Below are 71,310 nucleotides of genomic sequence, written 5' to 3' on the forward strand. Positions count from 1 at the left end.
CTCAAGGATGGGTGAAGGAACAATGGCTCATTAAATCATGCACACAGCAGGTAGACAAGGTGCACCTCAGAAACCAAAGGGGAGGAGGCGGTGCTCGGCACTTCTGGAGCAAGTGTACAGGTTTCTGTTGGCTGATCCTGGCCAGAAGAGGGAGATTCTGTGGCTGAAAGCATTGTGGGGGGAATGGCTATGTTGTCATTGGTCTCCACAAAAATAAACATGCCTTGGACACGTTTGTATTTACTAGGATCACAGCCTAGTAAACAGAAAACAAAAATAAATCAGCTGAAGCTCCTTGCAGAGCATGGGCTGAGGCTGGCGCAGATGTCTGGGACACTATCACCACCTCACTGCGCACACAGTGATCTCCAGATAGCATCTTGGTTAAATATTGATTGTTCTTCCAGCTCTACTTAAACTGCAAATACTGACCACACCTTCCTGCGAGTTTTCCATGGTGGCTTTATTGGGAGGATGACTGATAGACCGTCAATGACATACACACAAAACGGGCCATTTGATAAGGTGTGCGTGTGCATGTGTGTGTGCGTGTGTGTGTGTGTGTGTATATGTGTGCGTGTGTGCGTGTGTGCGTGTGTGTGTGCGTGTGTGTATGTGTGTGCGTGTGTGCGTGCGTGTGCGTGTGTGTGTGTGTGTGTGTGTGTGTGTGTGTGTGTGTGTGTGTAGGCCAGAAGTGTCATTCCTCAGGTGCCTCTACCTTTAGGTTAGGATGGCTGGCCTTGGGATCCTGGCTCTGCCTCCCCAGTGCCAAATTACAAGCTCTCAGCTCCGTGAATAGCTTTTTACATAGGTCTGAAATCAAACTCGGGTCGTTGGCTCTGGAAGTTTAAGGTTCCGGTGTGCACCCCCTTTGCGTGAACCCCTCCTTCCCTTTCCCAACCCTGTCTAAGAACCCCCTGCTCCTCTTCTACTTTGTGTTTTCTAGGATTCCTTTTGGTGTCTTCTCTCAGCCGTCTGGCAGCTCTTCTACAGGTTAGCCTGTGCGTGCCTGCACTGTGGCTCTGCTGTGGCCGGCATGCCTGCACCTGTGGATGATTGAGTGTCCATCTTTCCACGCTGCCCAGTTTCCATATCTATTGAATGGTGTCCCGTGTTAAGCATGTGTTCAACTTTTTAAGAAACGGCCACTCTTTTCCCAAGTGTTGTTGTTGTTTTTAATTTACTTACCATTTTGCACGCATGACAGAGAGCCTACTTCTACTTCTCCTACCTAGTCACTCATACTTGGAATCCTCTGGGGTGTTTCCTTTTTAAATTGTGTGTGTGTGTGAGAAAGAGAGAGAGAGAGACAGAGACAGAGACAGACACACACACACACACACACACACACACACACACACACACGGCATGCCTGAGTGTGCATGGAGGAGGGTCGCAGGTCTCTGTCACTGCCTACCTTATTCCGTGGAGGCGTTCCTCTCACTGGGTCTGAAGTGGGTGGCAGCCAGCCAGCCCTACTCCCCTTCCGCTGGCACTGAGGTGGTAAGTGCGGTCAGTCACACTCAGCTTCTTACATGGGCGCTGGGGATTTGAACTCAGGTCCTCAAGCTTGTGCAATGGTGGTTCGCCTTCTCTCCAGCCCCTGTCCTACCTTTGTAGCGTTAGCTGTTGTGATGCGTGGAGTGATTTCCTGCTGTGTCACACCCTTTTGTAACCCATGTGGAGGTGATTTACATTCTGTGCACTAGCATTGTGCCACACCTTTTTGTAGCCAGTGTGGCAGTGGTTTGCATTCTGTGCACTAGCATTGTGTCACACCTTTTTGTATCCAGTGTGGCAGTGGTTTGCATTCTGTGCACTAGCACAGGAAGCACTCCTTAGCAGCTGACCAGCTGTCTGCCTTCTTTCACTAGCAGCATTCTGTCCCTATATTCATTGGATCTTTTTTTTTTTTTTTTTTTTTTTTTTGTATTCCTGAATTTGAGAGTTCTTTGTATATTTTTGCCATAGGTCCTCTATCGTTTTAGGATTTTTTTTTTTTTTTTTTACAAATTTCCCCCTAGTCTGAATTCTATTTTAATTTTCACTATCTAGTTAGTCTTATTTATAGTGTGCATGGTTCATGGGATTAAATTTTTTTTGAAAAGCTTTTTTTTTTTAATAATTTAGGGAACAGGAACTCACTATGTGGCCCTGGCTGTTCTAGAACTCACTATGTAGACCAGGCTGGCTTCAGATTCACAGAGATCTGCTCACTTCTGCCTCCTGAACTCTGGGACTAAAGGCATACACAGCTACAACACAAAAGTTTCATTTACAACCGGCACATCTAGGTGCTCAGCTATATAGAAAAGCTGGCATGGTGACAAAATAATATTTTCAATAAGTGCATTTTAAAGAGACAGTTTTCTTGAGCTGCTAGTCCATAGTGGGAAGTCCATGTCTGAATAAAACACAGATTGCTTTCTGAAATGAAATATTGTTTTTAAAAAACCTAATAGTTTTAGTAAGTACACTATATTGTAAGTGTAAAACTTACTTTTAACTTCATAAATGATCTCTCTCTCTCTCTGTCTGTCTCTGTCTCTCTCTCTCCCCCTCTCTCCCTCTGTCTGTCTCTCCCTCCTTTTTTTCACCTAAAAGTCCTTCTGGTTGTTGTTTGTGTGTGTGTGTGTGTGTGTGTGTGTGTGTGTGTGTGTGTGGTCTCCCACTGGAGCCATGAGCCTCCTCGTGTATCACCTCACTTGGACATCTCAATCTGAATTATTGTTACATAAGAACTTAGTCTCCAAGTCTGTGGCTTTGTCATATGACGGAAGAGCCACAGTCACTCGACAGTCCCTAGAACATCTGATTTTGTGACTCACAGATGCTGGGTGCTGGTTGTAAACCTTTTACAAAACTAACTTCTTACACCGACACCACAGTCCCAGAAGTGAGGCCAGCCAGGTAGCACGCATTAGAGCGGCAGCGAGCTCTGGTCACGCCCTCTCTGAGCACAGTGATGTGATGATGCAGAGCCCTGACCAGGAATCCAGTATTAAAACTGCCTCCTCTGGGCTGGGGAGCTGGCTCCATGGGAAAAGTGACTGAAAACACAAGGACCAGAGTTCAAATACCCAGCACCCATGAGAACAATGGCAGGGCTGGGCAGGCCCTCTTGTAAGCCCAGCACAGGGGACTCGGAGTTCTAAGCTGTCTAGACCAGCAGAATTGGAGAGCAGCGCTTCCTGTGTCCGCCCGGAAACTGACCAAGGAAGATGCGCAGCACAACCTCTGGCCTTTACATACCACAAGTGGACACACACATGCACACATGCACACAACAACACGTGTGAACGAACACACATGTACACAAGCAGGCACACCACGTACAAACAACCACAAAATTCTTCAACTTCGGCCATTGTCGTCTTAATTGCTCGTCCAGATTGACAGCAGTCACTGCTCCGTAAACAGTCACTTTCCATGGTCTGGTTTCTTTCAGTGCTACTAATTTAGCCACCTTGTCCTGTGTGGTGGAAACAGCACCCCAGATTGATCAGTACTTAAGAATGATTCCCCCTTCCCTTGCTCCCCGTTCTTCTGCCCAGTGTATCCCCTCAGGTGAGCACTGGAGCATCATGGTGGCCTCTCAGGAGTGCCCTGCCTCTTTTCCTCCCTCCCAGTCTATGTGGTAACTCATGACATTTCCTCAAGTACTTGCGTAGTTTTTAGGACCTGAAGAATGAAGTCCAAGTTTCTTTCTGTGACCTTTCACAGGCCTCTTGCTGAGCTTTACCTTGAGGCGGTGCCTATAGGAGAGGAGAGGTTGGCGGAGCAAAAGCTTCAGACTGCGGCAAGGCAGAGGGAGCAAGGAGGACGGAGTTGCCCAAAGCGTGTTAGATGTTTGTATGCAGTCTTCCTTATGAAATTCAGTGCCGTGGATGACAAATACAAGTAGTTAATTTCTTTTGAATAGCTGTTTAGTGACATCTGAAGAGTGACACGCTCTTCTAATGCTGTGTGATCTTACTGTCGGTGTCGTCCTTCGTCTTTCAGGGAGCCCCTGGGAATTAGTGGTTACTGGAATTCTGTTTAGTGGCTTATTAATCGAGCTGAGATGCATCAAGTCTTGGGTGTGTGGTTGGCTGATGTATGGTTCCGAGCATGTGTCAACACACAACGCGTACTCAGATACACATTGGGCCACTGGGCATGATGTATGGTTCCGAGCATGTGCCAACACACAACGCGTACTCAGATACACATTGGGCCACTGGGCATGATGTATGGTTCCGAGCATGCGCCAACACACAACGCGTACTCAGATACACATTGGGCCACTGGGCATGATGTATGGTTCCGAGCATACGTCAACACACAACGCGTACTCAGATACACATTGGGCCACTGGGCATCTTGTCTTACAGCCCTCCCAGGTGTTCAGCCCTGAAGAGTCATGCTACCTCATGGCCACAGTCAATGTCACCCTGGGGAGGGGCTGGGAATCAGATTCAGGTACTCAGAGATCCCGTTTGGTTTAGACTCGCTGAGAGCTCAAGTGTCCCTGAAACCGTGAGTCAGTGGGGCGAGGCACTGAACAATGTCTCAAGACCGTGAGGCTGGTAAGAGCCTTGGAGTCTTCTCGTGTCAGCTAGGAGAGTGGAGAATGCTGGTGCTGGGACCCTAGCTCATAGCTATGCCACCTGCGTTCAGGTTGTCTTCCTGCCCCCGTTAATCCTCTGAAACACGCTCACAGGCACGCCCAGAGGCGTTTCTCCCAGGTCATTCCAAATGGAGTCAAGTTGACCCTGAAGTTGAGCCATCAGTGCCCGTCCAATGCTTCGTTTCTCTCTCTATGCTATGTGATCTGTACATGTGAGGTACGCCATCACTAAGAGTGAAAGAGGGCACATGTATGCTTGGATAAGGTTTGTAGATGGTCCTAAGGGTAGAGGTCCCAGCTGTAGAGAGGGGCAGGGTAAGGACCGTGGATCAATAGCTATAACAATGCTAATACAGGGTAGCATCCAGCTTGAGTGGGGAGGGGAGGGGGAGGTGTGAGGAAAGCAAATTAGAAAAAAAAAAAAAAACCCCACCAAGAACAAATTATGAATTCCTTAGTTAAAATTTGGGGGATGTTCTTGTGACGAAGCCACTGTTAAGTAGTCTGTATTTCATCAAGCAACCTCCAGTGTCCGTGTAAGCAACCCTGACTCAACTCTGGGTAACAAAAACAATAGTCCTTAAGAGAGGAGGGGCGCCTGACAAGGGGGTGGCGAGGAGAAAGGGCCCATGGGAGGATGACGAGAGAGGGTCGTGGCCAAAATACGTTCCATGCACATATGAAATCATCAAAGAAGTATAAAGGGATGGGAACAGCAATTGATACAGGACAGGTTAGGTCAGGAAACAGCAAAACAGAGCAGACCGAGTCCGGCTTGGGTGAAGCTGGGATTCTGAAGTACAGACCCAGGAAGCTTGGAGATGCCCCCACCCGCTGGCATTTTCCCACACAGGTCTCCAGGAAGCCTGAACCCTCCTGCATTCTCCCCAAGTCTGGTATCTGATAAAAACCTTAATGTCTTCTGAGGAGCTTAAAGATACAAGACCTGGAAAGGCCTGACAGTGGTATGGATGTCTCAGCCAGATGAAATGATCAACCCATCAGAGACTCACTGGACACAGCTCTGCTGGGAGCAAGGCACAACAGTCACTGTGTCATCACACAGTGGACATGGAGTGGATCTCTGTCACCGTGGCCACTTGCCCTCCTTCCTCCCTGACCCACAGCACAGGGTACAGCAGCCATCTGGCAGATTCCAGAGCAAGGTGGATCTGTTTCCCTAGGGGGCTGCTGTTTCACACGTGTGCTTAGGGGACCTGACTCCTTCAAGCATCAGTTAACAGAAGTCTTGCCAGTAGTTGCTGACCCAGGATCAGGAACAGTGGTTTCATCAGGAAGTCCTGAGCTCCAATGCCTCCAAAAGAGCTTTACAAAAACTGTGCTAGTACAGCGGTTCATAGTCATTAAAAAACAACTCTAAAATGTCATGGGTAGTGAAGGAAGCAGCAGAGCGAATCCAGTCACCCAGCCATGCCCTACCACGCGCACACAGACACTTACAATGTTGTGTGTTTCTCCAGTGATGCTCACAGCTTAGGCACTGAAACCTCGGAACACTGGGCTGTTTGACCCAGGCATGTGCGCGTAGGTGCCTTTAGTACAATACCCACTTTGGCAGCTGTCTTTCACTGAGGAAGGCCCTGTGGGTCCCACCTAGGGGCTGCATGCTGTGTAGTTCTCTGGTCTCCCCCAAGACCACCTGGCTCTCCCATAGCCTTCCTTGGCAGGAGATAACAGGGACGGTAAACCAGTGGTTGGGAGAAGTTGATGAAGTTGCCTTTCTCTTCCTTCTCCACTGTCCTCCTGGAGGTGTGAACGAATCATGAGGCAGCTAAAAAGAAAGGCTGCGTGAAGAAGCGGAGGACACACACTGGGGCCTGGGAGACTCAGAGCCAGACCGGTGGCTGTGAATCCAAGCTGGCAGTGCTAATTTGCACAGCCAGGCACAGAGCAAAGAGATTTCTTTTCTTGAAACAATGAGCAGAGCGTCCTGACACCTCTGGGCATTAGGGTGCTGGCAACCAGAAATGGGGCTTTCACATCACCTCCCACACAACCCCAAAAATTCCGTCCTAAAAAAGGACACACAGGACCTCATGCAGCCAGGTGTGAGCTCAGCAGGGCCAGGAGGAGGCATGTATCCTTTCCTTGTGAAAGTAGACCCAGGGTTTTTTCCGCCCCGTTTGACATCTTAAACTTAAGTTTTAGTAGTTTGAGTCAAGATAAATTTTTTTTAGGACACAAGCAATGTTATTTTTATATGTTTTGTTATTAATTTATTTATTCATTTTACATCCCAGTTATAGCCACCTCCCTCTTCTCCCACTCCCCCACTCCCTCCCCCACACCCTCTTCTATGCCTCAGAAAAGGGGAGCCACCCCTACCCACCCACCCCAGCTCATCAAGACACATCAGGACTGAGTTCATCCTCTTCCCCTGTGGCCTGACAAGACAGTCTCATCAGGAGGAAATGATCAAAAAACAAGCAACAGAGTCCATGTCAGAGACAGCTCCTGCTCCCCTTACTAAAGGACCACATGAAGCCTGCACTGCCCATTGGCTACATCTGTGTGGGGCCTAGGTCCAGACCATCCATGGTGCTTGGTTGGTGCGTCAGACTCCACAGGCCCCTCTGTGCCCTGGTTAGTTGGCTCTGTTTGTCTTCTAGTGGAGCTCCTGTCACCTCTAGGTCCATTTATCACCCCCCCCCCCCACTTCCCCACTAGACTCAATTTGCCTGTGAGTCTCAACATTTGCTTCCAACTGGTACTGGGTGGAACCTCTCAGAGAACAACTCTGCTAGGCTTTGGTCTGCAAGCATAGCCGAACATCAATAGTCTTGGGGTTGGCTCCCACCCATGGGGCAGGCAATGCTATTTTAAGATGCACAGAAACTTGAAAAGGTCTGGAAGCCTTGGAGAAGAAGAGGAGGTGACTAGACATTTGCATTCTAGCCCCTTCTGACTCCTAGAGCATCTCCCACACAGCCAGGGACTCAAGTCACTGAAGAAAGCAAGCACTGCCCCATGTGCAAGTGTCCAGCAGGTGTTTGCATGGACACAGCAACGGAAGACAAACGAAAACAAAAAGCTGGTGAGCTGTGTAAGTGTTTGCTCCTCTGGAAAGGAGACAGCAACATTTCCAAGAGAGCCAGCAGTGACGACACATGCCTGTCTCAAATCCCAGCACTTTCAAGGCTGAAGCAGGAGGATTACTATGTGTTCCTGACCGGCCTAGGCTACATAGTGAGTCCTAGGTCAGCCTGGGCTACAGGGAGGGAAACTGCCTTAAAAAAATCAGTAAGTGGACTGGGCATAATGGCAGACACCTGTAACGCAAGAGCCCTCGGGGTGGAGGCAGGGTGGCCATGAGGAGAAGAGCCCTGGTGGTGGAGGCAGGGTGGCCATGAGGAGAGACCACTGAGAGTGAAGCTTTTGACTCAAACAAACAAACAAAAAACAAAACCCAAACAAAGCAGCCAACCAAACCAAAGCCACCCTGCTTTCTGCAGTTCCTCCACCACTGTGCTCAGCTGGGCCTTCTGGAACATTCCACAGACAGCACTGGGGGTGGGGAGAGGCAAATGAGTTGGACACGGCTCAGAATCTTTGAGGCGATTCACATTCGTTTCGCGTCTTCAAAGCTCATTCTCACGAGTGCTGGGATGAAGAAGCCGTGGTCCAGAAAGCTCTCCATCTTGAAAGTCTGCCGCCTGTGCTCTTTGCAGTGAGCAGCAGCTCCACCACACAGGGAACCTTTCCCATGATCCTCTCTGTCAGAACGCTGTGCTGTCTGGAGATGTGATAACAACCAACACCGTCATTTCTGAGGGCCAGGCCTGAGGGCTTTCTCGTCGCTGGAGGGAGATTGGTTTAACAGTCGTGGACCTTTCATGCCGTCTTGTTTTTAAGACTGGGTAATACTATAGTTGTGTTTTTTCACTGGTGGCTCAAGATAGGGCATGCGGTGAGGACACGTTAGAAAACCACACAGTCGCTTGTGGAGATGCAAGTCAGCGTATAAAAGGCAGTCGGAGGGGCAGCGCTGTCTGAAAGCATTTGACTGTGAAAGTGGAGACACTAATCATAGAACAAGTTTAGTTGCTTTCGAGTTTTGTAGGGCAATTGAGGCCAACTTGTCCAGTGGGGTGATCACCTTTGTGCAGAAAATTGATCACCTGACAGAAGTCTGTAAACAAAATTCAGAGCATCAGTGTCTGCCACTAGGGCAGCTATGTGAAGGCAACATGGGGTGATTGGAAACAGAATGTAGATTTACAAATCCAAAGCTGCCTGTCACCTTCAACACGGTTGCATTGGAAGGCACGCTCCTGGCACGGTGTGGCTGTTGTTGAAATAATTTTTAAAATTACTTTTCAAGAATTGTCTTTAAATGCTAACAGCCCCGTTATTTTTCTTTCTCTGTTTTTTAAAATAGATTTTTACTTAAAAAAAAATTAATGTAGCCAGGTGCGGTGGTGCACGCCTGTAATCCTGGCACTCAGGGAGGCAAGGCAGGCAGATCTCTGTGTGTTTGAGGCCAGCCTGGTCTACAGAGTGAGTGTAGGACAGCCAGGGCTACACAGAGAAACCCTGTCTCGAAAGCAGCAGCAGCAAAATTGATGTAGATGAGTGTTTGCACATGTGTCTGTACATGTGTCTGTCCACCCGTTCATGCCTGGGTGCCTGCAGAGGCCAGAAGAGGGCATCATATCCCCTGGAACTAGAGCGCACAGTTGGAAGCCACTGTCAAAGTGCTAGGAAACAAACACTGGTCCTCAGAAAGAGCAGTAAGTGCTCTTAAACACTGAGCCCCTCTCAGGCCCCATTATCTTTAACATTTTCAAAGGACGGACTTAACAGGAGGGATGATGGGCAGGTGTTTGACAGGAAGCAGGAGAGGCCTTGAGTCCTGGGTGCAGGCTAAGCTGATTTGCAGCCAGCGCTGACATGTGCCAGTGTGAGGTCATGGACAGGTCGCCAATCTGACGCATTGGATTGCTCGCTCATTCATTCATTCATTCATTCATTCATTCATTCTTTCATTCATTCACTCCAGCAGCCATTAATCAGTCACAGTGTAATGGCCTCCTGAGAACTTGGGGTGAGAGCATGCGGGCATCTCTGTTCTAGTTAATGATCACTATTTAAAATATAAGAGTCACATTCTAGACATACAGTAGAATTAAGTAATAATGGTAATTATCTTGGGTGGCTCTTAAGTGCTTAAAGTTCCCAAAGAGACAGTCTGAAGGCTTTTGAATAACTGTAGCCCTACAGAGTAAAGATATGACTTAGCACCCGGACAGGGAGGAAGAGTCACCTGTTTCCGAGGCATTCCTCTGGAGTATGGCTTGGCTATTCCCCCTTCCTTCTTCTCCTTTCCCTCCACCCCTCCCGTCTCCTCCCTCCCTCTGCCTCTGCCCTCCGTCCCTCTGTTGTTCCACAGTATTTCTGTGGCACTGTGAACAAATGTATGTTCATCCCACATAAGGAGCCAAGGATGGCCCAAGTAACGAAACATAAAAGTCCAGTTGGTTAGCTGGTAAATTTGTTGGGGTCACTTGCAGGAATACGAGGGTTACTCACATAGCAGAAATGACTCAAAGACCAGCCGCCTCACGGAAGCCCACCCCAGCAAGCTCACTACGCAGTCGCAGTCAGCAGTAGGCACCCACAGGTGGAGGCTATCTTGTGCAGAGAGGCTCAGCCCTTCCTGGTGTCTGCTCTGGGGGTGGGGTCCGGGGGTTAGTGAATTTGGCCAGTTTCAGAGATTTCCAGGAGCCTTTTAATTGTTTCATTCCTTCTTGCAGGATGGAATGTTTCACCTCTGAGGAAATTGCTACCCAACACCTTCATGTCTTCCTTCCTCCCTCCCTCCCTTCTTCCTCCTTCCTTCCTTCCTTCTTCCCCCTCCCCCTTCTTTCTTCCTTCATCTCCTTTGTGATGGAGGATGAAATTATCAGTGCAAATATCTTTTTTTTTGAAAGTACAGATGACATTTTCCAGTGCCCTTCCTGAATCAGGATCTCCAGGGAAGGGTCTCAGTCACAGACTGGGCATTAAAGAGCCTGGATGCCCGAAGCCAGGGCTCACCTTCAGAGAACTCTGCCTTTGTGTCACTAAGTACCTATCTCTTCTCATGAAGCTTCCTCAGGGAAAAGCGCCAGCCCTCTGTGTCTTGTGCCTTACACAGGCTTCTGTGCTAGCACACGTCACAGAGGATCCTGAGTGAGCTCAGCCTTAAGGGCCACTGTCCGTGCCTCTCAAGTGTGAGGACACACAGCAAGAAGGCGGACAACCAGCTGATGGCCAAGAAGGAGCAGTAGAAGGCACAGGGTGGCGAAAGGGAGTGTGTCTTTTTGCCCTCCCTCCCTCCCTCTGGTCCTCTTTCCCTTCCTTGTCAGTTGAATTACAGATTTTTAAAAAGCATAATTTAACTTTTGTCAAAGACTCCACAGCTTTTAGTATGTCTCAGTCTATTTTGTATTCACTGACATATTAATTAAACACAAGCGGTTTCAGCATTCAACACCTTGTCTTGCAGTCCCCCCGAAACCAAAAGCAAAGCAGGCTGGCATTCCCTTCACACAGGCCCTAGGCGCCAGGGCCCCGGCGTTGGCAGTTGGCGACCCCCCTCGGGTCCCCCTCATGGGCTCCTGGCCTGCGAGTGTTTTCCATATTTGCTCAGCCAGGCCTCAGCAGACCAGGCGGGCCCAGCTCCTCAGCCCAAGCGCAGCTACCATCAGCTCAGCGGGAACATGGGGCGCAAGTCGGGCCCCGGAGTACCGGAGCGCGCGGAGGAGGAGGAGGAGGCGGCGCGGACCTGCTGCGGCTGCCGCTTCCCGCTGCTACTCGCGCTGCTGCAGCTAGCGCTGGGCATTGCGGTGACCGTGCTGGGCTTCCTCATGGCGAGCATCAGCCCCTCCCTGCTAGTCAGAGACACTCCGTTCTGGGCTGGGATCATTGTAAGCATCAAGTCTGTTCTGCCTTAAGCGCCGGCGGGCATGCCAAGCCGCATGGCGGAGTGGAAACTAACCCAGCTGCATGCGCCCCCACCCCAGCTGCACCCCTAACTGCTTGGGGACTGACTGTGGGTACACTTGGGCTCCCCCCAGCTATGCAGGATTCCCGGTCCTTCTCCTGCCCTAGGCTTCTTGCTCCTCCTAGGGCCCTGGCTCTCAATCTGTAGGAATTGGGGAGGCCCTGTGGTCATCTTGCACAGCCTCAAAGACAGTCAGGTGCACCCTGTGTGGCTCAGTCCTTGTCCCTTTCCCCAGGCCCCACACATGTCTGCCTAAGCAGCACAAAGTGAAGTTCATCTTGGAAAAAGCAGAGTAGGAAAACCTGAACTTGGAGTTGACACAGTCGTTCTGTTAAGCTACAGTTGCTTGTAGACTTGCTAAAATCACATTCTAAGGAAGAGTTGGGGAACGTAACAAATACAAGCCTTAATCCACACAGTGTGAAGTGGCCGGAGTGCGCTTGGGACTGTAGTAATGTCGGACTTGCAGTGTTCTGCATTGGCACATGAGTTCTTTACAGTAAAGTAGATGCCGCTTACTGCGTACCCACTGTATGCCTGCCCCGCCAGAGATCTTCCCAATTATTTGTGCCTCCACAAATCTAATGGGACAGTCCTCAAGTTAGAGAAGCCATGCTGGCCCCGCCCAAGGTCAGACAGCCCCGCCTGGCTTCCCTGTAGTCACATTCGGGCTTGCTAGTTCAATACCATATTGTCTAAAGCCAATCCTATACCATAAAGCCAATCCTATACCATAAAGCCAATCCTAAGCTCTCTGGTAGCTTCATTTGATCCACGAAGGGGTCAGATGGTCGCTCCTTTTTGGTCACCAGGAAAGTCCTGTTAGGATAACGGCCTCCAGCCTAGAAGGTAAACGCGGCCGAGACAGGTGAAGCAGGTCTGGCCCTTCTGCCTTCCTGAACACAAAGAAACTCCCAACATAATTTTTATGGGTTCAGAACTTAAAGACACCTGATACATATGCATAGGCAGATATTTTTAAATTAAGATGATTCAAACTCACAAATCTTTGCAGAGTAATTGAAAATGTTTAATTTGTGTACCGAGAATTCCCTTGAAATTATCGTGATTGGAGTTTTCTAAGCCAAATGATTTTAAAAATAACCACTCACTTAGACTTGCTGGGTATTTTAGTCACCGCAGTGGCTGTCAACAGGCTCTGGGGGAAAATATCTGTCCTTGAAGGCTAGGCAACAGGAAAGAGTGAGGACCGAAGCTGGTTTTGAATACCAGTTTTTATTTAAAAAAAGACCAGCTCCAACGAAATGAATTAGATTATACCAGGGACAAAGCTGTGCTTTAGTGTGTGAGGTGAACAAATCCTGAAACTTTGTGACTCAGTCAGAAGCTGCTGTGGTGTTCCCTGTTCCTAAGGGCTTCGTGGGTGTGGCAAGGAGCCGGCAACACACAGCGAGGGGCGCTCTTTTTTTTTTTTTTTTTTTCTTGTTTCTTCTTTATCCTAGGACTCATTTGAAGTTCACCCACAGCATGTGGCCCTGCTTGAGTTTTCTTTCAGCAGAGAATGTGGGTAGGACAGAGCATCCAGATGTCCCCAACCTACTGAGGGAGTCCCTGAGAAGCCAGGTGGGCTTGTGTCATCTCAGCAGGATGAGGGCTGCGGTGGCTGGGGCGGTGTGTCACTCACTGTCTCTCAGACACAGGGACCCTGTGCTTGCCTCCCCATAAAGTGTGCGGTCGGTTTCAGGGCACGCTTCCAGGCTGTCAGGAAGGGAGAGACAGGAGGCAGATGGTGAAGGGCAGGTGTGTAAACACCACACCTGGCGTTAAGTCCTGGCTCAAATATTATTTGCGGAATTAACTGTGGGCAAGTTTCTTAATGTCCCCAGGTTCCCACTTTAGGGGGTCTGGGAGGTGTGTGTGTGTGTGTGTGTGTGTGTGTGTGTGTGTGTGTGTCTGAGTGTATGTCTATGTTCATGTGTGTGTGTGTGTGTGTGTGTCTGGGTGTCTGGGTATGTGTCTGTATTCATGTGTGTGTATGTGTCTATGTTCATGTGTGTGTCTGAGTGTGTGTGTGTATGTGTGTGTGTGTCTGGGTGTCTGGGTATGTGTCTGTATTCATGTGTGTGTATGTGTCTATGTTCATGTGTGTGTCTGAGTGTGTGTGTGTATGTGTGTGTGTGTCTGAGTATATGTCTGTGTTCATGTGTGTGTGTGTGTTCATGTGTGCATACACATATGTTGGGAAGAACATGCACATATACTTGTGGAGGTCAGAGGTCAGATGTCTTCCTCAATCACCTCGCCACTTTTTTGTTTTGTTTTGTTTTGTTTTTGAGACAGTGTCTCTCATTGACCCCAAAATGAATCAATTGGGCTAGACCGTCTGTCCGTGGCGCACCCAGGACGTCTCTGCAGGTGTAGTGGAGAGGTCATAGACATTTATGGCCACACCTGCAGATCAGAACTCAAGGCCACATCTGTTTCCCTTGAGCCATCTCCTCAGCCCTGGCTTCTATTTCTTTATTGGTAATACAAGAAATCCTTGTGCTGGCGTGGTGGCTCACACCTTTAATCCCAGCAGTTGGGAGGCAGAGGCAGGTGGATTACTGTGAGTTCGAGGCCAGCCTGGTCTACAAAATGAGTCTAAGACAGCCAAGGCTAACAGAGAGACCTTGTCTCAAAACAAAACAAAACAAACAAACAAAAAAGAAATCCTCGCCCTTAGGTTCACCCTAAGGAGCCAACAGATCAGTGTGTGTAAAGCCTGCCATAGGTAGCATCTGTAGATCTGCCTCCTTGCAGACTGGTTAGGGGCCAGTCACTGGGGGTGGTGTTCATCAAGGCTGGAGCACCCCCCGGGTAGCAGAACAGACCCTTTTGAACTGTTGTGTTTCACAGGGCAGTATGAGCCCCGAAGGAGACAGCAGTTTGACTGTCTCACCGTTCTGTTCCCGCTGAGTCACCATTTAGGAGTTGCAGCAATATGGCACCAGCCCAGTTTGCTCTGAATCTCTCTGGAGATTGATAATAGTGGACTCGAGGGGGGGCACCTCCCAGGGGGTCATTTTCCCCCTTGGATGAGGGGTGATTCTAGTTTGGTATATCTAGGAGACCCTGAAAAGCTGCCCTGTGCAGAAGGCTCACTAGCAAATGCCTGCTGAGCAGAGCCACACCCACTTCTGGAATGCAGGCTGAGGCTCCCACACTGCCCACAGCCTTATGGGCCTCCTCTTATTTATCCATGCTGCCTCTTGGCTTGAGGACCAGCTCCAGTTTTCAGACTCTGCTGTCGTATTAATTCGAGGTTTGAGTGTTGGCATTTCCTCGGTACAGTTTGGCTATCTGTCTAGATCTACACAGGTGACTTCTCTTTGACTTAGAGACTAAAGAGGCCCTGAGTGAGAGATTTCAGTCCCAGGGAATTGTGGGACACCAACTAGGTTATCTCCTATCTCTCTTCTACATTGACTGACTGTCCATAAATTTGGCTCTACGCATCCCCCTCAGGCAGGCAGCTGATTGGTTACTTCAGTTTCTGTATAGGGAAAGGAACAAGTTGGCTGGGGTCCATGACATCGGCTCAGAGTCCTTTGTAGATGGCAGAGCTTATCAATCACCAGTGGAAATACGAAGAGCAGTAATCTCTCCGAGGACAAATATGGCAGCTGGCATATGCCTAGCAAAAAGTTTGTTTTTCTTTTTTTTAAATATTTATTTCTTATGTATACAGTGTTCTGCCTGCATATACACCTGCACACCAGAAAGGGGCAACAAACAAGCCGGAGTTTGTTTTTCTGTTTAGTGTCTGGACCAGACCATCATTCATGATCTTAATTTTGTGTTTGGGTTTTGAGACAGGGTCTCCTGTATGAGCTGTACGTAGCCAAGGCTGGCCTTGAACTCCCAATCCTTTTGCCTCCATGTCCAATATGCCCAGCCCGGTTCAGTTCTCCTTACGCAGTGAAGGAAGCCGGGACTGTGGAGGTTCAGTGAAAGCGGTTCTGATTTAGATGCCTTGGGCTTGTTTTTCTCTTTAACATTTGTTAGGGTTGTGTGCGTGAGTCTAAAATGGCATTCTCACAGCTGGGGCGGGATCTCCAGCTGCCGATGGAGTAGGCCCTTACCACATCTGACAGTAACGAACACTACCCATTAGAAAGGTAGCCTGCTCCGCAGAGCACCCTGCAACGGTTTATTCCCTTTGGCATCTCTGGCATCCCGAGCTCTTTCTCATTTCTTGCCTCCCCCCGAGGGTGATGCGATGTCCTTGTATCTAGGACCTGGTCGGCCCCGTAGACCAGGCTGGTGAGACCTCACAGTGATCTTCCTGCCTCTGCCTTCTGAGTGCTGGACTTGCAGGTGGGTGCCCCCACGTCCTGTCTCCTGCTGTGTTCATGCTTTGCCTTGCATGTCTCATCTCCCCACCCATGTCCTGCCCACTGGAATCCAAACTCTGAGATTTGTGTAGTATTAACCATCTCAGAGAGTTTAAGGTAAGGGCTTAAAAGAAAGGCTAGCTATATTTCCTGTGTTCAACATCAGTCATGAAATTCACTCTATGGATCTGTACTGACTAAACGTCCTGTTGGGCATGTCAAAAGCAATGGCAGGCATGCTGGTACATGCCAGTAATCCCAGGACTCAGGAGGCCGAGGCAGGAGGATTTCAAGTTCGAGGCCAGTCTAGACAACATAATGACACCCTGCCTCAAAATATATGCACTCACAGAGAACAAATTTCAATATTTTTTCAAATTTCATCATTATTTCATTCAAAATTCTCTGAGGGATTAGAAATACAAGTGCATTCAGAAGTTTCAAATCTGGTTGAAGACGACAGACACAATGGAAGAGATGGCTGACTGGTTATATTAAGATAGAATTGTAGGCCCCAGGGGCCACAGGTGGTTCTAGAACACACAGCCAGCCAGGCTGAGGTGCTATTACTTATGACTATTTATAACTAGAGGAAGTTAGAAGCATGTTGTGGCTCCGGGCCTCCACCATGGTCATGAAGAAAGGCCGAGAGAGCAGAAGGTTTGGCTCAACTCTTCACAGACCTTTCTTCACGTCAGGAAGCTGAAGGTGCTGTCACTTCCCACCTAAGAGTTTTGACATTTGAAAAATTAAACTTGGAACAATATTTTTAGAGACACACTGAATATTAATTCATTATTTTTCATGTTGGGTCATTAATATGTGTTCCCAAACCCAATACAGCACCTCGAGTACCACAGGGAAATAATTTTTATCACATGGCTGTCACAGGGTTGTTGGAACTAAGGAATAATAATTACAGGGCTGGATCAATTCCTGTGGAGCGCATACAATAAATAACCAGTAAAACACTAACTTGATAGCCATGGGAGGCTCTCACATTAAGTACACTAGCTAATTTTAATGAGCATATGAAAATAGCATGGGATATCTAAGAATTCCACAAGTAGAAGAGTAAGGTTACGACTGAGCAAAATCCTAAGATGTTCGGAATTACACGGGGACAGTTTTGCGTCTGCTTCTGCACTGTAAACCGGAGTTCTGCCTGAACAGTGCGAGGGAGCTAAACTAAAGATGCTCCCTTCAGTAGTGAGGAGATGCCGTAGACTCCAACTTATCTTTAAAACCCTTCCCTTGTGGATATGTTCCACCCAGAGCGTTTACCCAGAAGGTTAGTCTCTGGACGCTTTTGAATCATTTGAGTTTTGATATTTTTGTAAGAGCAATTCCAGGACATAGACTTTTTGAGTAATCAGATTAAAAGGGAAGTAATGTGTTCTTTACCCGCTACCCACTGGGCTGCTGTGTGTCCCCCAACACATGGTACATCACACTGAAATCTGTTTTTCTCAAACTTGCTGTTTCCAAAGCCTAGATCTGAACTTGCATATGCCTATTTTAGAGCAGTAGAGCTGAGTACTGAAATACAGAGGAATTTTATATGTATCATTTACAAGGACCTAAAGTAATAATAGTATGCTGCTCTCACTGCATGGTGGCTCAGGGATCCAGAAATATTCAGAACACTAACTCATCATTTCCAAGTTGTTTTAAAGTGACTTGAACCTGGAGAGATGATTTGGCTTCCAGCTCTTTCAGAGGACCAGAGCCTGGTTCCCAGCTCCCAGGGTATGGAGTTCACAACTGCCTGTAACTCCAGGTCCAGGGAATCTGATGCCCTCTGCTGGCATCTTCGGGCACCCGCAAATACATCTGCACACACACAGACACATATACACGCTAAAATAAATCTTAAAAAGATACTAGGTAGCGGTAACAACCACGAAAACAACTGATTGTCCATTGTGTTAAGCCCCCCTGAGGAAAGCAACAGGATAACTCACAGACTTTTTCTTCTTTTCCTCTTCCCCCTCCCACCCCCCTCTCTCTCCAGTTTCTCTGTGTGACCTTGACTGTCTGGGACACACTTTGTAGACCAGGCTGGTCTCAAACTCACAGAGATCTATCTACCTCTGTCTCCCAAGTGCTGGGGTTACAGTTGTGTACCACGACACCTGGCTCACGAGGTCCCCAGAAGGCTGTGTGTGTGTGTGTGTGTGTGTGTGTGTGAGAGAGAGAGAGAGAGAAAGAGAGAGAGAGAGAGAGAGAGAGAGAGAGAGAGAGAGAGAGAGAGAGAGAGAGAGAGAGAGAGAGAGAGAGAGAGAGTCTGTCTGTCCGTGGCATGTGTGTGGGAGTCAAGAGACACCTTGGGGGAGTTGCTTCTTTCTTCCTACCGTGTAGCTCCTAAGGATCAGACTCAAGGGTTGGTGTGGTACCTTTGCCTTGCCCTTTGAACCATCTTGCCGGCCATCTTTTTTGTTTGTTTTTGAGCCAGGGCGTCATACATCCCAGGTTAGCTTAGCCATGAATTTCTGATCCTCCTCTTCCACCTCCTCAATCCTGGAATTATAAGCCTGTGTCACTGCGCCTGAAGAAGCTACGCTTTGGTTCAGTGACTTGTGAGCACTTATAATTGATGAAGGCCTTGTCGTGAAAGTGAGTGTACAATGTGTGTGTGTGTGGGGGGGCAGGTTGTGCTCACGTCTGAGGCAAACATTTGAAGAGGTTGATTTTTTTTATACACCGTTTATCCCATTTCCTTTCTTCCTTTGCTTCCCCCATGACCCCACCCCCTCAACCCTTGGCCTCTTTTTCTTTTATTATTGTTAAACACGTGCGCATACATTTTGACATATATGTGCACAAATGTGTGAATACAACACGTCTATTGGTGTTGTCCTTGTTTGGTCTTGTTTAGGAAGCCATGTTGTTGAGGTGTCATGGGTGACACTTCCCTGTCCTTTCTAGGAGTCACACTATGTCACAGCAGATTTCTTGGTCCTCTGATTCTCACACTTCTTCCACGATGTTCCCTGAGCCTTGGCTGCAGGGATTCTGTTGTGGGTGACGTTATCTGCTGGCTCTGAGCCGCCCAGGATCAGCAGCTTTCTGCATCTGGACTAGTTGTGGTTTTCTGCAGGGGTCTCTGTGGGTTGCAAGAAGTTTCTTTGGTGAGAGGCAGGAGCTGCACTACCTGTGGGGGTACAGCTCGGCGCTGAGAGTGAAGTTGGGGGGTGTGGGGGTGTGGCCGCAGGTCTTGGGAGAGGTTACTTTCACTGCAGTTACCACTCACTTCTTTTGTCAGACTTCTGTTAAACTGAAAGCCAAGCAGGTCCAGCTAGTGAACAGAGTCCTGAGAGTAACTGAAGGATTTCACTGGCTGCACCGGCGCTCACAAGCGCGTGTGCAGGGTGGGGGCAGGGAGTGGTTGCGGGCAAGTCTTGCCTCCCTTCCTTGCACCAGGGAGTACCTTGAAGGTAAAATGTCACCAGCTGACATCTTGGCTCCTGAGATAAGTGTGCCTAACTGAGTGGAGCTATGGGAAGATGCTCAGTGCCAGCAACTGTGGGAGCTGCTTCCTCTTGAAGGACGTTGGTCATATTTGGTGCAATGGTTTGTGATATCAGCTTGGCAGGATCTAGGCTTGCCTGGGAGATGGGCCTTTAGGTGTGCTTGGGTGAGGATATCTTGATCATCTTAATTGAAATGGGAAGACCTGCCCACTGTGGTTGGCACCCTGCTCTGGGTGGGATCCGGAGCCTATGACACCGAGACAGCTAGCTGAGCACTAGCATTTGTCTCTATCTGCTTCTTGGCAGTAGATGCCATGTGACCAGCCCCCTCAAACTCCCGTTGTTGCTATAAGTCCCTGTCATAATGGACTGTAATGTGGAACCCTGAGCCAAAATAAACCCTGTTTCTTACCTCACTTTGGTTGGGGTATTTTATCACGGCAAAGGAAAATAGTCTAAGCCCTTGGTGTTCTAGAACTCAGGAAAATTTACCACTTAGCTTGTCTTTATAATCCATAGCTATTGTTTGCTGGGTTTGATGCAAATACTTAATATTCCATTAATATTTTTGTTTATAGAGTGTGTTATGAGTCCCCAAGTATTTTCCATGCTAGGTCTATCATCCTATCACCGAGTGTCCAGCCGTACTTCCTGGGTAGCGGCCCACTTGGATGTGGATTCAAGGGCTTCTTGTGGGACTCTGTTTGTCCATCGCGAGCATCCCAACCAGGCTTGGCTTCTCCCTTGTAAAGTGCTGCCCAGTTTGAGCCATCTCCGAGAGAGAGGTGGGAAAGCAGCTGCCAAACTCAAAGCTTCTCAGGCCAGTCAGCCCCAGTTCCATTCCCAAACCAACGGGGGCAGGACCACTGCTGAGTTTCAGGAGCCTTCCCATGTCTTCTCTGGTCTGTGTATGTATGTGTGTGTGTGCACGGTGGTGCATACACACATGTGCAGAGCCAGACATTGACACCAAGCGTCTTACGCAATCCTTCTCCTCAGTTTGTGAGACAAGGTCTCTCCCTGAACTTAAAGTTCACCTAATAGGCTAGACTGGCTAGCCAGCAAGCCCCAGGGACCGGTTTTCCCTGCCTTCCCTGTTCTGGGATTAGGGACACATGGCCTCACTGGGCTTTTGTCTTGTCGGGTCTTGTGCTAACACAGCAAGCACCTTACGTGCTGAATGTTGATGTTCACCAGGCAACATCTTCAAAACCGCATCTCCTTCCTCATAGCCTTCGGCAGGAGTGCTCCCCGCTGCCTTTCTCATGGGTGGCAGAAGGCCAGCAGGTGACTGATTATCAGAGATAAAGGGTCCACTGGGGTCCTGTGAAGAAGAACTCTGGTGTCTTTCCGTGTGGAAATACGCAGCTGCCCTCTGGTGGGGCTGCCCTCCTTCTGTGAGAGCTCTGGATGAAACCCTCTCAGGGACAAGTTTGGCTCAGCAGTCATTGTCACATTGCTACCACAAACCCCTTTATGATGAGCTGTTATCAAGGCCTTCCCTTGAGTGCATGATAATAACGGCAGGCAACAGAAAGGGGGCATTGCTGCTGCACTAGCCAGTCCTAGCCAGGGAAGAATGCCACCCCTGGCCCTTTGAGGTTGCCCAGAGAGGGAAACCTGACTAGACCACCAGGCCCAGGCTCTACCTTATCTCCCGTTCAGCTGTAGTGAAAGCTGAGGTCCCTGTGAGGAGACTGCTAGAGAGAAAAAGGCAAAGACGGGGGTGAAGGTGGAGTGATGGTCCCTTGGGAGGGGCACTCGAGGCCTTGAGAAAGGCAGGTGAAGATACCAAGGTGGACAGTTCAAGAGAATAAAGGAAAACGTCACTCTGCATCAAAGGCTGAGTTCCCACATGGCCTCAGGAACCCCCCTCTCAGGAGGGCCACCTCCTATTCATCCGCTGTCTCTCCTTTAGCCTAACTCTGACACAGAGGGTCTAAACATTCCTGAAAAGGTAGATTATTAGAGATGTTTGGTCTTTGTTGATGATTCTGAGACAAACTATAATTTTGGAAAATGAACACAGAGTGACCAAAGTGATTGTGCCCTAGAACCATAAATAATTCTCCTTCAGCCACCAAATCCAGCGCATCACAGATTTTTCCACACGGAGACCTCCCTGAAGCCTCGCTCCCCTTCTCTCTGCCTTACACAGGCCTCACAAAAAGCCCTATGTCTGGCTAGCCACGCTCTGGAGAGAGGCATGCAGGAGGCTGTGGGCCGCTGGGGACACTGACCTCCTCACATGGAAAGCTCCTCAAACACAAGGTTATGCTAACATTACTGCTGCTCAGAATTCCTGTAGAGCTAGCTTCTATTCTGAAAGCTGTTGTCATTCGGAGAAGCCACTTGATAACGTTTTAAAGATCAAACAAGATGATTCATACTGATTTGCTCTCTCTGCCATGTGCTGTACTGTTGAGTGATTATCTGTCAAGTGTGCTGTTCTCAAGTCTAAGGCCAGGGATGTCAGACCTCTCTCTCAAATCCTTTCCCCCTCCCCCTCCCCTTATCCATCCCTGTTTCTTCCTTCTTCCTCCTCCTCTTCTTTCTTCGAGAGGCGGGGTCCTGTTGGCTTGTGGGTTTTGGGGGAATTGAACTTGGGTCTTTGTGCTCATGGGTAAAACATTTTACTGACCTGTCGCTCCAGCTTTGTTGTTAGGAATTCCTAGTGGCTTTGGATTTAGTTTTCAGAGTGTGTTCATGTGTAACGTGAACACTATTACAGGTACTGGCCTTCAGTGATAAATTAACTGTTTAAGTGTTTGCCAACTTTGCTTCCAGTTCATCTCTCAAAGGGCGTGGTGTGATAATTCAGTGCGGTCTGTTTGCGCGTGTATCTTCCAGGTAGTTTGGTTTTACCCAGCATTCCAATGGTTTTATAAGCTTATATAATTTTTCTCATAGCCAACTTACTATGAAGATCCAAGCAAACTCAAAAAGAATATAACTTCATAATGAGCCTCTATGTTTTTCTCACCCAGCTTTGATAATTATCAACTTATAACTGTTCTTGTTTGCTCTGTGTATTCTCGTCCTCCGCCGTATACCCCCTTAAAGGTATTTAGAAGTAAACCTCAATCTTGATGTCATTATAGTCATAAATAGTTTGCTATTTAAGTCAAATGGTAAAGACTAAAAGATAATCAAATTCTAATATCACACATAAGCTGACTTCTCGATAGGAACAAATCAGCGTTCAAACATCCATAACTAATTTGTGTGTATTTCTTTACATTTCGCTAAAAATAAGATCTAGTTATAATTAGTTCATATGATTTTTATATCCCCTTCACTAAAAGATTTTCCCTTTATTTTCCATACCCCACAGTTTGTGTATTGAAATTGCCAAGTGTTAATCAAGGTCATTTTTTGTGTCCGTCCATCTTAATAGTTTCTAGAATCACGTAAACACTTTACAAGACCTCACCTGACCAATGCCTCATCACCTGAGACACAACTCCGGAGCCACCCAGGCTGTCGCTGACTGGTTTCCAGGCTTATCTGGGTGCAGCCACGTTAAATGCTGACCTGTATGGCAGTCTTGGCTTCTTGCTTCCATCTCTATGTCTATAAAGATGTTCAGCCCTGTCATGGGCCTGTGTAACTATTAAGACTGGTCTCTTCATCCCTGGGAACAAGCCTCACCCTTCTGCACTGTCTACCTCTTCTTAGGACCCTTGTCAACTCCTTTTATTCTCTTGCTAGTTAATATAGTGGACACTTGCTACGTTAACTCAGTATTTAAAGTGGTTTATAAGGAGTAGTCATGTGATTTAGTTCTTGATTTCATATAAAAGAAAACATTTTGACCAACTTTTAATTTTCCTGACTTTTCAGAGTCACAGTTTTCTATAAAGGAATATAATACATTTTTCTTTTTCTTTCTTTTTTTTTTTTAACTTATTGCATTTTTGGAAGAAAATGACCTCATATATACAAAGTTAGACTCCTTTTTTTTTTTTTTTTTTAAAGTAGGGGACTTAATTGAATAAAGCTTGAAGACTAAATTAATATGCCTGGAGATAAGGAAAGAAAAGGACATTTTCAAAGGTCCAGTTTCTGTCCTATTTGTACTTGGCCCAGTTTTTATTCATCGCCTACTTTGTTGCTTCGAGATTCTGTTGTATGTATTTATTCAGTCTTTTGAGGATGTAATTGCAAAATTTCTCAGTAGTTCCTGGGAAGCACAAACCTTCGCCCAAATGCACAGATCTGTGCTGCACTGTGAAAAGAAACCACGAGGAAGCAGCTCTGCTTGGGGGCTTCTGCCATAACGCAGACACCGGGATCGACGTGGCTTTCCCAAGAGTAGATGAACCGCCCAGCCTGAGAGCCGTTGGCTCAGAGCGCTGAGTCACATAAAGTGGTTTTCAGACGGAGCTGCTGAACACCAGGCTGCCTGTGTGTCTTCCCAGCTTTTCAGCAGAAATCTTGCTTTGGCAGAAGCATCAAGGAAAACACGCAGCATCCATAGGATTTAGGGGACTGCCGCTGCCCTCACCCAGCCACTGTTTGCACATTTCAACCCATCTTAGTCAGTTCTGTAGGAATCACTGTACAAAGCAGCAAGCGTCACCTGCATGGTGCTGGGTGCTGGGGAGCAGGGAAAGGGTACGTGGAGCACATCTTCCTCCCGCCCCGAGCTTGTATAACAGATCTGGCTAGACACATCGGTGCCCATCCCAAAGCCTCACTGGTGGAAAATACTAAAGAAAAACAGTTGTGTTTATTGGAAGTGGCAGGTCATGGTGGAGCCCTTCGCTTTAAATGGGGCAGAAGGTGGTAGGGATGGCGCTGCTTTTAAAGGTTCTTCCATAATCCCACCATTTAGGAGGTAGTGGCAGGCAGGCTGGGAGTTCAAGGCCAGCTTCCACTACATAGTGAGCTGCCTGCCAGCCCATGCTTCATGAAACTTTGTCATCTTTACAAAGTAAATATTGAAGATTTCCCCCAGCTTCCCCGGAAGATGTGGAAATACAAAGCCAAGGCTGCAGGCCCAAACTCCAACGTGGATGAGCAGTCCAAGTCTCGTTAGGGCCTCCCACTGATGACGACTGCACCAAGTAAAATCAAGGATGGGTGCTACTGTAGAGCCGCACACAGTTCCTGAAAGCACATGACAAGGCACAGCCCACCCTCCTGTCTGTCACATGTAAATGAGATGACCTTGGCTGCAGTTCCTGCCTGGACATTTCTTTCACCGTATAGCTTTGTGTATAGTAGAAAAGACGCCACTATTCTGAGTTTTATTTATGAGACCAAAACTTTTTCCCCCAATATTATGGTTAAAGCTCTGAGCTCAATGCCTGTGCCTAATGCCCCACATCTCTTCCTGTTTGGTTCAGCCATGAGCTTCAGGCTGGCTTTCACTCTTTCTGTTCATGACTGTCGCTTCTGACTATGCTAACGTCTTGGGTACTGAGTTTGACTGAAACTATTGTGTTTAAGAAAAAAAAATTTTTGGATCTGGAATGGCCAGAAACTATTTTTTTTTTTCACCAAACAGTTTCCTCCCCCAGCATTTATAAATGCTTGCCTCTATATAGTTGTCGTAGGGTAAATCAGGAACATGCAGAGTGCACTGTGGTCACTAAGATTGCTATCTCCTGGGCATTTGCTAAGAAATGGGCTTATGGCAGACACGGAGCGAAGCAGAGAAAGATGTTTTCTGTCACCCAGACATTTGCTAACCGTCCGTGCCCACATTACCAGAGAAGGTGGGTGACTAGTGGCCCTTGCAGGAGTAGGCCAGGACACTACATGAATGGGTTCATTTATTTGCTTGACGGTGTTTATCAGCTGCCTTGTGTGTTGGGTATTAGGCTGAGCCCTCTCCACATGCTGTCGCATTAACTCCTCCAGCAGTGTGGGAAGCAGGCACCGCTGACGGAGCTACCAGAGCCACTGCTGGCTAGCCGGGCGTCCCATCTTACTGTGTTCCCTTGGTCCCTGCATGTCACGTATGTAGCTGTGAGGGCTTGGGTAATGTGCAGTGGATCTGTGCTCTTGAAGAAAGGACACCAGGAGGACTCACATAAGAATCAACTCCAAAGCCGGGAGCTGGTGGCGCACGCCTTTAATCCCAGCACTCGGGAGGCAGAGGCAGGCGAATCACTGTGAGTTTGAGGCCAGCCTGGTCTACAAGGCGAGTCCAGCACAGCCAAGGATACACAGAGAAACCCTGTCTTGAAAGAAAAAAAAAAAAAAGAATCAACTTCAAGTTTACTGGTGTGTGTGTGTGTGTGTGCATGTATGTGTGTGTGTGTGCATGTGTATGCATGCATGTGCGCGTGTGTGTGCATGTGTGTGTGTATGTGTGCATGTATGTGTGTGTGCATGTGTGTGCGTGCATGTGCACGTGTGTGTGCATGTGTGTGTGTGTGTGTGTGTGTGGTGTGCACATGCACATGCCTGTGTCATGTACTGGACTTGTTGAGAATTCCCAATTCTTTTGATTTCAGATAAAACTATTGTTTTAAAAAAGGTATTGCCTTTTTCATGTCACCTTGTCCTGTTTGTTGGAGGAGGACGTTGAGGTGTGTGTTTTCTGTGTTCTGGGCCACCTGCTGCCTCCAGGCCCCTTTACTCGTGCAAGGACACTGCTGTACTCAGCGGAGGCAGGCCTTGGGGTCTCGACTCCTCCCTGTGGAGCCGCAAGCCTCCAGGAGTCTGTGGCACAGTGACTATTTGTTAAAAGAGCAGAGTGGGATTCTGTCTCAGATGTGACAGGGTGCTTTCATTTACATTTATTATTCATTTTCAGCTCAGGTTTCCGAGTAGTTACTGGCAAAGATTGAGGTCATGTGAGATGGAAAATAAAGCAATGCCTGAAGTGGTTCCAGGCGCATTACTTAACAATCTTTAAACAATGTATAAGTTAGCAAGTATTACTTTCTCCACTGAGTGTGATAAGCCAGTCTCCTCGGCTGACTTGGACCCCCAGCGCTTTACCATGACTCAGCCATTTGAGGGAGGAGCAGGGGCTGGCAGGCTCCGCAGATCCCTGTGCCCCTGGCTGCTGGGATTCCTCCAGGGAGACCCCGTGGCCCAGAGACGGGCGGCGTGCTGTGGTCCTGTATTTGGTGCTGTTGACCATGGGGCCTTTCTCACTGAGGTCTCCATTCACTGTCTAGAAAGCAGACCTAGCAACAGTGACCTCGTAGGACGTCCGCGGCACACACTTGCGAGCCCTCCCCTCAGGTAGCAGAGGGAGGGGTCCAAGGTCATACCCAGCCTCAGAGTGAGCTAAGAGGTGAGCACCTGGGTTGTGTGAAACTGTCTTGAAAACAGCAACGACAAAACAAACAGAAGGAACGGGGTCATCTGCACAGCGTGCTTGCTAGGTGGGTAGAATGGAAAACTGCTCCTTGTTAGCACAGTGTTAAATCATCCAGACATGGCTTTTCCTACATAAACATCAAGAGTGTGCCCACTGACCACTTACGCGGATACTAATTAGAAGGCACAGTACTTGTGACCAGCAGTGTCAGTTGGGAGCCTGGCTATGTTGTCAGTACATTCAGGGCCTTTTAATAGACTATAAACTTGATCTCTGACAGCCACAGTAATGATGGCATTAGTAATCACCAGCTAATGATATATCCGAGATCGATGGTGTCCTCCGGCTGTACGGAAGGATTTTCCCAGGTGTCTTCTTTACAGTTCTATTAGCCATCAGATTCACTGTCACAGCTACCACTATTGTTCTCTTTTGCAGATAAGGGAGTGGAAAGCACGGACTCAGATAAGCCAGGCCTGGTAGTGCATGCCTGCAACCCAGTACTCAGGGCAGAAACACAGGAAGGTCTGAGTTCAAAGCTAGTCCCAGCTACAGAGTGACTTCCAAGCCAGCCCGGGTCTCCTGAGATTCTGTCTCAGGTGGAGGGTGGGGGACTTATGTCCAAGATACTTCATTAGTCAAGAAATAGAATCAAAATCCAAGCTCTTTGGCTGCCACGCCACTCTAGCCACTTGTACAGTTTCATACTTGATTTTCAACTGAGCCAAGCAAGCACTTTCCATTTGCTGAAGGAACTTGACTTGGTGTTTCATGGGTTTGAATGCTATTTTTCCTGTGTGTGTGTGTGTGTGTGTGTGTGTGATCGAATGGCGGAGGACTCATTTCTGCACCTTATTGGTTTGCTTTTGCCTAAATCTCTAATGAAAAATAACAATATGATAACAAATACGAAGGATTCCGTCACGGTCCCATTGTGCTTAAATTCTATTCGATTAACCTCAAAATCTCTAACAAGTAGTACATAGTAAAAAAAAAAAAAAGATATAGCTGTTTCATGACTGTAGCATTATGAAACAGACAAAGGATCGGGTAGGTACCTGGAAGGAAGTGTGGTATTGGCAGCTTGTGCTATGTGTGTGTGTGGGGGGGGGGGGGGAGTGAATGAATCAACCCATTCTGAGGCTTCCATGTTGTATACACCACCCGCCATTACCCACTTAGCAGATACACAGGCTGCCAAACCGACTGTCATTACAGTATGGCGCGCACATTCAGATAATTTTATTTACTAATGGTCCTGGCACCTAGAGTATTGATACTGATAACTTCATTACAGTGCATTGTTGTGTTACATTTTGTGATTGTTATAAAGCCTTGAGATATCTATCTATCTATCTATCTATCTATCTATCTATCTATCTATCTATCTATCTGCCGTGCATAGGTAGATCAATATACAGATAGATAGATGCTGTCTGCTGTCTTAAGCATCTAATGGGGCCCTTATACTGTGTTTCTCATAGGTAACGGTGGGCTAGAGTGTGTAGTGGGATTTCTCTTTGACTCTCTTCTGTGCCCCTTTGCACTGAGTCTCTGCTGCTTGCAGGGATTCTACACAGTTAGTAGAGTTTAATTTGCCGAGTGTAGTAATAAGCCAACCGCAGTGGGAGAGCAGATGCTCCCATCAAAGTAGAGCAGAAGGAGATGTGGTGGGAGCGGAGTAGCGGCTTGCGTCTCTTGCCCGGCAGCCTCACTTCGTTCGCTACTTGGAAATCTGCTGTGATAGAATTTTCTCCATGGAAAGGACCGGATGTGGCAAACACCTCTGAGGCACTGTTGAACATTTGCTGCCGCACCCTTGAAGACACGGTCCAATTTTGGGAAGGATTTTTTTGTTTGTTTGTTTGTTTTGTTTTGGTTTGGCATGGGTGGTTCGTATCCTGTGTATCAGGGTGATATGTCTTATATGCTGATAATTCAGAGGTGCTCCCTGAGCGTTCCAGAGTGTGGGGGCTCCAGAGGGAGGTTGTGTTTATGCAGCGGTGAAGGCAGAGGGGTTCTGTCTCCAATCCTAAGGATTCTTGCATGCACTATGAAGCACTAACTTGGCTCATGGCACCAACACTTTTATTGTGTATATATTACGAATATTAAAAATTCATTTTGCAATAAACATATACCTAACTGTTTACAACTTGAGGTCTCAGAGGATGAGGCAAAGACATATATGTAAAACATTCCATACTGGGCTGAACACACTGTACATGGCCATCGGCAATAAATACTATTTTCACTCCTCATAGCTCTTACTAGGTGAGGTGGCACACAGCTATAATCCCAGCACTCAGGGAGGCAGAGGCAGGTGAATCTCTATGAGTTCGAGGCCAGCCTGGTCTACAGAGTGAGTCCAGGACAGCCAAGGCTACACAAGAGAAACCCTGTCTCGAATTGGCACTCAGGGGATTGGTTTGTGCTTAAGCCTTGGGACCAGCCGCGGCAGCCTTGGAATTTGTTAGGGTTATAGATTCTGGGCCTCAGCCCTAGACCTATGGAATCAGGAACTGTGAGGGTAGGACCAAAGGCTTCTTGGCCTTGTCTAACGAAGAGGTGGCGATGAAAACGGAGTAGAAAAAACCCTGCTCCAGCCATGTTTACGTGTCCCCTGCAGTCCTGAGATCATGATGCAGTAAGCAGCCCTCACTGTCTACTCCCCAGCCACACTATGCGCTCACAGCTCTCCTAAGTAAGACCACATCACTTCCACAGACTACAGTACATTTACCATTCGTTGAAAATGACTCCAAATAGTTTGCCTTAAATTCTATAATGCAGGCAGCCGCCTGTGGAGATTCTCTTTAGGAAAATCCAGTGAGATGCAGCCTCCCCCCACCCCCACCTCCGAGGGTGGTCGGTCCTCTGACTCTGTGACATGGGAAGGGACTATGTTCCTCTTGTTACAATATTGATCGCATGAAATCACTTCACAGCCAATACTTACAACAACAGTGTCACTTTGAGTTTACGGGTGACGGACGGGGCGGAGCAAGGAAGAAGAATGAAGGGGATTTGGCAGCAGGAGGCTGTACCCTCAGGAACCCTGTCTAGCAACTCTGCCAACACCAGAAAGAAGAAAACAGATAAGTTGAAGGTAGTGAGACTGTCACAAGGCCAGACTGCAAATACACACTGAGAGGGATCAGTGACAACAATTCTGATTTTCGCAGAATGTTTTGGGCACCACCATCCTGTCATGGCAAAATGAAGAAACATCATTTATACACACACACCTCAGTTCACTGGTCCTGCCTCCCACTCAGCCCCTTGACAGGCAGCTCTGCAGGCCATTAGATCAAATAAGCAAAGCCACAGTGTGGCCAGACCCGGGACCCCTCCGTCTGGAAACAGACTCAACATTCAGAGAACATTCCAGCCCTGTTTAGCTCTCTAGCTCACAAGAGGCGAGGCAGACCTGACCCTGTACAGACAAAACCGTCTCTTCTATAGATTGTGGGGTTCAGAAGCAAAGAACTTGTAGATGCATGTATCTAAAAATAAGTTAAAATGGTCGTTTGCTCCTTTCCATTCAAAAGAATACTTCAAGAATACCAGCATCCCAAGATTTCAGTGATCCTGGCCTTGCTGCTTCTGGCACTGATGCTCAGACCCTGCGTCTCCTTGGGCTTTGGAGTGTGACACCACCAGGTCCACCTGCACCTTTGTCTGGTCCGTTAAGTAACTTCTTAAACGCCTCCCGCTAATGTCCACTTGTCGTTCTGTGGGCCTCCTCTCGCTGTACAGGACAGGAGCTCTGGCCCCATACCAGGAAATCATGTTTCAGCACGCCCTCCATTCCTTGCCTGGAAATGAGAGCTCCCTGTCTTCTGGGCATGCCCGCACCCTCCCAGCTCGGGAAGCAGGCCCTTCAGCCTGGCGTGAGAACGCTACTTTCTTTCCCTATGGCCATAAAGCATTCAGTATTAATAAATATAAATTTTCTAGAACATCTTTGTACACACTACAATAAAAAGAGAGAGAGAGAAAAAAAAAAAAGCATCGTTAGCTCATGCAAAGCCTGTGGGTAAGAAGACCCCACCAGCAGCCTATGCAGGCTAGCTGAGCTGAGCTGGCTCAAGCCCTGTAGCGATGTGACACCCATATGCCAAAGTTAAAGGAAAAATATCTGAGGTGCTTTCTGTCCAAAGTGGGTAACTTGGATATTTTTCTATTTTTCACAAGACTCTAAATAGGCCAGTATTTCCTACAGTTCCATCTTCTCATAGGTACATGACAAACATATCCTCAACTGTCTTCCTCTAGGGAGTGTCTCCAAGCCTCCAGCAGGTCAGTTACACCATCTGTGCACTCCTGCAGCCGAGAAGCTGTTCACTCCTCCACTGTGTCACAGCTTCCCTCGGGAAGGCTGGGTCAGTCTCAGAGTGACACTGTGGTTTTCTTCTCTCAGTTCCCAGAGTCACAGGACAGGCCAGCACAGGTTGTGTGAACCACGGAGTTCAGTAGGTGGACAAGCAGTGTGCTGCTGAGCGTGGCCCGGCATTGCTACGCCACGCGATGTCTTGCTAGAGGTCAGGCCTGGTGAAGGTGACACAGGGGTGCAGGCAGTGAAACGGGGTTTTTGTCAGGGCGGAGGAACCGTGATTATTTTAAAGATGCTGGTCAGTCTGTCTTGATCATTAGAATGCACGTGTCTCCTAGCGAGAAGGCAGGGAATCTTGGCAACTGAGATTTCAGCCTGGCAGCCTCCAAGGACGAAGACAATTATGTGGGAGAAATCTTGATCCCGCTGACAGAAGCTGAGGAGAAAGCCCAGGCATATGCTTCAGGATGTGACAGGGGTGAGGTTAGAACATTCTGCCTGGCTTGCTGCTGCTGAAGAAAACAAGGTCTTTGTTACTCCGAGGGAGGCGAGGTAGTGAGCCCTCAGACTCGTCAAACTTGTATTCCTCCGGAATGTTTAAAAATGTACTTAAAGACATGAAAATGGGTTGCGGGGGGCGGGGGGCTTGTTGGGAAGAGAGAGGGGATCGGTGGAGTGGGAGGGGCAGTGAGGGAGGGGTGGATAGGATCAGGATATATTACGTACACGTACAAAGATGCCATGATGAGACCTGCTGCTGTGTATTTTTTTTAATACATGATGATAAAATAATCGTTTTAAAAAACTTCTTTCAAAAAGGACTTGTTCCCTGACTTAGTAGCATGGGCTACTTAGCCTTTGTCTCATGCACTGGGTACCAGGACTGTGTCCTGTGCTGCAGAGCTGCCTCTGCCAGGCTTGCTCTGTTTCTTATTCACATCTCTTCAGACCAGCATGCCCAGGATTCCAATGGTGTGTCTCGTTAGAAATGTCATCTGAACCCGGTGTGGTGGTGCACACCTTTAATCCCAGCACTCAGAGGCAGAGGCAGAGGCAGAGGCAGAGGCAGAGGCAGAGGCAGAGGCAGAGGCAGGAGGATCTCTGAGTTTGAGGCCAGCCTGCTCCGCAGAGTAAGTTCCAGGACAGCCAGAGCTACACAGAGAGACCCTGTCTCGAAAAAGAAAACCAAAGGCGAACCAAACAAACAAAAAGAAATGTCATCTGGAAGTTACAGTGACTCTCCTGCCTCAGCCTCCAGTGTGCTGAAATTACAGGCACATGTCACCAGACATCTCTGTGTATTTTACTGACATGTATGCGAAGCCACGTTGCTTTCCTGCTGGAGACCCAAGCTTTTCTCTTGTCGCACGCCCGCGTGACCTGTATCTCCACCCCTGCCTTCTACTCGACATCTTGTGTCAGCTCTCCTGGGTTTCTGCCTGTTCTAGCCTGCTCTGTCCTGTCTCATCCCCCTGCTGTCACCAGGCTGCTTGCTGTGCAGCTCCCTGGATCCCCTTCCGTCTCTTCTATGGGATCATAGCAACACCTGCTTTAATAGGGTTCTGTGACAGGAGCGTGCAGAAAGCCATGGGCAGCCCTTAGACAAACCAGCATGCTGCTGGTGGCTTTTCAAGCCTACTTCAAAAGCAAAGCCTTCTATATTTTTCTATTAGACTTAATCTCGTTAACCTTTTAGAGTTCTCTGGATGGCTTGGAGCAGATAATGCCGCGCCTGAGAGTGGTTTGTGAATTTATTTTGTCCTTTACTGGACACACACTAATCAAAGAGATTAAACTTTGTCATTTATTTTTCAAGCTCTGAAGTATCTTCTGTATTACCTGGGATACAGAGGAACTTAATAAATACTGGCTGAAGTAATGGCTTTTCTATTTTAAAGCCATGTTCCGTAGGGTGGGAGAGCTGGCTCCGTGGTTAAAAGTGGATACTGCCCATGCAGAAAGCCCGCCTGAGTTCAGTGCCCAGCACCCATGTTGGATGGCTTACAACTCCCTGCAATTCCAGCTGCAGGGGTCTGACACCGCCTTCTCGCCTCTGAGGGCACTACATTTATGTACGCATACCAACGTATGGATGCACAAATACGTTTTCAATTTAAAAGATATATGCGTCTTTAAATTTTTATTTCACAAGTTGGGAAATGTGCAAATCACATAAATGAAGTGAGATAAAGGGCTTGGCAGCAGAGCTGACTCTTGCGAGGGGCACTGAGCTCGGTGTTAATGGCTCCCCAGCGTGCCCTGGTCATGACTCTTGTGTTGTCCCCCGCTGCAGGTCTGCGTGGTGGCCTACCTCGGACTGTTAATGCTCTGGGTCTCATATCAAGCGGACGAGAGAACATGTGTCCAGTTTTCTATGAAAGTAAGTTGTTTCTCCTTTTTTCCCAGAATCATTGTGTGGAAAGAAATGTGATCACAAAAAGAGTGCTTTTAAAGGTGTTCCGTAGCTGATGACTTAGAAACTTCACTTTCAGGCAGTCCAGTCAGGGTTAGGAGGGCATCGGTCCAGACACAGGGGTAATACTAGTCCACGTCTGTTTCTCTTGTCCAGCTGTAGTTGATTTTTCTTCTTGGCATGTTCTTTGATTGCTACAACCAGGAAACATAAAGCCCAAGAAAAAGTCAATAATGTCATTTAAAAACCACAAAGATAAAAAGTAGGAGTCTTTTAAAATGGGAGTAGCTCAGGTGGTACAGGGGTTGCCTAGCATGGAAGCAACCCTAGGTTCTACCCCCAGCACCAAATACATGGCGTGTGGTGGCACGTGACTGAAATCTCACCACGCAGGAAGCCGAAAGCAGGGGGTCAGAAGTTCAAAAGTTCAAGGGTAGCCTCAGCCATATACTGAGTTGGAGGCCAGATAAACTATATCATGGGATCCTGTTTCAAAAAGAGAAAGAAAGAAAGAAGAAAGAAAAGAAGAAGAGGAGGAGGAAGAAGAGAAGGAAGGAGGAGGAGGAAGGTGGTGGTGGTTATATAGCTTTTTAAAAGATAGTTGTGAGCCACCAATTGGGTGCTGGGACTTGAACCCAGGTCCTCTGCAAGAACAGCAAGTGCTCGTAACCACTGAACCACCTCTCCAGCCCTGAAATCCACCTTTTGATCTGAATATTTTTCCCCTATAACAAGGCAAAAGTGAACAGGCATCAGTTCAGGCTCCTTTTTGGTGAGGTTGACAAAATAACAAGGCAGGATGATGAGGAGAGGGAAAGAAAATAAAAGAAAAAGAAAGCTAAAAGCCTGGTAAGAAACAGCTTGCTGAGTTTCGGGAGACTGGTCCAGAAAGTAAGGGCAGCCTAGCCTGGATTACCCAGCTTCCTCTCTGCTTCCTGATTCCTGAAGAAGGCAGAGGTGAGCCTCACTCTCAGTGAGCGCCCCTCCCTCAGGCTCCTCAACATCTGTACCTTACATTTTTTTAAGGGAGACAGGGAAAGAAAAGAAAGGAGAAAAGTGACTGTCAGTGTCAGCCAGGTTGCAGATCCCCACTGGGAAGGCTTCATTAGCTGCCTTCCTTTCTTCACCCATGACAGACACTGACAGACAAGAGGCTCTTTCTCCTCTCCTGGAGGTGACCTTCAGCTAGGCTGCTGCCAGCAAACTCAGACATCCTCTGTGGCATCTTCAGTTCAGAAAGAGCTTCATCCAACAGGCTCAGCTGATGTCTCCTGTGCCTCCCACTGTGTTTTTTGTGGGGGGGATGAAACAGGTCTTAGTGGGGGCCATGGCACTGCATGGCTGCATTTTAGCACCCTGCCCAGGCACCCTGGCCTAAGCTTTTTATGAGAATTTAGTTTCTGTTATTGGGCACCTAGATAGACAGGGCCAGCCACCATGTCATAATGATGGAGTCTTCTGTTCTCTCTCTCTCTCTCTCTCTCTCTCTCTCTCTCTCTCTCTCTCTCTCTCTCTCTCTCTCTCACACACACACACACACACACACACACAGACACACACACACACTTCCCTGCTCTTAGTCCCCCAGAGACTACCAGCATTTCTCTGCTCTCTGCTAGACTGTCTCCAGGCCTAGCGGGTCACTGGGTGTGGACCCTCCTACCTGCCCATCTGGGGAACCCTTTCTCAGAGCTCTTCTGCATTTGCTGAGGCCTTGGAGGTCATGTGTCTGGGGACATCTTGCTGGCCTTTCCTTGGGCTGCTTGGTGGCAGATGCTCCCCTGTAGCAGCCAGGCCTCACCATTCCGGCCAAGGGACATCATTAAATCTAAACAGAACCCGTTCCTCCCAGAGCCACCGACTGGGAGAGCCACAGCAGGTTCCCACTGCAGCAGGGCAGGAGCAAGCCTGGGCATTACATAAGCACAGAGCCGCTGGCCTCCAGGGATGTTCTGCAGGGACACCCACGCGGGCTGCTGTCAAGATCCCAAGGTCACACCACACACCTGCTTCCCTGATAGTTTATTCCTGTCATGTGGGCAAAACAAGATGCTTGGTTTTAAATTGTGGAATTGACTGCAGGAGCCTGCCGCTGTCAGACCACTCAAGCGTTGGGAAGGAAGGTGCCTTGCAGGTGCCACCAGCAGGGCCTAAGTGTCAAGCTGTGACCCGAGAGACTAGCAGCTCGCCTGATTCGGATGTGCGTACATGCCGCTTTGCTGAGGGATGTGGGGTCTCTTCTTCTGTCCTTGGCCCGCTGATGCTGTATATTTGAGGAGCTAGAATATAATTAAGCAGCCCGTGTTTGTGTCAGTGTTTACACCTTTCTACAAGCCAAGTCTGTTGTTCCTCCCACCTGACAGAAAACAAGACAGACAGTAGAGCTGGTAGCGGAAGATCCCTGGAAAGGGCAGAGTTCCTCCTCGGCTGGTTTAACTCACTAATAGCCAGTTAGGGCTCCTGTGTTCCTAGGAGGCAGCAGCTCTTGATGCTGGTACTTGTAAGTCAGGGTTAGAAGTATCTTTCCAAATTTACAAGTAAAGAAATACTGGTTAACATGCTCAAAGGATGTGCTCACCCCTAGGGAGCACTTGGGAGTCAAGCCTTAGTTTAGGTGGCCTGGCCTGCTGGCTCATGGTCCTCACTGCTATGTACTTGTTAAATGGGCTTTGGCATAAATATTTGAGCAAAACGTATCATCTAATGTTTTTTAAAATTGTATTTTACTGTTTACTTTCTGTGAGCATGTGCTATGGTGTATACATGTGTGTGTGTGTGTGTGTGTGCATGCACACGCTATTGTGTGTGTGTGTGTGTGCTATAGTGTGTGTGTGCTATAGTGTGTGTGTGTGTGTGCTATGGTGTGTGTGTGTGTGCTATGGTGTGTGTGTGTGTGTGCTATAGTGTGTGTGTGTGCTATGGTGTGTGTGTGTGTGCTATGGTGTGTGTGTGCTATAGTGTGTGTGTGTGCTATGGTGTGTGTGTGTGTGCTATGGTGTGTGTGTGCTATAGTGTGTGTGTGTGCTATGGTGTGTGTGTGTGTGCTATGGTGTGTGTGTGCTATAGTGTGTGTGTGTGCTATGGTGTGTGTGTGCTATAGTGTGTGTGTGTGCTATGGTGTGTGTGTGTGCTATAGTGTGTGTGTGTGTGCTATAGTATGTGTGTGTTTGTGCTATGGTGTGTGTACATGTGTGTGTGTGCTATGGTGTATGTATGTGCTATAGTGTGTGTGTGTGTGCTATGGGGTGTGTGTGTGTGTGCGCGTGCTATGGCATGTGTGTGTGCTATGGGTTGTGTGCTATGGTGTGTGTGTGTGTGTGTGTGTGTGTGTGCATGTGCGTGCCCTATGGCGTGTGTGTAGAGGTCAGGGGCATCTTATAGGAGTTGGTTCTCCTTCCACCACGTGAGCTCCAGGTCTTGAACTCAGGTCATCAGAATTGGTGGCACGGGCCTTTACCCACTGAGCCATCTTGCCAGCCCTATTTTCTTTAAAACAGACAAACTTCTTATTGTCAACCATGGACTTCGCCCCCCCTCGCAGTGTTATAAATAGCTACAGTTTATAGACATGTGTGTGTATCTGGGTAACTGTGATATGTGCATGTGGCAGAGTATACAGCAGTCACATGCTCTATCTGCTGGTGGCCCCTGAATGTTCTGGGGACAGCAAAACACTCCTTTTAATATCACAAATAAAATAAATCCTTTCTAAATTTTATAATGCTGCCACTTTGCATGTATCTGATTCTTTCCCGCCAAGGAACACTAAGCAAGTCAAATACAAATTATTCCTGTTACGTTTCTAAGATGTAAGCTGTTGTCAGCCAGGCTTGGTGGTTCCTGCCTGAAATCCCAGTGCCTGAGAGGAGGAGGCAAGAGGATCAGTTCAAGGCTGGCCTCAGCCACACACCAGAACTGCTCCCTGTAATGGGTAGCTTTTGTCTCTATGGCAGCGTAAATCCTGCGCTCCACACTGTAGACAGCAGTGCCGGCGTCTGTGGCTCTGGCCTTTAGCTGGACTTCACGCAGGTGGAGCACTAAGAGATGATCTGTGGCCGGTATGTGAACTCATCCCAAGAGCGCCTCCCGTGCTGTGCATGCGTGAGAACTCACGACTTCTGGTCGCAGTGTTTCAGATGTAAGGAAACTAAGTGAGAGACATTTACGGAAAATCCACAATTAACCAGGCATGACCGACCCAGGGCTAAGGCGTAGGCCAAGTCACCCACCTGCGGGCATGACCGACCCAGGGCTAAGGCATAGGCCAAGTCACCCACCTGCTTCAGCATTGCTTACGTCCCCTCCCAGAGGCCTCTGGCCTAGGGGTCTTGACCATCGGGCCTATAGTGTGGTGCTTTATCATAAGTTGATCAATTTGTAATAATTTTGACCAACATGGTGTTTTTATTACAGAAACCTGTCCTTTATTTTCAAGTCTTCTTTCCATCCTATGGCTGGCATTTCTCAATTTAAAAAATAAGTGCTGTGTATCATCAGTAAAGCCGTTCACTAGTTTGTTTTGCAGTCGTCCTGTCCTCTCTGTAACAGAAAGCTTTTATTCTCTCTTGCAGGTCTTCTACTTCCTGTTGAGCGCCCTGGGGCTGATGGCCTGCGTGCTGGCTGTGGCGTTTGCTGCCCACCACTATTCCCTGCTCGCACAGTTCACCTGCAAGACCTCCCTTGATTCCTGCCAGTGCAAACTGCCTTCCTCTGAGCCTCTCAGCAGGACCTTTGTTTACAGGGATGTGGCTGACTGCACCAGTATCGCTGGCACTTTCAAGTTGTTCTTAATCATCCAGATGGTTCTAAACCTGCTCTGTGGCCTTGTGTGCCTGTTGGCTTGCTTTGTGATGTGGAAACACAGGTACCAGGTCTTCTATGTGGGTGTTGGGCTGCGCTCTCTGATGGCCGCTGATGGCCAGCAACAAAAGGCCTGACAGCTCGGCTCACAGGGAGAGGCCGAAACAGCACACTGACTAGCCAAAGTGAAAAGCCACAATTTTTTAAAGGTAAACGTTTGACAGCAAATGCTCACTTATTCTCTAAATGAATATTTTTAGATTTTTTTCTTCAAAAAAAAAAAAAAAACTCTTTTGGATCTTTATTATACTTTTTAAACATTTCTTGTGAGGACAGAGTGGAGAGATGGCCCCCGAGTGACGAGACCTTACTATTTACGACTCTGGCAGAGGACCCGAGTTCAAGTTCCGTTCCAGAGCCCAAACCGAGTGGCTCACAATTGCCTACATCTCCAGCTCCAGGATTGCTGGATGTGCCACCCCCTACACCCACCATTTAAAAACAAGTTTTTATTTTTATTTTTATTTTATTTTATTTTATTTTTTGGTTTTTCGAGACAGGGTTTCGAGACAGTCCTTGGCTGTCCAGGACTCGCTTTGCAGACCAGGCTGGCCTCGAACTCACAGCGATCCACCTGCCTCTGCCTCCCGGGTGATGGGATTCAAGGCGTGCACCACCACGCCCGGCACAATTTATTTTTTTAAAAGTTCTTATGAGAAACAAGGTTCAGATTGATTTGGTAAACACTAAAAGGAAAGAGAACAACAAGGAAGGAAGGGATGTCTGTGGCTACACCCTGGTGTGATGCCCGACCCTCTCATCCATGCCGGACTCAGCCCCGCAGGTCAGCGTGAGGGTGTGGCCTGGTGTCACAGGCCAGCGTGAGGGTGTGGCCTGGCGTCACAGGCCAGCGTTAGGGTGTGGCCTGGCGTCACAGGCCGCTTCTTAGACTCTAGATTCTTCTAGCTCCTTCTACCACCTGCCAGTATCAAGTCCTGAGAGAGTCTCTGTGTCAAATGCTTTTGTTTTCTTCTTTCTTCACAGTATAGATGTCTTTAAGGTATAAAATAGCTTTAAAAAACCAAACCTAGTAGATCAGGAAGACTGAGTGATTACGAACACCTGGGCTGGGGTGCAGCCTTCTGGGTCCGTGAGTGGGCTGCAGCCTCCGTGTCTGATTCGCCATAATTGAAAGGCGATGCGTTGCATTCTTAACGGTGTAGAAAAGTTTAGGAATAATTATATTATGCCTCCAGTCTATCATCTAAAACAAGTCATTAAAACTAATTTCCAGCTAATTGTTCATTATAATTATGCTCAGACGTCTGTTTAATGAGCTCTGGCTGTGCTTAGCCAGCTGTACTGTACTGTACTTAGGTGTTAGGAGAAATTACAGCCACAAGGGACGATGTCTGAAGAGTGGCTTTCCTGGAAACCACCCACTGCAGAAAAGAACTTGTAAAACACTAACCTCAGGTTTAAAACAAGCCCAGAGGAGAAGCATGAGCATTGCCATAGGAGATGCTTATGCTAATAGCACACTTGTGATGTGCTGGGAAGAATCTCCCTTGACAACCGAATGCCTTTGATGGCGGTTGGGTACCGCAGGTGAGTCCTATCATGCACTTGGACTTCCTGTGGAATCCTGTTAAGTGATGCTTTTTACGGTTGGCCTAGAGACAAATGTCTCCAAGGCCTTATTTGGGTAGTATGTGCACAGTTAGGGTACTTAGTTTCAGTTTAGATTGAAGTCGCAGGTTCTTGGGTAGGACAGGCTTTGCTGTGTAACTGTCATTACTCAGTGCAGACGTGCAGCTGTGCGCACAGGAAGGTGCTCGCTCACGTTGGGACTCCACACCACGTAAATGCGGTCATGAATGTCTCTCTCAGTCAGCGTTTTAAAAAGAAGGAGTTTCTGGTCCCAGCTCAGCCGAGCTTGCTTTCCACCCTCCCTATCCACTCACTCTCCAGGTCACAACATTTACCCCAGGGGAACACGAATCTCTTTTGCCTTTGAGGGCCGGTGCAGGGTCCCAGGATGGTGGCAACAGAGTCGGTTCTGTGTGATCCTCAAACACCTCAGCCAAAAAGACTGTGAATCTACTTAGCTGGAGGATTGCAACTGTCTTTTACCCCTGGCTACCACATGTCCAACCTTTTTATGTTCTGACTTGTTTCAAAGCTGCTAGCTCAGGTCAGGAAGGCCCATCAGAGAATATATGGGTAAAATTCCATCAGAAGACCTGGGTCGTGGTGGCACACATGGCTTTAATCCCAGCCCTTGGGAGGCAGAGGCAGGTGGATTTCTGTGAGTTCCAGGCCAGCCAGGTTTACAAAGCAAGTTCCAGGACAGCCAGGGCAGACAGAGAAACTCTGTCTGAAAACAAAAAAAAAAAACAAAAAAAACAAAACAAAAATTCCACTAGAGAAATGATCTCAAACAAAACTGGATGAACATTAACACTAGGCCTCCTGATACGGACCTGGAAAACCTTTTGTGTTTGTTAAGAATAACCAGCTCTGGGTGAGGGAGACAGCTCAGTTAGCAAGTCCTGGCCATCCCAGTAAGAACCTGATCCCAAGGCCAGGCATGGTGGCTTGTGCATGTGACCCTGAGGTGGCAGAGGTCCCCGGGCTCCTTGACCAGCCAGCTTTAACTTAATGATTAAATTTCAGGCCCACGATGGGAGAGTTTGTCTCAAGAAACAAATCTGAAAATAACCCAAAGTGGATAGCCGACCTCTGGCCTTTGCATGTATGCACACACACAATTAAGAGTAACCTGTAGAAAGGCAAAGCGTTAAAGAATCCAGGGTGCCACAGACTGTCCTTTCAAAGTAAAGTTGTCTCTACATCAATTACTGTGCATCGGGCACCGCTGGGAGCATGCACAAGCTCACCAGGTTCAGTTTTTATTTTTTATTTTATTTTTTCTAATAAGAAAATTAAGGTTCCCCACACTTAGGTTGCTCTATGCTTTACAAATGAATCACAGGGCCTTTTAAAGGGTAGAATAATTTTAGCCTGCGGGTTTCTTGTTTTTCTAACACAACCAAGAAATTGGCACGGATTCAGCCCATAGCACAACGTCTGCATAGAATGAGAGGTTGACTGTTATGATCAAATTATTCCTAACTCCCCAGAGAGGGAAAGCAATGTAAGGGAACAGAAGAAACAAAATCAAACGAAGGGATCCCTTAGCTAAAAGCGTACCGTGTGCTGGTGCGTGTAAGAACCGTGTTGCACAAATAACCAATGGCTCCGGGCTGGATCTGAAGTATTTTGACGTTATGTTTTGCAAATATTGACGCTTCAGCGAGGGCGACAGAGAAGGAGCAGTCACACAGCTTCTCACTTAGCAAAATGCTACACTCCAAATCTTTGGCGAAACAGCATGGTGACTGTGCCTTCCAAACCTAAAACGGGAAGATTTGCACGAGTCCCTCCCCCAGCCTCCTTCAGGAGAGTGAAATGGGTCAAGACTCTTCAAAGATGAGGGATGGCCAAGGCTGGTGTACAGACTGTAACTGAGGCCGCTCAGCAGGTCTGTGCCTTCAGGTGGCTCCAAGGTTCATCCAAACTGGTGTAGGCAGTACCTTGGAGCCATGCCTGAACCAGCGCTACTCCAAAGGCCTAGAAACTGTAGTCAAGTAACAGCCCTCACGCGCCCCCTCTTTGGATTGAGAGCTTAGCTCTTCTCTTCTGAGTGCCTTCCAATGTGTTCCCACAGGGAAATTCCATTCTATATATGTCATTTTATCCATGTCCAAGACACAATGATCTCCTGGTACTTTCACTTACCTCTCATGTATATATCTGGGGTACATTTATGAAATTGTAGGAGAGACTGGAGAAAAGCTGTGTGAGGGCTACTAGGAGAAGCAGCTGTGGATAGGGTCCTGAGAGACAATCAGAAATGAGCTTGACAGCTGTCCATCACGTGCAAACAAGAGCTGATATTTCCTGGTGACAACCTCTGAATTATCACTACATGGTCACATTTGTATAAATATGCCACAGGATTTTATTCTACTTAAAAAAAAAAACCCACAATGTGCTTTAGCCGTACAGTGTACAGTCAGCCTGTATGGTGGCCACTGCTTGGTGGTTAAGCCACTGAAACAAACTCCTGCCTTCTAATTTTTTTTTTTTTTTTTATCTCAAATGAGCACTGTCCCTTTCAGAACTGTGGGTCTGCGTTTTGGTGCTGTAGTTTCTTTTCCGGGCCTTGATCAAATCAAGAGAAGAAGATGAGTGTTTCTATACATTTGAGAGTGGTTGTTTTTTAAAGGGGGTGTTTCCTTTATTAATAAACTTTTCATAATCCACAAAGATGTGGCATTGAGTATGTTTTAAAGTGACTATGTGGTGCGTGTGAACTGTATATGTAAACTCTCTTGTGTTAGTGTTTGCTTCAGAGACCTGGCTTAGAAACCAGAGGTTATTATGTTAAGCGAAATAAGCCAGGTTCAGCAAGACTAATAGTGGGTGTTTTCTCACGTGAGTGGAGAGTAGAGCTGGTGTGTGTGTGTGTCTGTGTGTGTGTGTGAGTGTGTGTATGTGTGTGTGTGCATGTGTGTGTGAGTGTGTGTATGTGTGTGTGTGCGTGCGTGTGTGTTGCTCATTAAACTTCAATGAGATCTGAAAGAAGCGGGTGGGGGGTGATGGAATGTGGTGACTTGAAAGGGAAGCAAGGCCATGGTGGAAGGGAATGGACCGGGAAAAGTCAGGCAGGGGAACAGGGAAGCGGCAAACCTGGTTTGGGAACAGACGAAGGTGGTGCTGGCGTAGTCCCAGGCAGAATGTACTTACACTTCGCAATGGTAGACATCAAGGCTGATCTTGGTCCCTGGGTAGAATATGAGCCTGATGGAGGAAATCTTTTTGAGAGGTCCCTGGAATGCTGATTTCTTTAATTATTTTTCAATTCTATATTTAAATTTTAAAATTTTATTATAATTTATTCAGATTATATCCCGATTGTTATCCCCTTGATTGTATCTTCCCGTCCCCACCCTCCCTCTCTCTTCTGCCCACTGGCCCTCCCAACCAAGGGCCACCAGAGTCCATGCCAGAGGCAGGCCCTGCTGCCCTCCCAACTGTGGAGAACGAGCTGTCCATTGGCTATGTCTGAACAGGGTCTACATGCACCGCATGCATTGTCCTGGAATGCTGGTTTCTATCCATCAATATCAAATAAATCAGGCTGGGTCTAAGAACGGGGCACTCACATATGCCACAGCTGCCACATGTGTACACGTATGGCGCCTTCTCCTCCTCAGATCTGGACCAGGGACTCCTCGCAGCAACCCCGAGGCATTGTAAGAGTCCGTCGCACTGAGTGCATCTCTTTTTGTTTAGCCAAGAAGCTTCTGAAGCGCAGAGAGAGAGAGAAGTAAGGATGCGTCACCAGGATGACTTCTCTCTTGGTGCGAAAGGCCCTGGCTCAGAAGTCTGACTGCCAGTTATTGCTGTGACATGGGACCAGACATTTGGTTTTTAGTTTCTGCATGGGTAAATTAGGGAAAGACCAAACTGCCTCACAGCAGAGGTGACATGCCATAGTGCTCCTCCAAGAAACTTCAGCACAGGTTGGCACAGCCTATAATATTCCTCATTGACATGGCACCTGTCCCCAGATCTAGCTACAAAAGTGACTTTGATAACAGCTGGTCATTGTGAGGTATAAGACATATACCAATTACAATGTGTTTTTAAAAATTCAAAGTGTAAGTGAAAAAGCCCCTGCCACCTGGGGATGGCAGTTCAGATCTGACAATTCATTCATTCCGTCTTGCCGGCAAATACTTGTGCATGTGCAGTGCTCCCGTGAAAAGTCTGGGAACTTAAGGCCCTTGTTTTTGTTGGGGAGGATCATTAGAAGGATTCTTAACCCAAGGGATCGTGACATACGGTAGCATTACTGTTGGGAAAAGCAGAGGCTATATCGTCACTGCAAGTGGAAAGATTACAGGGTCCCCGAGCTTTGGTGGGACCCTCCTCCGGCTGCCGCAAGACAGTAGACCTGGAGTCACTTCTGCACAGTGCAGGCTGGTGCTGAAGAGTAAGAGGTGAGAGGCCCTGTGGGACCGCGGCTCCAGGTGAGATGGCTCCTTACTCTGTCGACTGCCTTCCAGACCTTTCTCCTCAGGAACACATCTCTGCCTGATCAGATGTGACTCCAGACAGGAGGCCGACTCGAGGTCTGAGCGATCTGACAGAGATGACTGTGACCTTGTGAAATCCATCAAGTTGTTTCCTCCATCTTCCTACGAGTGTGTTAGACCACTGGTGTCCAGGGCAGACGGGGGAGCTGGTGAGGCTGGTGGGGTGAACTGTCTAACTCAGAAAGCCAGCTGGCAAAGTGGGTGACTGAAGCTCTTCCAGTCAGGGCAGAATCCATACACTCTGACGAAAGGGCCGCGTGTCTCTGTGTAGCTTTCATCTTTCAGTAATGTTTTGCTCAGATCGCAGCAAAATGACAAAAAGACGTTAAATAATTCTCAAGGGGGACCCTTCATTTAAACAAGGGGAGCTTGGGATTACAATGACTGAGCTTAGGAGTGACGCCCTGAGCGTATTGGGGGGTGCTGGGTGAGAGGACCACAGAGCAACCTGGATTCCGGCTGGCCTGGCTTGGCAGAGGCCAAGAGCAACAATCCTGGAACAAGCCTTCCACCCGCCACCCAGTTCCAAAGCTGCTCTGGATAGCTCCAGGGGAGATGGCCAAGGTGGCTGTCTTTACGTGTGGATTTGTTCTCTTGTCTCTGTGGGCTTTCTTCAGCTTCCAGAGACTGGGCACACAGCAAGCCTCCTCTCCTCCCTCTGAGATTCTGCCACGGTATCATGAACTCACAGAGATTCCCATAGGTGGAAGCCTCACAGTAACAGGTCTTTTCCTAAGGACTAGCACTCCCCTCCCCTCCTTTTCTGATCTAGAGAAATGAACCGTGATGCCAGAGAGTGGAGACCCGGTCAGCTGCCTCAAACCTAGCCATGCAGGTAGCCACCTACTCTGTCTGCTCAGGGTTTTGACAGAGCTCCAGAGTTGGTGGGACACAGAGGAGGCTGTTTCCCATCGGCCTTGGCTGTGCTGTCAGCCTGCAGCTAAAGCGGTGCTGGCTGTAACTGAGGGACTCAGACCTATTGAAAGGAGATTTCCCGAGAGTGAAAGGGAAGGGACTTTTCCTCAGAGGGCTTTTACTATGAAAGGAGGATGCCCAAAGCGGAGAGAACCCAGCAGAAGCTCCTGGCCCCTAAGCTGGCTCTCTGAGTGCGGCTGACAGCACACCAAAGTTGACTAACTTTTCTCAGACCCCAGGCCTTCTCATATCACACAGAACACCCGCCGATGCTGGCCTGGCTACACACTGGCCAGAGGAGGATGGTAGGTAGCCAACGAGCAGGAAAAACTCCCAAATTGTAACTTAACAGAATGATCTCTTTTCTTTCTTTCTTTCTTTCATTCCCAAAATGTGTTTTCCCCAGTCCCTGAGCACACAGACCTGTGGTTTTGTCTCCCCTGGCTTTACAGCCTCTGCCTCGAGCCAAGAGACTTGGCTCTGCTTCCGCTGAGTCAGAGTCTCGGCTGGGAGCTGAACCCAGGAAGCCCTGGCCCCCACATCTCTCCCTAGAACCACCAGACCGCACAGCCTCCTGTGCTCAGCCCTTTGGCTGGGTGTCCTGCCTTGTCTTTGTTTGGAAAGCGCCATCTTACGTAACTCCAGACTGTACTAAATGCTCCATTGTCTTCTGCTTGGGAGCATTCTGAACAACCTATTACTGACTTATGACTTATCACCGGGATAGAATCTTGGCCTGCATCTCCTCAGCCCCTTGGAACCGGCCTCACCTGCCTCACAGCAATCAACGGCAAGGCGTAAAGCCTGTGGTCTTTGGGGAATTACAGGTTCAGTACAAGGCGTAAGGATACAAAGGCAGGTTCATCCATAGGTCATGCTGGTTCGCTCAGTTCAGGCCGCACAGGAAAGCCATTTGTAACTCAAGACTGGGGCAGGCGTAAACAATTCTGATCTGATTATTCCTTTATAATCTGATTTTGATAAACAGCTGATGAAAACGGGAGGAGTCCTGGCCCTCAGAGGAGATATACCCAGTCTCTCTTATCTCACCAGGCCAGGATTGATTTCAAGACTCCTATTAATAGCTCAGGACGGCAAGAACTGTGGCCTCTGCCCTGGATCTTCAGAGCCTTGAGAGCAAAGCAACAGTGGCCAAATGGGTAAGGTCCCTACGTCCATCTTAATTTTCTATGAATCTCTGATTGGTCCTTTTGGGGATTCTAGTAATTACAGTAAGCTGGCACCTCCAGAAGAAGAAAAAAATAGACCTCTTAGGATTCAATTAAAAATTAAAGGGGCCTTTGTGTGTGGTTACCAAGGAGCTTTCACAGCACAGGCCGGTGTGGACCTGCAGCAATCAAACCCTCCTCGTTGGTGACATTTCCACGGGGCTCTGCTGCCTCAGCAGCACTAGGAAGAGGGCCTTATGAGGGAGGGGAGGACAGGCTGTTGCTCTCTCTTCCCATAGACCTGTGGTCTTCCAAGGGTCCCTCGGCCTCCATTTTTTTTTTCTTTCCATTCTGGGACCAGCCAGCTGTGTGGCCAGGTTCAGGTGGAAGTGTGCTTCATTCCTTCACTAGTGTCATGAAGCTCTCGGGATGGGAGGAGTGGGCTGAGTTTAGGGGACAAATGCACCTCAGCTTGTCATGTTTCTTTACTGAGCTTCAGAACAGGCACCTAAGGAGCTGGAGAGATGGTTCGGGGGTGGGGGTGGGGCTAAGGGTGCTGTCTGCTTCCGCTGAGGCCCAGACTTGAGCTCCCAGCATTCATGCCAGGCAGCTCCTGGGGATCCCGTGCCCTCTTCTGCCTTCCACAGCCAGACCGCACACACTCACACAGATGGACACACTCCTAAATTAAAAAAAAAAAATTTTTAATGGGGGAGGGCTTAAAGAATCTTCCCATTTGGACGAGAAAAGAAGGATTCTCTCAAGGATTGCTGAAGACCCGTTCAACAACCTTTGAGCTGAGGCTTCCTGCAGGGACTACCTGCATAGCTTACAGAGCAAACTCATAGAGCGTCTGGCTTGAAACTCCCACCCTGTAAAATACAGCGGACATTTGCTCTTTTGATTTCTTCTTTCCTCTGACAAGTTAAACTTCACTTACCAGGCAGTAGTTAGGTTGTTTCAATCTTATTTGAATACAACTTGTGTTCCTGAATGTGCAAGGGCTGCTTGGGAGGGAGGATAGGCAAAAGGAGTGCAAGCAAGACTGTGCACAGTGGAGGCGCCTTAAGAGATTTGCTCCGTGTTCACTGCTGTCTGCCCACTGAAAGGGGGTCAGTAGACTTTGGCAGGAAGCTCCTGACTAAAAGGCTCTATCGTGGAGGAAACGGTCACAGGGTCTTGAAGAAGGTTTATGTCTGTAAATGGACGTGACTCTCTGAAGACCCTCACGACATACAACTTTTCTGCAGCCGCTTTGTTCACACACTACCCAAGGGTTATTAAAGCATCAGCCACCGAAAACCACGGGAATTAACAAACCAACTGTCCCCACTGTCACTTATTTTTAATTTTTCTTTATTGGATATGTGCGGGTGTTTTTCCTGTGGACCACAGAACTATAGTGCTTAAGGAGGCCAGAAAAGGACACCAGATATCCTGTAACTACTTACAGACAGATGTGAGCTTGCTATGTGGGAGCTGGGAATCCATCCCAGGTCCTCTTAACTACTGAGCCATCTCTCCAGCCCCTGTCCTTTTTGTCGTCCCATGGTCTCTACTTATCTCAAAAGCACTTTGACTTAGGAAATATTGAAGATAGGATAAAAAAAAAAAAAAGCAAAAACCAAACCCAAGGATTTAAGGGACTCTAGTAAAAGACTAGAATTGAAATACCAACTATCACTTCAATGGAACAATATATATTTAAAGTAATAAGTTGCCTAATAATAGTCTACATATATATGTCTATGTCTATGTACATATATATATATATATATATATATATATATATATATATATATATATATTTTTTTTTTTTTTTTTTTTTTTTTTTTTTTAAAGACAGGGCTCTTGTATATCCCTGGCTGTCCTAGAACTCACTCTGTAGACCAGGCTGGCCTCAGACTCAGAGATCTGCCTGCCTCAGCCTTCTGTGTGCCGGGATTAAAGGTGTGTGCTACCACTATCCATATAGTCTGCATATTTTAACACATGAAAATAATACACAAAGGCATGCTTCTCTTTAGCTAGTCTTGAGAAAGCCCCAGAGGATATTTGGAGGATCCCCTCTCTGCATATGACCTTGAGGGGCCATGCCTGACAATTGAGTGCTCTGTGATAATTCTGGAATCAAACTGTCTGAGTCTGAATTCCAGAGTGAGCCTGGGTAGACCAGCTAACTTCTTTCTACTCCTCCCGGCCTCATCTGAAGGGTGATAAGGATGGTGTCGAATAGCTCCCTGTGTGAGGGTGCTGACAATGATGGCGAACTGGGCGCTGCGGCTGCCGGTGACTGGGATGACCAGCTGTCAGCTTGGTCTGGAACCAACTACAGCACAAGGCACTGGGCACTCCTGGAGTGACTTTCTTAATCAGATTGTCTGAGGTAGGAAGACTCACCCTAAATTTGGGTGTCACCATCTAGTCGCAGTCCAGATAAAAGATGTGGAAAAAAGAAACTTTGTGTTTTGCCTGCTCGTCCTCATCCTTGCTGGCAACTTCATCTACTCTGCTGCTGAGGCACTCCATCACTAGAATTACAGCCAGATTCTTTTTGTTTGTTTTTTAAGGTTACGTTTTTTTCTTTCTTTCTTTTTTTTTTAAGTTAGCAGTGCCATTTAAAAAATGTTCTGCACATTGGTGCTTTGCCTGCATTTCTGTTGTGTGAGGGTGTTGGGTCCCCCAAAACCAGTGTTACAGACAGTTGTGAGATGCCATGTGGGGGCTAGGAATTGAACTCGGGTCCTCTGAAGAAGAGCCAGTGCTTTTAACCACTGAGCCATCTCTCCCTAGAGCCTAAAGTTAAAATCTTTAGGCTTCCCATACAGACTGAAGACCAGCTTCTCTCCAGGAATCCTTTGGGTCTTCTGAGGCATCTAGCCCTGTGGCCCGAGCAACTACAGGATGTTTGGCCTTTCCAGTGAGAGGTAGCCATTGTTGGACTGCCTAGACCACATTGTATGTAAGCCACTCTAATAAATCAGTTATGGTGTGTAAGTATATGTGAGTGTGTGAGTGTGTGTGTGTGGTATGTGTGAGTGTGCATATATGTGTGAGTACATGTCTGTGGTATGTGCGAGTGTGTGCATGTATGAGTGTGTGAGTGTATGTGTGAGTGTGTATATGTGTGTGTGAATGTGCATGTGTGTGTGCATGTGGGTGTGGGTGCGCATGTGTGATGTGTATGAGTGTGTGTGTATGAGTGTGTGTGTGTGTGTGTGTGCAGTTCTGCTTCCTTAGGGAGCCCTGGCTAATATAGTGATGATGTCGGTGGTGATGAGAACCGTGGTAACTATCCACGTGGTGAAGCCGCAGACACAACAGGAAGCCAGAGAAGCCCTCTTTGCTCCTAAGGTCCTCATGCAGAGTGTTCACCACAGGCCCACCTGGTTTCTGTCTTCTGAAGTGGATAACCACGTAACAAACCCTCTCTCTGCTCCCTACAAATGCTGCGTGGAATTCTGATGACCGTCTTGCGTGCCTTCCCCACACATGACTTCTGATCAGTGAGGAGTGAGCTGAAGCTTCTAGGCCCAGTCGTCTGGGAGCCCCGAGGCTTAGTGCCCTTGGAGAGTGAGTGCCACACTGGGTGAGCCGAGGCCACTAGATAAGACTCCAGAAGGCCTTTCAGGGAGATGAGCGCTGGGGAGGATGGCCCTGTCACCTTTGCTCTGGGGGCCCTGGTAGGGCTATGAAGTATTTGCATTGATTCACGTGGGCCTTTTTCTTCAAACCCACTGGGAATACTATGGTTTGTGTGTGACATGCTCCCTGCATGCTCAGGTGTTTAAACACTTGGTCCCCAGTTGATGATGCTGTTTTGGGCACTTATGGAACTGTAGGGGTCTCTGTGAAGGAAGTAGGTCATGGTGGAGTATGTAAGGTTTCTCGCCCTGACCCGTCCACTCTCTGAGTCCTGACTCCTGAGTTAGCGTGACCAGCTGCCTCATGCTCTGGCGGCCTTGCCTTCTCTACCATCACAACCGTCCCTACCTAACCCATGAGCCAAAGTCACCCTTCCTTCCTTAGTTACCTGTGTCAGCCATTTTGTCACAGCAATAGGAAAGTAACTGATACAGAATCACCCTCTCCTCACTCGCCATATCTGACTGTCATACCTTGGCAGTTGTAACTCAGATCCCACAGTAGTGCAGCACTTTGTAAAATCTCTATTAAGGACTTTCCTGGGAAAAACCAGCATCCCTGGGCTTTGCAGTGTCCCACCTAGACAGCCAAAGTCAGCCCTGGAGGCTGAGACCTTTCCAAAGCGTTGCTCACCAGGCCACACTGCCTCCCCTGAGGCAGTGGCAGGTCTGTCGGACAGAATCTAAATGCAGAGTGTTGTACATTTGCGCCCTGTAGACTCCAAGGAGATAAAACAGATTAGCTGTAGATTCACAGCATGCTTGTAAATTAAAAATAGACGCCAACGCAGCCGCAAGGGGACTTTACTGTGTAGCAATGGAGGAAAGAGGGAAGAAGCCCTCGCCTTCAGGAGTGTCATGGATCTGACCTGAGCATGAGTAGAGGGCATGAGGTCAAAGGGCATACCCACACCATCACCACCCCAAACTTCTGCCCCTCACACCTCAAGAGAGATTTCTGCCTCTGCTTTTCTTTCAAGTGGAGAAAAAGAACCGAAACCAGAGGATGTCTGTGGAGACTGTAGCAGGCAGCCTTTAGACACCCCACACAGGGGTCTATCCCTGTTTCTCCCGGAACACAATAGCAGTTTCTTATTGGGAAAGTTTAGAAAGGCATGTCAGGCTTTCCCACCCCTCATTTCTGTGACAGTATGGCCCCTCACCAACAGCTTCAAAGATGCAAAGATTTGTTTTGATTCCTGATTTCAGAGATGTTCAATGCCATGGCCAACTCTGTCAGTTCTGGACCCAGGATGAGGCAGAACGTCATGGTTGATTGTATGGCAGAGACTGGTCACCTCAAGGTGGACAGGAGTCAGGGAAGGTGGTACAGAAAAGGCCAGGGCAAGATCTGGTCCCCAAGAGCATGCCCTTAACTGAGTCCCTTTCTCCAGTGAGGCCCCATCTCCTTCCTTTCAGCCCCTTACAATAAATGCATCCGACTATGAACCTATCAAGGTATCTGGTTATTGATTATGTCAAAGACCCCAGGACCCAATCCCCAAAGTCTATCAGCTAGCAATCAAACTTGAGGACATGAGCCCAGGGGACACATCATAGTCACACTGTCCTAGGAGGTCACATGAAAGACCGTGTGCGGCTTCCTTAGGACGCTCGGGATTTATGAAGGAGTCACACATTGCCTTGCAGGAAGGGCTTCTGGTCTGATGAAATGTCTGGGTTTTAATACATACATTTTAGAGCCAACTTTGTTCTTTTTTTATACCTTCCATTCACATATAAGGAGTGCTGCTAAGACCTTGACATAAAGCAAAAGAAAAAAAACTTTTCTGCCTTTTTTTTTTTTTAAGTTTGTATCTTGTTCCTAATAGTCAAAAGTTGTCTTTTATACTTGTTTGATCTGAGAAAAAATACAAAAGCAAAAGGAAATATTATTATAATCTAGCAAATTTCTGTACCATTTTTTTTGAGGGGAGAAAGATACTTCTTGATCTGGTATTAAGGCTGTAAATCCAGAAGTCTCTTCACCTGACATGCTCAGGCACACAGGATCAACAGGACAGAGGGGTGGTTGTCACCCAGGGTCACCCACGCCCCCTCCCCGCCTATTACCCAATGCAGACTTATGCTCAAAACTGCCATGAATTTCCTTTCCTTTATTTTTTACTTTACCTTGGGAGTCTTAAGTGTCTTCCTGTTTGTCTGGGACCTGACATTATGCAGTTAATCTCAGTAAGATCAAAGTCCCTGGTCTGTGTTCCTGGGACGCAGGTTCAGCCCTACACCTTCTGAGGACTCAGAGATTCCTCCTTGCCCATTCTAGTCACTTATCCATGGAGATTTTTCTTAATTTGTTTTCTTTTTTAAAAACATAAGAAGGTTAAGTAGAAGTGACCTGTCTTTGTCCCAGCCTCCTTGCTTTAGAGCAGAGGTCAGGGAGGGGATGAGATGCCATAGCATCCATTAGGAGCTGCCAAGTGTCACTGGGGATTTCTAAGAAGCAGCCAGGCAGGCAGTGTCATTTTTGGGAATGTGTGACTATACCCCCCTCCCCCCCATCCTTCCTTCCCCTATTCCCCCATTCCCCCATTCCCCCTTCACCCACCCCTCCCCCATTCCCTCTCCCCCAATTCCCTCATTCTCCCTTCCCCTATTCTCCCATTCCCCTCCCCCACCCCTCCCCCATTCTCCCTCTCCCACCCCCTCCCTCATCTCCTCATCCTCCCTCACACACACAGCAAGCTTCCTGTCTGCCTTTGACAAGGCCCTTGTCTAGGTGCTGCTGCCATTGGCTAGCATCTGCAGTTGGACAGAGTCCTGAACTACCGTCCCTGGGGTCCCTTCCCTCATCACAGGAGGGGCTGCAGCAAAGCATAAGGGCTGTGAACATTCCTTAGGGCTCTTATGTGGATGTGGACCGACTCCCTGTCACCTGCAGGGAAGGGAGTCTTCAACAGCCTGAGGGGGCAGCCTGCCACTCTTGTTTCCCAGCCTGTGTGTGGGTCTGAAGGTTTGGTCCAAAAATGCTCCAAGAGCCGATTCTGTTATGATGTGTGGTGGGGAGTGAGTAAGCTGATAGGGCAGCAGAGTCCTACAGTTTAGATAGGGACCAATTCAGGAGGCGGAGAGATGACTTGGTAATTAAAGTACTGGCCTCTTAAGTGTGAGGTGCTGGGTTTGAGACCCTGGGGTCCACGGCTGGCACAACCAACCACGCGTGGTGGTGTGTGCTTATAATCCCAGTGCCTGGGACATGCACAAGACAGGCAGACCCTTGGGCTCACTTGCTGGCCAGCCTGGTTTGATCAACATGCCTCAGACTAGTGAGAGACCCTGCCTCAAGCAAGGTAGGCAGTGCCTGAGGAGCCCAAGGAACAAAATCTGAAGTTGTCCTCTGTCCTCTCTGTGTGCCTGCATGCACACATCCACACACACCCGCACTCACAGGAACACATCCCATCATTAAATAAACTGGAGAGCAATGTCTAGGGCACCCTAGCTCAGAGACAGGTCTGGATGACTCCATCCTCTGTAAGTCTACTGACTGTCATAAGGAGTGTTCTGAAGCCAGTATGTGCTGCCTTCTCACCATGGCACAGATGTGTGACCAGGGATGACAGTGCAGACCTCTGCCCATGCTGCCAGTAGGCACCGGACCCTCCTGCATACGTCCCTCACTGAGCTAAACTGTCCCTAGGGAGCCATGCATGGGGACCTTCAAAGAGCTCTGAGGTTCCCAAGCCAGCCTTTCTCAGCTGCATGGAGAGGGTTAGTGGGAAACAGGAGACGCCTCTCTGCCGCGGCATCCTTCAGCCCTGTGCTGATCACTTGGGAGGTATCGGCACAGTGCTAGAGTGGGGACAGCCTTCTTTAGGGTTTCCATTGTGAAGAGACACCACGACCACGGCAACTCTTATAATAAAGTAAAACATTTAACTGGGGTTGGCTTACAGTTTCCAAGGTTTAGCCCATTACCACCATGGTGAGAAGCATGACGGTGTGTGGGCAGACATCTTACTGGCAGCTGAGAGTTCTACCAGTAGAAGGAGACAACTGACTTGAACTTTCCAAGACCTCAAAGCCCGCCCCTAGTGACATGCTTCCTCCAACAAGGCCACACCCACTCCAGAAAGGCCACGCCTACTCCAACAGGGCCATGCCTCCTAACAGTGCCGCTCCCTGTAAATACATGAGTCTATGGGGGCCGGCGTTCCTATTCAAACTGGAGACCTAGACCAAAATTCCAATGGCAGTCAACTGGTCTGACTTGGATGCCTTCTGTAGGCCATTTAATGGCAGAAGGAAAGGAAACCAACATAGAGGCCAGGTTCATGGCGCAGGTCTCCTTGCAGGGTTACAACAGCTGGTCCTGATGCTATTGCCTGTTCTGTTTTGCAACCTCGATGCAGCACACCCAACACACACTGTCTGGAGAATGGAGGGCTGTGTTCGTTATACAAACTCTTGGCAAAGAAATCAGATCTCTCTGCCCCCCGCCCCCCATGTTTCCAGAGAGGAGCCAAGCAAGCCATTTACAGCTAGAGTACAAGACTTTGGAGCCAGAAGAAAGAAGAACACTGCCATTGGCCATCATTGGCTGTCACTGGCTGTGTCACCAGAACAGCTAGGAACAGTCTTCACCTGTTCAGCTTAAAAATAAATAACAATTTTTAAAAAGACTTTGGTTCCAGCTTATCTTAGCAAGTGACTCATGTGGACTCAGCTGGGAGGCTGGCTGTGGCCTGAGAGCTTCTCCACCACTCCACACTGGGCCCTTGGCAACGGGACAGGAGGCCACAGAGGCTGGACCCAAGGAGGGAGGAAAAGAATGGCATGAAATTCAATGCAGCTGCTGAGATTTTCTTTCATTAACTTAAATTATATCAATTTCTAGACTTCGGATATCTATTGAAAGGCGAGTAAGAAAAGCACTAAGGAAGACAATCTAACTGCTTTTACCCTAACTCAAATTGAGCAATCACGGAGGTAATTCAGGCCGGGGCTGCGATGGGACCCCCCCCCCCCAACTCCCACTGCTCCCTGCCTCCCTCCCTGCTTAGCTGAAGGTTTCTATTTCAGCTCTCTGTGTTTCAGGAAAAACAGAGCTAAAGAAGCTGTCCCCACTACCGTGTCTCTGGCCTGGCCTCACCCTTTACCCAGAGTGACTCACTGAAGACTGTCCCTAGCAGAGCGTCCGTAGGAGGAGTGCCACATTGCTGTGATAGCTGGCTTAGTCACGCTGCCCCCAAACTCTTCTATTGTGCATCAACCGTACTGCCTGGGCCGGTCAATTATTCATGTATTTCCTACTCCAGGTATATGCTGGGGGAAGCGCTGATCAAAAAGATGTAGCCTGCGTGTGTTAGGCCAGTGGAGACCGAGGTGGGTGGAAGTGTGGGGAGGGCAGAGAGGCTGCTAGGTAGCTGCTGTCGCCATGTTCTCTGCCCTGCTGCTCACTTCAAGGCTCCTGCAGAGCGGTTTCTTACAGAAGAGGCAAACAAAAGGAAGGCCCCCCTTGCAGGAGCTAGGCAGTAAGTTGTGGTGACATCACTCCATGTAGAGGTGACAGGAAGTGCACCAGGAAGCCAGGGAATAAAGGCAGAAAGATGATGAGGTCCCTGAGCCAGAGAGTTGTGCCGGAGGGGCAGGTGCTACAGATGGGAATGCAGGATGCCGGAGCCGAAGGGATCATGCGTCGTTGGTATGCTTGAAAGCCGTGGAGTGCACAGAGCTCATGTCCCCTGTGTTCCGTGATCCTATCACCTCCCTCAAAATTTACCTCTGAGCATTTCATAGGGGGCCAGGCCTTCAATCCCTGAGCCTTCTGGGGAGCATTTCCTATCACTGACTTATTGCTTCAAAATTGACATTTAGAAAGATGGACACTTTCTCAGAAATGCAAAAGGAAGGGCAGGGTCAGAAAACAGCGCGAGCATTTCTTTGAATCCCTTTAATAAAATTAATGTCCGGAGTGGAGCAGCTCTGCGCACTTCATGCTTGACAATGACCTTTCAATGCCAACCTTTAAGACATCGTGTCATAGCTGGAACTGGGTTGCGATCGGAAAAAAATCTGGAATACTTTCCCACTGAATGCAACACACATACACACACACACACACACACACACACACACACACACACACTTGCATGCGTGCGTGCACACACACACACACGGCCTTGGTAAGAGAGGGCACAGTTTGTCTTGAAGAAGCAAAGCCCTGGAATTCACTACTGCTGTGGTTATCCGTATTTGTGAAGGGCACAGGCCTCTCTCCGTGGGCCAGACAGGAACCCTGCTCTATGGCTTATTTAACCACAGTGGTCTCCCTCTGGCCTGGGAGAGTGACACCTAGAAGACTCACACTGTTTGAAAGGACTCAAAACAAGTGAGTGCTCTTGGGTGCTAGCCAGTGGAATGCCTAAAATCACTTTTTTCTTATATGATATTCTGCTTCCCTATAAGAGAAAAATCTGAGAGGAAAGAAAGGATAATTTTTATTATGAAACTTTGCATGTGTGTAATATGGCTGCGCAAGTATGGAATACTGAATACCTATTGATAAGAAGCACCCTCTATGTCTGTCATACCCACAGAGGTTCTTTTTTAAAGCATATGTGCATGCAGAAGAGGCAAGTAAATTCCTTTCAAGGAACAAAAAGCAAAACCAGGCGAAGTTAATGTCTGAATAAAGCCATGGTGGACTCAGTCCTGTTCAAACACAAAAATACACAAAACATGAGTTACTTGTAGACAGATTTCTAAATTCATTTCTATATTCATCACATGTATTTAGATTTGTTTAGATTAAAGAAATAATAAGTGTCAAAATAAAGCAATTAAAAATAGCTCCAATGTCAAATATCAGGAGATATTTGAAGAAGAAGCTGCCATGACCAAGCAAAAGGTTGACTTTCCACATCTCGCCCTTGTATAAACCACCAGGGCCTTAAATAAGTTAAACACGAAGACGTCATTTCATCTGATGTTTCCTTCCTATGGATGGGAGCCAGATGACTGGAATCGTGAGGAAGGCAAGCCTGCTGCCTTTAATGCTCGTTAAGCACCTGTGTCCTAATTCCTGGGTCCTGTAAATGTTACAAGACCAAATGGACTTACAATCAAATTGAGCATCTTGAGATGGTGGCTGAACGGTGTTAGCTGGGTGGGCACAGATGTCCGAGAGAGAGAGAGAGAGAGAGAGAGAGAGAGAGAGGAGAGAGAGAGAGAGAGAGAGAGAGAGAGAGGAGAGAGAGAGGAGAGAGAGAGAGAGAGAGAGAGAGAGAGAGGAGAGAGAGAGAGAGAGAGAGAGAGATGAAGGGTTGGGTTGATAAAGAAAAGGAGAGACAAGACGGCCCAGATTGGGCCTCTGTACCAGGCATCCATAGTCCTCTGACTATGGGCAACAGCTGAGCACTCATTTTTACCTGCTTATCAACAAAAATAAAGCAAAGGCAGCTGTATGAAGTGTGAAAAATCCAACTGTATTCTAACCGTGGACCGTGGAGGGAGTGTGAGGATCAGCTTCGAAATGGAGTCAGCCCTGAGTTCTAACCCTGACCTCTGCATATACAGGCTCCACAAGAGTTCCGATTGCATTACTAAATAAGGTGAGTGATTAACTGTCCCCAGGCCAGTGTCCTCGTTTCAGAGCTGGTAACAGGACAGGACGCAGCTGGTGCTCCTGTGCGAGACACCGTGAATGGGTGAGCGTGACTCTTCCCTGTGGCATGGGGTGTAGAAATAAGTCTCGCTGAAGAGCGTGAGCACTGGGTAGACACTGGAGCTGGGGGAACGGGAGGAGGGACCAGGTCAGCCCTGGATGCATGCTTAGCACTTGGGAGAGCTCTGGCTTGCTTTCTAGTACTCGAAAAACCAGTAACTGCATTTGAGTGCCCTTTCAGCATTTAGATTTTACTATTTTCTGACTGTTTTGCCTGCATTTGTGTTTGTGCACGATGTGTGTGCCTGGCACACATGGAGGCTGAAGGTGGATGCCAGATCCACTGGATCAGGTGGTACAGGTGGTTGTGAGTTGCCCTGTGGGTGTTGGGAATCCAACCTGGGTCCTCTTAACTGCTGGGTCCTCTCCCTAACTGTATCCTTTCAGTGTTTAATTGACAATTATTTCCTGGAGCATAAAGCTCATAGGAAAAAGGATATACACTATAAATGTCTAACTGATAAAAGAAGGCACCGACTGAAAACCCAGACTTTAAATCAGGTTGCTGATACCCAGAAGCCCTTGCTGCCTTGCCCCCAGCAACCCTTGTGCTGTTTCCTCCATCAGAAACATTTCTGTGCACATTAAGGGTAATTGCTATTTAAAATTTAATTCTCTGAATTTACATGGCAAACCTTTCCTTGCTTTGATCCTAATTCTGTCAACAGAGAAAACTGGTTCTGTGGAGACTTAGGAGCTTATAGTCACCCAAGAAAGAGTCGGGGATTGAGTTCTTATTTGTCAAGGGTGCAGGAGCTAATGAAGTGATGGCTACTTGCTCCGCAGAGGCACACAGAGTTGCTCCTGCCCCGAGTCCTTTATGCAGCCTATGGAGTGTGATGATATTTACAAAGGCAGAAGCAAAAGTTCCTCCTTTTAGGATCATTGCAAAGCCAACTGTGTGCTCATCTTCAGACATGCGAAGCGTTGGGGAGAAGGGCAAAGCTCGCACGCCCCTCCGAATGCTGGCACTGCACAGGGGCTCTTGCCTCTTGTTTGTTGATTGTCACTTGTCACAGCCACCTCCTAACATATTTCCTCCTACTCTGAACAAGTCCTAACTGCATCTGTCTGCAACAGCAGAGGAACACAGAAGGAAGGAAGCTGACTGCCATGTGTGCCTCGTGTCTCCTCGGAAGAGAGCCAGGAAAAGAAAGAAACCAAAAGGAGATCCCAAAGAAAAGCTTAAAACCCCCAAATACCCTTTAAGAAGGGAGAGAGAAGAAAGGGGGAGTGGGGGAGGATTTTACGCTGAAGCAAACTTGCAGGTGGCACGTCCAGATCTCCTACACTCCCATTTCGGCATGATGTGTCCTGAGCCCCACCAATATCATCAACTTTATTTGAATTGTGAGGAAGTGGCCAGGAAGGTGACAAAAAATCTCCAGAAACCCAGGAAATTATGATCCTTCCCTGTCATGACACCAGGAAGATAGGATCATCAGAAGAATGCCTGGTGACAGGATCCTACATTTTTGTGAAGCAGATAGGCAGGAATGGAAGAAAGTCTTATGCCTGGAGAATTAAAGCCGGAGATTTCAGACCCATCATCAGCGACGAACAGAAACACGTGACAAAAGCACCAAGAACACGGAGGAGGGAGGACTGGACAGCAGAAAGGGCTGCCTCACTGTGCATGGTGCACAGTAGGTCTCCCAATGCCTGCGGAACATACATGGTTTTCAGGCACACAGGGACGGCCACAGTAGGTGGGACCCTTGACCTATAAGTCTCAGTGGGTTTCGAAGATTAAGATCGAGATCAAGGCTAAAGGCAGCCTCTAATTGTGGCAGATAAGAGTCAGAAATCAGAGACATTCCCAATTGTTGCGAAAATAAAAACACTCTCAACAAATTGAAAGAAAATGCTATTAACAAAAGGAAGGTGGAATAGAGCCCAACAGCCTGCAATGGCTGAGGCGAGCCATACTCCCTGGGAAACTTGTATCTTTTGTTACTATTGTTGCAGGCGTAGCTTTCCAGTCCTGGGGAGCAAACGCAGGATCCCTCTCACACCTTCGAAGCTAGGGCCCTGCGCAATGCACGAGCCTTTAGGTGCATGATTTTAAGTGCCTCCCCTAAACCGAAGACAGCTTTCAATCAGTGAGACCAGATTTCATTAAAAGACCATTTTTAGTAAAAAATTAATAAACTTGTACCTATGTGATTATCCTAGTTGGCTTTCTATGACTGTGATAAACACCGTGACTAAACGCAGCTTGGGGAGGAGAGGGCGCATATGTCACCTTACAGCTTAGTGTCCATTGCGAAAGGAACTTGGGACAGACTCAAGGCAGGAACCTGGAAAAAGAGGCAGAAGTTCACAAAATCCTGGGGGTTGGAGGAGCTCAACTGCTAATCCTACAGAAACCAAGAGGGTTTTAAGGAAAGATAATGAGAAATCTATGCCAACAACTTAAAATGTCACCAATTTGACTTAGGAAGAAAGAATACATAAAGAAATTAAAAAGAAAGAATACATTAAAAAAGAATGTACATTAAAAAAGAATACATTAAAAAAGAATGTACATTAAAAAAGAATACATTAAAAAAGAAAGAATACATTAAAGAAATTAAAAACTTGACGTTAAAAACTTTCTCTCTAAGAGAAGCCCAGACTTAGATACCAAATTCTCTAAATTTAAATAAGTATGCACTAGTCTTCCCCCCGCCCCCCCCCCCCCCCCGAGAAAGTGTAGGAGTAAATACTTCCAGTTCAGAAGTCAACATTATCCTGATACTAAAGTCAAATAAAAAACATCCCCGAGAAAAGAAAGTTACAGATTAACAACGTTAATGAACACAGGCCCAATAGTTACTACCACAACACTGGCAAATTAAGTTTAGCAATGTGTAAGACGAAGTGCGTACTAAGACAGACTGGGATGTACCCTGGGCTATAAAGATAGCTGAGATACGAAACCACACACATAGCACGATCATCTCACTGGATAAAAGGACAAGCACTGGACAAAGTCTAAGGTCCAGGCCTAACTTTAAACTGTGCACAGGAGCTGGAGAAATGGCTCAGCCTTGCTGTATCTGCAAGCCCAGGGTCCTAGTGAGAGCCTTTTGTCTAACAAACAATGTGGTTAGAGTTGCTGGTGCGTGTCTTGAGACCCAGCACTCAGGAGGCAGAGGCAGGCGGGTCTCCGTGAGTTTGAGACTAACCTGGTCTACATAGGGAGTTCCAGCCATCCTGGGCTATTTAGTAAGACTTCGTGTTTTTAAAAAAATGAAACAAAAAAGCCAAACCAAACACACAAGGGTTAGGGTTGGTTAGAGGAAAGCAGTACCTAGGGTTGGCCACTGGCTGACACATCAGGTGTACACACACACACACACACACACGCACACACACACACACACACACACACACACACACACACACACACACACACACACGAGCCCTCTGCACAGATGTTCAGAGTTTCTCCAGGCCAGCAGAACTTTTCTGTCAGTCGTGTTTGTCCCATGAGTCTTTGAATTTACTACAATGATTTAGTTTAGTGCTATGGATTTTTAGAGGTGTAATTCTCACCTCAGTGGCTTTTATAAAAATGGCGAAAGGCTAAACTTCTGAGGTCTTGTGAGGGGCATGCTGGAGACGAAAGCAGGGTCATGTGTAGCATGCTGGAGATGAAAGCAGGGTCATGTGCTGCATGCTGGAGACGAAAGCGGGGTCATGTGCTTTGGATTGCAGCTCATTCCGATTGCCCAGCGAATTATTCCACTGATTTAAAAACCAAAAGAAGAGCGGGGCGTGGTGGCACACGCCTTTAATCCTAGCACTCAGGAGGCAGAGGCAGGCGGATCTCTGTGAGTTCGAGGCCAGCCTGGTCTACAAAGCGAGTCTAGGACAGCCAAGGCTAATACAGAGAAACCCTGTCTTGAAAAACAAAAAACAAAACAAAACAAAAAAGAGTGCTTTGTGGCTGGTACAGCCTACAGCCAGACTGTTCTGTGGCACTGTGACTAATTCTATTTACCACATTTCCCAAAGCTGTGTCTGCCCCCACTGATCTCCTTTGCTCACACTGCACCCTCTAGTCCTAGGTGGGGTTTTTGGCATGTGCGGATTGGTGGCTGCTCAGAATGTCTTCACAGTGGTTGAAGAGCAGACACAGGACATAAGCATGCCATTTGGCAGCGAGGCCATGAGGAACTGGTGAGCCCCTTTGTCAGACAGGGACAGACAGCGTCCTCCTACTTTCACCGAATCTGTCTTCTTCTCTGCCTTCTTCACCAAAAATTGACCATGAGAGATCTTGTGATTTAATTTTTTTCCCCAAATAGGAGTTCTTGGGGAGTGTATGCCTACACACCAACCTCACTTGCCAGGGAATGCGGTTTCACTCGTGAGTCCATCAACCACTATTTTATTTAGCATCTTCTCTGGGTGCCGAGACTCTGTGCAAGGCTTTGCAGGTTCCATGACACACACGATGAGCTCTCCGCTTCACAGCTGGGGAGACAGAGTTCACCAACAAGAAAGCACTAATGTTTCATCCACACAGACTTTGGGATCCCCTGAGAAGCAGGGAGGGCGAGTGTGGAGGCAACGGTTACAGTCAGCTAGCAGCCATGACCTCTCTAACAAGACATAAGAGTGTATCTGAAGGAAATGAGAGACAAGACAAAGCAACCCAGGCAGAAAGGACAGAAAACACAGAAGGCCGGAGGCAGGAGCATGCTTGCAACCTAAGGAAGGCAGGGCATGGCTGTGGTACAGCGTGTAGGAGGTCCCTGATGTCCCTTGACCAGGTGGAGGGACACAAGGAAGACAGCTCTCACACTGAGAGCGAAATGAGAGGTGCTAAGAGGCGTTCTGAGTGAGACATGACATGTTGTGACCTCTAGTTAGAAGGGGCCACTCTGGCTGCCAGTTTGGTACTGCCTGCAGTAGGGCAGAGGCTGAAGGAGGGAGACCAGTTCAGACACTTTGCTGCAATCTAGGCAAGAGGTGATGCTGGCTTGACTCAAGGGCTTACTGGTAGAGGTGAGAAGCAGACATGCTCTGGATGTGTCTGTAAGGGAGTGTCAGTAGGATTAGCTGGTGATTAGATACAGGGAGCTGGGAGACACGGAAGAGCCAAAGATGATTACTTTAATCATTTAGCAAGAGTTAATGTAGTAATTTGGTGCCGGGCACCGTCCCAAGTTGACGGCAAGCACGGATTGTCGTTGTCTTGGCAATAGCCCTGTGAGCTAGACACTATTTTTGTCCTCATTTCCTCTTTCAGAGTGTTGGCTCTGCAGAGCGAGGAGGGTGGAGTTGACACTTACTTAGAGAGGAGAGATGCTGGAGAGGGGCTTCACGGCAGCACACTAACACTGATGTTATGGCTGAGGTGGTTGAAGTGACTCTCAAGGGTATCAGCGGGCGTCCAGCGGTAGAAGCCTGGTGGTGAGGAGAGGCTCCCAGCTGGAGATGTGTGCTCGAGCATCTCCCAGTCCTGGGACGGAATCAAAACCCATGAAATGAGGCAAGATCTTTAAGGGAGTATAGCCACAAAGGCGAAAGTAAACAAGAGCTAGCCTTGCAATAGTTGGAGACAAAGAAACGAGGACAAGCTGGGCATGGTGGCCCACGCCTGTAATCCCAGCACCACGGAGGCAGAGGCAGGCAGATCTCTGTTAGTTGGAGGCCAGCTTGGTGTACAAAGCCAGTCTGGGACAGCCAAGGCTACACAGGGAAACTCTGTCTCGGAAAACCAAATCAAACCAAACCACCACCACCAGCAGCAGCAGCAGCAGCAGCAACAACAACAACAACAACAAAAAAAAAAAAAAAAAAAAAAAAAAAAAAAAAGAAAGAAAAAAGAAACCAAGAACAAAGGAATGGCTCAAGGGCTTGGCCTGTTGGTAGTGGAGCTGAGAAAGGGTTTGGAGAAGAAAATAAATGCAGGCGTGAGATGTAAGAGTGACCAGAAGGCTCACTGACTGCCTTGAAAAGATCCATTTCATTAAAAGAGAAGTGAAAGTTTGAGTGTAAGAGAGGACCCAGAGAAAGAGATTAGGAAACAATAAGAAGAGTAAATAAATATAATTCTGTTGAGGTCCTTCCTCTCTTCTCTCCCACTGCCCCCTTCCCCTCCTGCCCCTTCCCCTCCCTTCTTCTTCTTCTTCTTCTTCTTCCTCCTCCTCCTCCTCCTTCTTGAGATGCTGTCTCATTCTGTCACATGGAATTCACTATATAGCCAAAGCTGGCCTTGAGCTCTTTGCAATGCTCTTGCCGCAGCTTTTGGTGACTATTAGAATTATAGATAGGGGCTATAACACCTGGCTCAAGGTGTTTTCTATATAAAGAAATACGACAGAATCCAAAGGAAAATGTAGGGTTGAGAAAGTTTGTTTTGTAGGTAAGTGAAATAAAGGCACATTTGTATGCAGATAAAAATTGCTCAAGTAGAAAACAAAAAACAAAACAACAAAAGCACGCATTAAAGTTGGAGCGGGAGATGAGGTGGAGTCGATGGGAGCCATGGGCCTTAGTTTACCTCAGCAGAGGGAGGAGGAAGCCGTCTGCAGATACGTCCCTTCATGTGGCAAACGCAGTCATCTGTAGAAGTTTTCTTGCTGCTTCTTTTTTCTCAGTGAAACAATGGCAAAAGTCATAAGTTAAGGGAGGGAAAAAGAAGTGTTGGAGTTCTAAGGAGAAACAAGTTGTGAGATGAACATTTAAGAAAATGGAGCCATTGTCTAGAACTTTAGCCAAACCACCGGCCGCCCGCCTTTCAGGTCTCTCTCTTGGGCCTAGAAGAGCTTCTGTTTGTTAGGGTTTTTTTGTTGTTGTTATTGTTTTGTTTTTTTGTCTTTCAGGAGGCTGTGCAGATATAAACACCGAGCTGTCCACGTACTTCCGAGCCAGTGCACATGATATACCTGGGCCAGGTTAAGCAAGAAGTAAGCCAGCTGAGAGTGAGTCTCTTGAGTCAAGATGCTATTTTTCTCGGGAAGAAAAGCACATAGTTAAATGCAGAGCCGAACATAACAACTTTGAAATGCCTTGCATTTGTATGATTAAATCCATGTATCAGAATGGTTAGTCCTCAAACCAATATTCTCCCTTTCCTCCCCTCTTATAAATAAGACATAATCTGGGCCGTTTGTGGGAATGCAGGAGTGTGGGCAGTGAGAGGCATGCAAGCTCGGGAAGGCGGTGGCTGCCCTAGACTGGCAGTTGTAAATACACGTACTTTTCCTGTGCGCATGCTGTATGTAACTCAGTGCTTCTGTGTAATGGTTATTGAGCAAGAACATAGCTACTTGACGTTCCTTCCACCATTAAAGAACTTCTGAAGAATTTCCTTTTCAAAAAACACAGGGATCTGACAACTTTCAGAGGAGGGTAGAGGAGAGAGCCCCAAGGCCCTGGCCTAGCCCTTAATGATGATTTCACTCTCCTAGCCCGTGTGTGCTCACCACTCAAAAGCCAAGAGACTGCCCCCCCCCCCATTCCATCCAGGAATTATGTGAAAAGTCTTCCATAGAGCTGCATGGGAGGCACAGGGACAGTGGTGGGCGGGCAAGAGTTGCTCTGACCTCCAGTGACTTAGGTTCAGCAATTTAAACAGTATGGAGGCTCACAGGCTCTGCGTTAGGCCATGCAGAGAGTCAAGGAAAGGAAAGGATTCTACATTCCGATGCCATTGGAGGGGCGGCAGAGGCTCAGGGCGACTGTTATCATTTAATATCTTAATTGTCTGGGTTACGGTTATTTTAACATTTGAAATTCCAGGCAAAGGGAGCAGGCCCAGTCTACGTCTCCCTAGCACCCTGATGTGGGAGAAGCGCCCTCTCCCCTCGGAGACACTTCCCTGTTGTGTAAATCTTGTGCTGCTCAGGAAGGTTGTGAAACCAAATGAAGCAACATGTCACAGGAGGTACGCAGTTCTGTGTCAGGCGCGTTGCAAAGGCGATCGTTCTTAATTACGTGGTGTCACTTAGGCCCGGAGAAGGAGCCAGAGCTGCCTCTGAGGACTTGTTTCTTCTTGTTATCTGATCTGGAAAATGAACCGGCACCCACTGTGCCCTGACTCATCACACCAAGTGCTCCATTCCCGGCCACCAGAATGAGAGTGCGTGTGTGCGTGTGCGTGAGTGCATGTGTTTGTGTGTATATATCTGTGCCTGCGTGTAAATGTGTCGATATGTGTGCTATGTGTGTGCACATGTGTATATATGTGTATGTGTGTAAATATATATGTGTGTATATATGTGTATGTGTGTAAATATATATGTGTGTATGTGTGTAAATATATATGTGTGTATGTATGTGTGCCTATGCATGTATGTATATTATATGTATGTAACCATATGCATGTGTGTGTATTCATGTGCATATATTTGTATGTGTGTTTGTGTGTATCTATGGGTGTGTATGTGTATTTGTGTGTAAAGATGTGTATATGTATGTATGTGTGTATATTGTGTGTATGTGTATGCATGTGTGTGTTTGTATGTATTATGTATATGTCTCTGTGTATGTATGTATGTGTCTGTATATGTATTTCGTGTGTATATTTATGTGTGTATGTGTTTCTACAAAGATTCTCCAGTTTTCTGTGATTATTCACCAGCTGATTATCCAGTCACCGCCATTCTGTCACCATTCAGAATTGGTACATGTCCTTCAAATTAAGGCTGCCATCCTTCAAGACCTCCGTCCACTGCAGGTGCCATGTGCAGGTACCATGTGCAGGTGCCATGCGCAGGTCCAGGTCCCTGGGTTACCCTCGCTTTTGTGTTTCTTGGCAGCAGTCAGAGCCCTCATCACGCCCTTCTTGGGCAGAATCTTTGTGAGAGTGGCTCAGAGAACCCAAGCTGACGTGCTGGATCACTACAAACTATATTTCAGGATACAGCTAACAGCCGCATGACAAGGTACACAGGGAAAGCCATGGGAGAAATGGCATGGGGACTCTCTGAAAACTCCTCCTTGTAAATAGTGCCATGCGTGTTGTCCTTCCTGCTCCGATGGAATGGTATCCTGGCACTCAGGAGTCCAGGGACTACACAGCTCTGAGGTGGGACGTATTGCAGTGGAGGCATCCTGAGACACGGGAGCCCAGGGACCACACAGGCCTGAGAGGAAGCCTCCTCAGTGGAGAAGTTGCAGCCCTCAGGAAGGATGTCCCTGGCTGAGCTGGAGTGCTACAGTGTAACAGCTCAGACATGCTGGTCCTCTTTTCCAGTGTTGTTTCTCCCAGGGGAGCGTATCCCCAGCTAAGCTCCAGAGCTCAGGAGCCTTAGCCCCACTCCACTTATTTGTTTTTTCCAAGTCTTTTTTTCTTTTTAAGATTTATTATATATACAATGTTGTATCTGCATGTACAACTGCACACCAGAAGAGGGCATTAGATCTCATTATAGATGGCTGTAAGCCACCATGTGGTTGGTGGGAATTGAACTCAGGACCTCTGGAAGAGCAGCCAGTGCTTTTAACCTCTGGGCCATCTCTCCGGCACTTCTTTGATTCTTTACCTTCTAAACTTCTTTGTTTCTTCCAATGAGGAAAGACACCAGGCAGCAAATCTCATAAAAGGGATTTATTGGGAGGGACCGATCCAGTGTTGGGAAGGATGAACCCAGCGGTGGCTGCCTCTGCTCCTAGAGAAGACGGCAAGGAACTGAACAGTGGGGGGGGGGGGGGGGCAGCGGCGCAGGGGGGGGGGTGCTGGCTAAAATAGAATTTCTTAGGGGGTGGAGCTTCCCAGGGTGAGAATTGGTAGGTTATAAATCCTGAGGTTAGGGGGAGCTCAGGGGTTGGTGGGGCCTGGCCACTGTGAGTTTCCTGCCTTGAGGGTTTAACAAAGTTTACAGAGTATACAAAGTTTCCTAATGGAGTCCACCACAGCAGGGCCCCTGCAGCTAGAATTGGTTGAGGTGGCTTGAATCGCCAACAGGGTATGGGGCGCCGATGCAGATACCGCATCCTGATCCCGCTCAGTACCTGTAGAGGCCTCTTGGTGTAGGTATGTGTGACTCAATCGTTGTTGGTGGTGATTAGCTCAGTCTCCTGCCCCTTCCCGCTTCCTAGAAGTCCCAAGCCTCCAACCACACCCTTGATTCCCATGGCAACCACACATCGGCCCTTAGAGACTTTCCAAAAGTCTTCTTACTAACATATTAACAAATTAACACAAATTCCTAAGTACGTTTATTATGATTGTGATTTAGGAACTGTTCACTGTTTCGGATGCTCTGGGACTGAGAGTGGAGACTAAAATGTATCAGTACATCATCCAGAGAGAAACAAGGGCTTTGTGCAGTGCAGAGGACTCGGCTGTGGTTTGTCCCCTTGGCAACGTGAACACATCGAGACGCTATAATGTTTGATATATGCTTTACTCATCTCCAGTTTGCCTAAGACTCAGGCACCCTTAGCCGACTAAGGAGGAAGACATCTTTATTTTACAAAATTAGTTTTCAAGTTCCAGAACAGTGAGGACCACATGTCCAACCCAACACAGTAGGCTGCTTCAAAACTCATTCAATGAAGGAAAATAATTGAACCAAAATGTATGTCCCTCCCCAGTGGTTAGGTTTCAAAAGCCTGTGGCCATAAGGTCTGTCTCACGCTGCCTTGGCCCTGGGAAGTGCGTGGGTGTGCTGGTGGCTGCACTTGAACCTGGATTTAATGCTGCTCCTTGAGGGCTTCACCCGCGTTTAAGTCGTGCAGCTGCTGTGCTGCTTACGTGTGTCATCTACGTCTCCAGTTCACACTAAGAGAGCATGGAAGAATGCACACAGCCACAGAGAGCGAACCCTGCTGGGCATTGAGCGCATGCTCTGGTCAGACAGTGAGCAAGAGAGCGAAGGCTGTGCCACACAGACCTGCCGTTTGGGTATCATTCACCCACATTGTGTGTGCTTCGACCATGGGAAAGGCTAAGGTCTCAGTCAGGCTCAGATCCCACCACACCACTCACAGTCAACCTGTAGCCTGCCCAGCTAGGCGGGATTGTCCTATGGTAGACACATCAGTTTACAGGGTGCAACCATAGAGCCATATGTCCTGAACAACCACCCACACTGTGTGGCACCTCCACGCTTGTCACCTGGCAGGTGACTTTTCTCCTTGTTGAGGCGTGCCAGAGCCTACAGTGTGGTCACCAGTGCAGCTTGCAGGTTAGGCTGTGCAAGGGTTGTCAGTGTCTTTATTTAGCCATGAACCAGTTCTTCCGACAAGATCAGACATGAGGACTGATAGGTATTTAAAACAGTGAAGTCTACAATTACCTGGCATGAAGCAGAAGCAAATGATTGATCCTTAGGCTGGTCATCTTCCACCCCGCTGAAACCAAACCCTCTCTCACACATGTACACATTACACACTCACATACATATAAACACACACATACAACACACACATACACACACTCACACACACTCACACATGAATACACACATACACATATACTCACATATAGGCACATACGCATATATGCACAGACTCGCACACATATACACACTCACACACACACACACACACACACCATGGAGGCACCTCTGAAGAATCCGCAGGACTCTAATCCAGTGCACTTGGTAAGCTACCGATAGTTTCATCTCTTCGCTTTTCCTGTTCTCTTGGCACAGGCGGACACAGACGGCATTTGAAATGGCCAGCCTGAGCAAGAATGGGCTCTAAGTGTAGAAGGTCCAGAGACTTCCAAAGATGAGTTACAAAGTAAACAAGAACAGAAAGTGCCATCGCTACATTTTAAATTCTACGTTATGTCTGAGTTTTATGTGTGAGTGTGAGTGCATTATCTCACGGATGGAGGTCACAAGTTGTTCATGTTGTTTTCCCTCGTCCTCCACGTGTCCTCCAGGGGTGGACGTTGGGCCATCAAGCCTGATGGCGGCCACTCTTACCCACAGGCCATCTCACTGGCTTAAACTAGGGTTAATAAGAGCTGGGAAAATGGCTCAGCGGTGAAGGACACTTGTTGCTCTTCCAGAGGGCCTAGGTTCGAGTCCCAGAGCACACATGACAGCTCAAAACCACTGCAACTTTAGTTCCAAGGGATCTGACATCCTCTTCTGACCTCTGTGGGTATCAGCCACACAGGTGGTACACATGGCATTACATACAAGCAAAACCCTCATATGCATAAAATAAATATTTTTAAAAAACCAAATGTACTTAAAATGAATCTCTCTTGCTCTCTTATAGGATCACCAGGAAATTCACAATTACCTAAGTGGCTCTCATTCACACTGTCTTGCGATTCTATGGGGCATGTCTGGTCTAAATGCCTTCCTTCTTCAGCGGTTCCTGGATGGGGCTAGTGTTGGGTCAGGACGTATGACTCCTAACTTCTGCATTCCCCGTGCCTCCGTTCCGTGTTACTCAAGTAAGTGAACCAGTGTCTGAAGTAACATCCCTGAACAGCTTTCTTTAGTAGACGGGATAAGGTGGGGGAGGATCTCCTCGCTGTACCAGACGCAATGCCACGCACACAGGAAGGGTCCACCTAGACCCTCGCTTGGCTTCTCTCTCCTCGTGGGAGTCAGCAGCCATCTTAGATGCCACTTGTCCGTAAAGTGGTGGAACACGTTTACCAGTATCCACAGCTCTACCCAAGTTCTAGGATTCAGCGCCTTTGCCCTTTCCCTCTGCGCCTCTCTGCTTGCCGCCGCGGTGTGTGGTGTCCTGCTACTGAGTTCCGGCTAGCTTTGACCTCACTCCTCTGCTGCCTCCTCCAGAGTGCGTTTCCAGATGTGAGCCATACTACAGCGGCCCCAAGCCCCCTTGAATGTGGTGTTCTTGTGTCTTTGTTTCATTCCTGAGAGTCGCCTCCTCCAAGGCGACCTCAGCAAGCAGAGGTTCTGCCTGGAAGCCAAGAAGGAGCCTTCCTAGGCAAGGCAGAATCGCTTTCCCTCCCTCTTGCTCCCAGAAGGCCAAGAAAGAATAGCCACAGCTCTTCTCTCTAAACCAGTCAAGTGTTGCAGGTGGGAGTGGGGCAAGCGTATGGACAGAATCCGGAGGGATAAGGGAGCAAATAAGGGAAGGAAAGGAGACGTAGGGACTCATCCTTGAAGGGTGCTCAGCGTTCTAACTGAGCTGTAAACTCCTAGAAAGCAGGACCTCACCTGTCCCGGAGAGATAGGCCATCACGTGACAATTGAAGCTTACCAACAGCGGGTAGAAAAAGGAAGCAAGCACTCCACTCAGCTAGGCTGAGTTTGTTTACAGTTCTGCTTCTTATTTATGACGCATGTACAAAAGGCCTGGCAATGGACTTGGACGAAGGGCACAGACACCCCGACTGAGAGAAGCAAACTTTTTATTAAATTTTCTGCCCGCATCCCCAGCTCGAAGAAGCAGAAACTCCCAGACGTTGTCTTTAAGTCAGGGAGTTTCCAGCTTCGCCAACTGAGCTCCCTGGCAGAAAGCCAGGCACGCCGCCCTCAGCGCGTGGGAGAGAGCGGCTTCTCTCTCGAGGCTGCGTCGGAAGTTCCATG

General features: G+C 47.9%; 1 protein-coding gene across 1 annotated transcript; it reads left to right on the plus strand.

Moving 5' to 3' along the window:
• Positions 1-11,160: 11,160 nt before the first annotated feature.
• Positions 11,161-38,618, plus strand: Sspn (sarcospan). The gene is made up of 3 exons (XM_051155596.1): positions 11,161-11,538; positions 33,340-33,426; positions 38,031-38,618. The coding sequence occupies exons 1-3, from the start codon at positions 11,332-11,334 to the stop codon at positions 38,394-38,396; spliced, it is 660 nt and encodes a 219-aa protein (XP_051011553.1). The 5' UTR covers positions 11,161-11,331; the 3' UTR covers positions 38,397-38,618.
• Positions 38,619-71,310: the final 32,692 nt, after the last annotated feature.

This window comes from Acomys russatus, chromosome 13 (genome assembly GCF_903995435.1).
Source record: "Acomys russatus chromosome 13, mAcoRus1.1, whole genome shotgun sequence".
In the NCBI taxonomy this organism is placed as follows: Eukaryota; Metazoa; Chordata; class Mammalia; order Rodentia; family Muridae; genus Acomys; species Acomys russatus.

Excerpts from the sequence above, each read along its gene's own strand:
- Sspn (XM_051155596.1), top strand. The coding sequence starts at position 11,332 with ATGGGGCGCAAGTCGGGCCCCGGAGTACCGGAGCGCGCGGAGGAGGAG. Across the intron at positions 11,539-33,339 it reads CGTTCTGGGCTGGGATCATT|GTCTGCGTGGTGGCCTACCT; the intron begins GTAAGCATCAAG and ends CCCCCGCTGCAG. Across the intron at positions 33,427-38,030 it reads GTGTCCAGTTTTCTATGAAA|GTCTTCTACTTCCTGTTGAG; the intron begins GTAAGTTGTTTC and ends TCTCTCTTGCAG.